The following is a 57,588-nucleotide window of genomic DNA, read 5'->3' as shown; positions in this document are numbered from 1 at the left end:
AGATAAATAGGAAAGGTAAACGGCGTTTCCGTTTGCTGCTCTGGTTCGCCAGAAGCGGCTTAGTCATGCTGGCCACATGACCCGGAAGCTGTACGCCGGCTCCCTCAGCCAATAAAGCGAGATGAGCGCCGCAACCCCAGAGTTGGTCACGACTGGACCTAATTGTCAGGGGTCCCTTTACCTTTACCTTTACCTAGGGAGACAATAAAACATCGTTTCCTACTCTGCACTGCATTGGTTTTTGTGCAGTGCTGTTTCCATTCCATTGCAGTTCATCTTCTGCATTATTGGTCTCCCTGCCCACTGTGGTGAATTCATGCAACTTATGTACTTTACGTAATTAATTATCTAAATCGTGTAACCGCATTGTCATTGTGATGAACCCAGCATCCTGCTCTCACAGTAGCTAACTTATGGGAAGCCCAAAAGTAGGACTTGAGCACATCAGCCCTCTTTCCTCCTATGGCTTCTGGCAACTGTAATTCAGAAGCATACGGCCTCCAACAGTGGAGACAAAACATAGACGCCATAGCTAGGAGTGATTGAGACCTTTATTGTCCACAAATTTGCCCAGTCTTCTTTTAAAACCATCCAGTTGGGTGGCAATCAGCACCTCTTGTGGCAGTGAGTTCCATAATCCAACAATTTATTATTTGTACCCCGCCCATCTGGCTGGGTTTCCCCAGCCACTCTGGGTGGCTTCCAACAAAGATTAAAAATACATTAAAAAGTCACACATTAAAAACTTCCCTAAACAGGGCGGGCACCACTACTGAGAAGGCCTTCTGCCTGGTTCCCTTTAGCTTTGCTTCTTGTAGTGAGGGAACTGCCAGAAGGCCCTCGGCGCTGGACCTCAGTTTCCTGGCAGAACGATGGGGGTGGAGATGCTCCTTCAGGTATACTGGGCCGAGGCCGTCTTTTTGTCTAAATCTTCCAACATTCAGGTTGATTAGATGCAGATGCTTCTCTCGGGGTACCTAATGTTGGGTTTGTTCTCTCATACAACCGCTTACCTGAATAAAGCAAATATTGCAAAAACTCAACAACAACAGCAACAACAGCAGCAGCAGTAGCATTCCACCGTGGGTCTCCTTCAAAGGAAACCAGAACCTATAGCATGGTCCCTCGAGGAAGTGGTGAGCACACAGTGCTGCAGCAAAGTGAAATACAGTGGTACCTCGGGTTAAGAACTTAATTCATTCCGGAGGTCCGTTCTTAACCTGAAACTGTTCTTAACCTGAATTACCACTTTAGCTAATGAGGCCTCCTGCTGCTGCCGCGCCGCCTGAGCCTGATTTCTGTTCTCATCCTGAAGCAAAGTTCCTAATCCGGGATATTATTTCTGGGTTAGCGGAGTCTGTAACCTGAAGCGTCTGTAACCTGAAGCGTCTGTAACCCGAGGTACCACTGTACCGTCCATGTTCTTCTCTGGCTCCCACATTCCATTTCTTGAGCAGAAGATAACCATCTTGTGTGAGCGAAGAAAAGGTTGAAGCAAATGGATGAACTCAATCCTTAGAGCTGGACTTTCCACCACAAAAAGGCAAAGCTGAAACAGACACACACACACACCCCACCCCCAAGAAGGGGAGTGAGTGCAACTTGCTGGAGGCCATGGAAGAGCTAGGGTTGGAACGCAAGTGCTTCCACTGGAAGGTCATATGCAGGAAGAGATAACTAGGCCATTCCTGTCCGTCCATCCACACCCTCGATGGGCGTTTTATAGAGTCACAAACAGATAGGAATTCCTGAGACTCTGCATCTCTAGGTATTTATGATGCTAATCGCTTTAGCATATGACTGCCTCAGGGCAATGATATGCCTGCTTTGAGCAGCATTAAGAGACACAGCGCAAGAGTCTTGCAGCACCTTAAAAAGACTGAGAAATTGGATTGGACAGAAGTTTTCATAGACTAGAATCCATTTTGTGTTTGTTGGGCATGAGGGAGGAATTGTAAGAGATGGCGCTGCAAGGATAGGCCAATACAGTGGTACCTCGGGTTACAAACACCTCGGGTTACAAACACTTCGGGTTACAGACTCCGCTAACCCAGAAATACTAACTCGGGTTAAGAACTTTACCTCAGGATGAGAACAGAAATCGTGCACTGGTGGTGCGGTGGCAGCGGGAGGCCCCATAAGCTAAAGTTGTACCTCAGGTTAAGAACAGTTTCAGATTAAGAACAGACCTCCAGAACAAATTAAGTTCATAACCAGAGGTACCACTGTAATGCCATTTATGACAGTTCAATTGAAGCCTAAGATTGACGTGGATGTTTTATGTTATTAAGGGGAAAGCAACTGGGATTCCTCATATTCACTTTCATATAAGTGTGTGTATCTCTCCATGTGTTTAATGCATAGCTACCTTCAGTGTACAAATACATATTCCTTGGGCAGTTTATATAACAAACCCTTGAAGTGTCCCTATTTTCCAGGGACAGTCCTAGATTTACAGAAGCCGTCCCGATTTCTGATTTGATTCTGGAATGTCCCGCTTTTCCTTAGGATGTCCCTATTTTCACCAGAGAAATGTTGGAGGGTGTGGAATTATGGGACCCCTGAGCTGAAGAGATAAGTAACTATACAACCTTTAGAAGACATCTGAAGGCAGCCCTGTATAGGGAAGTTTTTAAATGTTTTATTATGATTTTTTAATATGTTGGAAGCTGCCCAGAGTGGCTGGAGCAACCCAGTAAGGTGGGTGGTGTATAAAACAACAACAACAATGGAATAGGATGTTTCCGTTTTCATCAGAGAAATGTTGGAGGGTATGATCTAAATCAAGTTACAACAGGAGAATTCCAGTACACAACCTTTGAAAAAATGCCCAGATTTGGTGAATGCTTGTCATCCCTTGAACTGCTTATTGTTGCTTTTAAAAGGTAAGCGGAAAGGTAAACGGCGTTTCCGTGCGCTGCTCTGGTTTCGGTGTTCCGTTGTGCCAGAAGCGGCTTAGTCATGCTGGCCACATGACCCAGACAAACTGTCTGCGGACAAACGCCGGCTCCCTCGGCCTATAAAGCAAGATGAGCGCCGCAACCCCAGGGTCGTCTGTGACTGGACTTAACAGTCAGGGGTCATTTACCTTTTTTTTTTTAAAGGATCCCTGGACGGTTATGTCTAGTCAAACGCGGCTATGGGGTTGCAACGCTCATCTTGCCTTCAGGCCAAGGGATCTGGTGTTCGTCTGCAGACAGCTTTCCGGGTCATGTGGCCAGCATGACTAAACCACTTCTAGTGCAATGGAAACCAGAGCGCACGGAAATGCTGTTTACGTTCCCGCTGCAGCGGGACCTATTTATCTGCTTGCACTGGTGTGCTTTTGATCTGCTAGGTTGGCAGGAGCTGGGACCGAGCAATGGGAGCTCACTCCGTTGCAGGGATTCGAACCTCCAGCCTTCTGATCGGCAAGCCCAAGTGGCTCAGCGGTTTAGGCCACAGGCACCTGATGATAGATAAGTGGCAGGGGAGAGATAATGCTTGGGATCGGACCCTTTGGGTCCCTTGGATCGCTACAATTCTCTGAATCTGTGTCATTGGCATGCAATCCTTCCTGCCTTTAGACCTTATTCCTTTCAGTTCCTTCTCTGCCGTAAATCAATACTGTACGACAGGTTTTCTCTACCCCCCGCCTTCCCATTCCAGCCATAAGTAATATGCCGTCTCTGTTTTGGAAGAGCCTCCTTTAGAAAGCAGCCATGTATTTTGAAATCGACTGGTGCCATCTTGTCTGTTTGACAGCTTTTGCTTTCCTGGAATTTTTCCTGCGCTCGCCGCCAATTCTGAGACACAAGTTGAGTCATAATGATGGAATGGCCAGCCAACTCTCCCCCTGCTCCCCACACAGTCCAATTCAAGGTGAATCCTGATAGCTGGTGCATGAGGAGACTGGCCACATGCTGGAAATTCCTTGCTAAATTAAGTTGCTAGTTCATCAAAAACATCCTCCCAAGCATGCACAGGATGTATTAAGTTATGGTGGGGTAAGGGATCAGCTTGTCACACTGACATTTCGGCTCCTTGGCAGAAAGAGCCGAATCTGGTTATCTCTTTCAAGAAACTGGATCTGCAAAGGGTCACGCTGCAATAAATTGGTGTAACTAGAAACCTCTCTCCAGGCCTATGGATGTCTGATGACAACTTTGCTGTATGCTCCCTGCCCAGAAACAGCGACATATAAAATACGGTGGTACCTCTGGTTACAGACGCTTCAGGTTACAGACTCCGCTAACCCAGAAATAATACCTCAGGTTAAGAATTTTGCTTCAGGATGAGAACAGAAATCGTGCGGTGGCGACAGCAGGAGGCTCCATTAGCTACAGTGGTACTTCAGGTTAAGAACAGTTTCAGGTTAAGAACGGACCTCCAGAACGAATTAAGTTCTTAACCTGAGGTACCACTGTACGCATTATGCGCTGGCAAGCAGCAACAAGTCTCAGCTTAATTAAATCAATCAGGAGAGGGGGAAAGTGTTGGGTGCTTGTTGGTTTCAGGGAAAGTATCTAAGATGCTGTGTTCTTGGCAGCGACTGGTCGTTCACTGTGCACTTTTAAGCGTGTATAATTCACTGGCTCAAGCTGTGGCGTAATTTTAAGTTTGCGTGTGTGTTTGTTGACACTGGCTCTGCCTCCCGCCCCATTAAAACCCCACCCACAGAAGAGGAAGACGCCATCCCTTGAGCGAAATGTACACTATCAAACAGGAAAGCACTTCATCCATTAGAAGCCTTCCCCCTGTGTGGAATTCCTGTGAGAAAGCATACAAATGAGTAGCTATGCAGAAAACGTGTTTGCTTGATGGTTTAAAAAAGGCGTTTTTAGGCTGCCTTTAAGGGTAAAAACCCTTTCAAGGCAGCTTACAAATAAAATAGAATAAAATGCAGCTGCAAAACGTTTTTATGCTCATAGAATCGTAGAGTTGGAAGGGACCGAGAAGATCATTTAGTCCAACCCCTGCAATGCAAGAATCTTTTGCCCAATGTGGGTGTGGCGATCACACAGGGTCCCCGGACGTTTGACGGTCTATTGATCCCTGTGCCACCATTGTGATTGCCTCTTCGCTGCCACCAACCCATTTCTCTCGGGTACACACGGAGTCCAGACAGTTGTTAACATTAACAAATGATCAAGTTTATTTTTATAAGCATAATATATTATTATTATTTATTATTATTTATACCCCGCCCATCTGGCTGGGTTTCCCCAGCCACTCTGGGCGGCTTCCAAAAGAATATTAAAATACTGTGATACATCAAACATTAAAAGCTTCCCTAAACAGGGCTGCCTTCAGATGTCTTCTAAAAGTCTGGTAGTTGTTCTCTTTGACATCTGGTGGGAGGGCGTTCCACAGGGAGGGCGCCACTACCGAGAAGGCCCTCTGCCTGGTTCCCTGTAACTTGGCTTCTCGCAGTGAGGGAACCGCCAGAAGGCCCTCGGTGCTGGACCTCAGTGTCCAGGTAGAACGATGGGGGTGGAGATGCTCCTTCAGGTATACTGGACCGAGGCCGTTAAGGTCTTTAAAGGTCAGCACCAACACTTTGAATTGTGCTCGGAAACGTACTGGCATGAACAAGTTTAAGGTTTCAGTTAATTTTTCTTGTCAGTTTCTTAATCTTAGTTCCTTTACTGTCCTATACGTTCCTAACAACTTCAAACTGATTATCCCAACTATCTATCTGACTCCACCTAACAGTTCCTCTCACTCTCTCACCACACAACTCGACCAGCCCACAGACGTATCCTCCCTCTTCCTTCTCCAACTCCCCACTGACTTCCAAACAACTCCAACTCTAACTCTAACTCTAACTCCTCCCCTTGGGTTCCCACTGGCCAATCACTTCACACTCATTTAACCCGTTCCTTATAACCCACCTAGGAGGCAAACGCCACAGTGGGGCTCAAACCCACGACCCTGAAAATGAGAGTGGAAGGCACGTGGTGGGAATGTAAAAAAGTAAAAAGTTTCTGGGAAATGATATATAATGAGATGGAAAAGATGTTGAAATATACATTTATTAAGAAACCAGAAGCATTCTTACTTGGCATTGTTGGAGATGATATTAATAGACAGGATTGTAAGTTGTTTTTATATGCAGTGACGACGGCAAGAATATTACTGGCACAAAAATGGAAGCAAGAAGAATTACCGACGAAAGAAGAATGGCGGATGAAATTAATGGAATATGCAGAATTAGATAAATTAACAGGAAGGATTCGAAACCTGCAGGACCAGAGATTTCTTAGAAGATTGGAGTAAATATAGGAACTATTTGAAAAGCAATTGTAATGAACAGATTACGCTTATAGGACTGCAAGAATGAGGACTATTTGAAATACTGCAAGAAAGACTATGAAGAGAATTATTAGTTAATGATAATTAAGAGTAATAGAGAAATTAAGAAATGCAGAATAAGTAATAAAGAACGGAAAATCATCAGAGGTTGTTGACGGAAGTCTAAAATATTGTATAAGATAAGAAGTTATGTTAAAGAATTGTTAAAAATGATATGTAAAAAAACCAATAAAAATGTATATATAAAAAAAGAAAAGAAAATGAGAGTGGAAGGCACAATGTTTCACATGGGGTGGAACTGTAAAAAAAAAAAAAAAGGAATTCTGGGAGGTAATTTATAATGAGCTCAAAAAGATGTTGTAGCAGCAAGAATGTCAATTGACAGAAATTGGAAAGGTGATTCAATTCTGACTAAACTGAAATGACAGTCAAAACTTCTAGAGTATGCAGAACTAGCAATGATGATGGGAAAACTAAGAGACCGCACTGAACAAACATTTATTAAAGAAAGGGGCATGTAAAAAAAAAAAAATCTTAGGGAGCACTGTAAAAATCTGAAGTCGTTGGCAGGCCCAGAATGACAGTATGGTGTAGTGGTTAAGAGCGGTAGTCACGTAATCTGGGGAACCGGGTTCGCGTCTCCGCTCCTCCACATGCAGCTGCTGGGTGACCTTGGGCCAGTCACACTTCTTTGAAGTCTCTCAGCCCCACTCACCTCACAGAGTGTTTGTTGTGGGGGAGGAAGGGAAAGGAGATTGTTAGCCGCTTTGAGACTCCTGAAGGGGAGTGAAAGGCAGGATATCAAATCCAAACTACTACTACTACTACTACTACTACTACTACTACTACTACTACTCTTCTTCTTCTTCTTCTTCTTCTTCTTCTTCTTCTTCTTCTTCTTCTTCTTCTTCTTCTTCTTCTTCTTCTGTGGAACAGTAGAAAATCTTAGGAAAATAAGACAATTGTGATATGTTATGATTGAAAATGAAAAGTGTGTTATATCAAATATGTTGTGGACCCATGATGGGGTGACCGGAAGTCGCTATAGAAATTATGTAATTAATTTTTGATAAGGTGTATTATTCTTTTGATGACTGTTTGTTTGCTTTTTAATCTCAATAAAGCATAAAATGAAATGAAATGAAATGAAATAAAATAAAATAAAATGAGAGTTTCATGTTCTACAGACCGAGCTATCCACCAGCTGTCAATTTTTATTTTTTTAAAAAAGATGGAAGACAGCTAGTCAAAAATACAGTGGTACCTCGGGTTACATACGCTTCAGGTTACATACGCTTCAGGTTACAGACTCCACTAACCCAGAAATAGTACCTCAGGTTAAGAACTTTGCTTCAGGATGAGAACAGAAATCGTGCTCCGGCAGCGTGGCAGCAGCAGGAGGCCCCATTAGCTAAAGTGGTGCTTCAGGTTAAGTACAGTTTCAGGTTAAGAACGGACCTCCGGAACGAATTAAGTACTTAACCTGAGGTACCACTGTACAACAAACATCCGGCACAAAAAAATTACGAAAAATACATTTCATGACTTTGAACAAACCCATCAGCAGAAGAACCAAATCAGGAGAAGCAGATAGCAACAACAACAACAACAACAACAACAACAACAACAACAACAACAAGGCCTTTGCCAACATGGTGACCCTGCAAGATGCTACCAGGCTCCAATGTCCATCAGCCCAAGCCAGCATGATGAATGATCACAGGTGATGGGAGTTGGAATCAAAGCACCCGGAAGGGGGTTTCTGAAAACCACGGGAGGGCAGGGTAACTTTTGTGCTCAGGTTCTGCTTGAGAGTTTCCCACAGGAAACGAGTTAGCTGCTGTGAGAACAGGCTGTTGGACTAGATGAGACACTGGAGTGGTCCAACATGCTCTTCTTACATCCTTATGAGGGCATCAGGTTGGCAAAAGCTGCTTTGGGACTTCCGTAAACAACTGGAGCGATAGGGTCGGCTAGAGCTCAGCTGGCAATACAGTGGTACCTCAGGTTACATATGCTTCAGGTTACAGACTCCGCTAAGCCAGAAATAGTGCTTCAGGTTAAGAACTTTGCTTCAGGATGAGAACAGAAATCATGCTCCGGTGGCATAGCGGCAGCAGGAGGCCCCATTAGCTAAAGTGGTGCTTCAGGTTAAGAACAGTTTCAGGTTAAGAACAGACCTCCGGAACGAATTAAGTACTTAACCTGAGGTACCACTGTACCTCCTAGAGAACATAGGGACTATCGTTTTCTCCATGAAATCAGATGTAAGTGACTACTGCTACCATTACCTTTGGTGAATGTGTGGACTCCCTACACAACAGATGGGAAGAATCTACTCATATCTTATCCATTTCTGCAGCTCAACAGAAATGCACCCTACATCATTGGATAGCTCAGCTGGTTAGAGCGTGGTGCTGATGATACCAAGGTCGCAGGTTTGATCCCCATATGGGACAGTGGTATTTTCCTGCATTGCAGAGGTTGGACTCTATGGTCCTTGGGGTCCCTTCCGACTCTATGATTCTATGATCTCCCCTGTAACAGCAGCCATACTCCATGCTGGCATAAATGCTCATTAACTGGGTCCTTTTCTGTGCGTCATCCTGAAAAGCACCGGCAATAATAATAATAATAATAATAATAATGATAATAATAATTTATTTATATCCTGCCCTAATTATTCGAATCCCCGCGACAGGGTGAGCTCCCGTTGCTTGGCCCCAGCTCCTGCCAACCTAGCAGTTTGAATTCACATCAAAGTGCAAGTAGGTAAATAGGTACCACTCCTGTGGGAAGGTAAACGGCGTTTCCGTGTGCTGCTCTGGTTTTGCCAGAGGCAGCTTAGTCATGCTGGCCACATGACCCAGAAAAACTGTCTGTGGACAAATGTCGGCTCCCTCGGCCAGTAAAGCGAGATGAGCGCCACAACCCCAGAGTCGTTCATGACTGAATTTAACTGTCAGGGATCCTTTACCTTTTTTATTACCAGTTTCGGTGGCTTGTAGCAATCATGGTTCCTCCCCACGGTCGTTCTGTGCACCACAGCAGTTGATTTACCACCAGAGACCTGCTTTATGTTGACATATTGATGCGGCAGGAAGAGCTGTCAATAATGCCTCCCTCCATTTCCAGCAGCTTTGCTGATGCATCATCCATCATCAGTCACGTGTCCCCGAGCCTCACACGAGAAGGCAGGAGAAGCTTCCTTCAAGAGGCTTAATAAGTACCTTTCAGGGGGAACATTGGGAGTCATTTGCTGGGTGTTTGTTGCATGCTAATTGTCAGAGTGTCCTCTTCCTTAATGTCAGTGGAGAAAGAAGCATGGCTCCTTCAGTCCTGGAGAAGGGAAGAAATACTCCTCTCAGCTCAGCAACTCTTCTGCACAAATATAGGAAAGTGTTCTTAGCTTAAGGTTACCAGATTTTTTTTCAATGAATCCAGGGACACTTTTCAACTTCCTACTAAATTGATGGGACGCGGGTGGCGCTGTGGTCTAAACCACTGAGCCTAGGGCTTGCTGATCAGAAGGTCGGCGGTTCGAATCCCCATGACGGGGTGAGCTCCCGTTGCTCGGTCCCCGCTCCTGCCAACCTAGCAGTTCGAAAGCACGCCAGTGCAAGTAGATAAATAGGTACCGCTCCAGCGGGAAGGTAAACGGCATTTCCGTGCGCTGCTCTGGTTCACCAGAAGCGGCTTAGTCATGCTGGCCACATGACCCGGAAGCTGTATGCCGGCTCCCTCGGCCAATAAAGCAAGATGAGTGCCGCAACCCCAGAGTCGGCCACGACTGGACCTAACGGTCAGGAGTCCCTTTACCTTTACTAAATTGTAAATTGATGGATTTTGTCAGGGGACTGATTTGTAAATCTGGGGACTGTCCCCGGGAAACGGGGACGTCTGGTAACCTTATCTTAGCATGCAGCACTCATGGTATCAACCATCTCTGAAGTGAGAGGGAAAGAGGAAAGAGCCCATCTAAACAAATAGCTTTTTGTAGATCATCAATGCACTGAATCAGTGTACGGCACACACTCACAGATTATGGTGCTGCTGATCTGCTGCCTTATCTGTGCTAGTTCAGACAGGATATCATGAGCCCCAGTGGAAGGTACAGTGATTTTTTTTCATAGGGGAACAGTTACTTTACAATTCCACCACATATGATAAAATGTACCTTCTTTCTCTTTACACTTCCAGCACTTATCGGAACTTGTTTAACTAGGCTTGATCTGCATGAGAATCTGCTCAGATGTTTGGTGGTTTGTAGGTTTCAGTCTGGAGTACTAATTCAACATGCTGGACACCTTATGCCTGGCTCTCTGGCGGGATGAAGAAGGACTCCTGTAGAACTCAAGAATCCTATTTAATAATAATAATAATAATAATAATAATAATAATAATAATAATAATAATAACAATAACAATAATAATTTATTTATACCATGCCCATCTGGCTGAGTTTCCCCAGTCACTCTGGGCAGCTTCCAATCAAGTGTTAAAAACAATACAGTATTAAATATTTAAAACTTCCCTAAACAGGGCTGCCTTCAGGTGTCTTTTAAAGAGAAGATAGCTGCTTATTTCCTTCACATCTGAAGGGAGGGCGTTCCACAGGGCGGGCGCCACTACCGAGAAGGCCTTCTGCCTGGTTCCTTGTAGCTTTGCTTCTCGCAATGAGGGAACCGCCAGAAGGCCCTAGCGCTGGATCTCAATGTCCAGGCTGAACGATGGGGGTGGAGAGATATTAAAGGGTGTGGGGGTTTTTTGGTTTTTTTTGGAGTTGCCTCTCCCATTGTCAACATTTAGTACAGTACTTCAGTCATTAGTAGAAATTGCACAAGGCTGGTTCAAATGTTACATTACAGCTCTCTGTGAAATGAGAACAGGGCATCCGTGGTGAGGATGCAGTCATGCAGAATACTGCCTAGTATGCAAAAGCTTTCCAGATACAGTGGTACCTTGGTTTTCGAAAGTAGTCTGTTTTGGAAGACCATTCGAGTTCTGAAACATTTGAAAAACCAAACTGAGAAATACATGCTCAGCGGAAGCTGTTCGACTTACAAGGTGTGTTCGAAAATGGAAGCATTTGCGTTCTAAAACTGAGGTGCCACTGTTCCTAGTAGCAATATTTGGTATTACAGCGGCACATCTTTAAAGCTACTACTGCATGTGCATGTCGTCCTGCCATTTTACCTGTGGAGAGGATGGTTCACTTCTCTCTGTGAACGTGTTTCTAGGGTCAGTCATGTGACATTCTTCTGTGATGTGTGAACTCAGGATAGGAGAAGGAAGCTAGAGTCGACCTTGAACAAAATTTCCCATAAATTTCTTGTCAACAAGAATAGAGCAGTGCATCATAGATTTCCCCTGCTGTGTGTCAGTTTAAGAAATTAAACACACCAAGGCATTTATTTGCCAGAGCAATCAATTCCCAATTATCCGTTCTCATTAGCAGAAGCGACCCTGGTGATAAACTGTTAGGATAAGCCAAACATTTAGAAAACTTGGGTACATAATTCTAATTTGGAGTGCGCTAGGTTCATTAATAGTGTTTAAAAGCTGGATATTATTTAAATTGAAAGTGTTGGTGTGTTTTTTCTTTTTCTTTTTTTCCTACTCAGGCATAATAAAACAGTATAGTGATTACATATTTCACCATTAAAATTTAATTCCACTTTTTAAAGTGTTTTGTAAGTTGAGCCAAATGCTCCAGTCTATAAATTGCAAGGAGAACTCTTAGCCTGGCTTTTAGTTGGTATAATTCGAGTTACAGAGTGTGCTGGGACTTTGTCACCCTGATTGGTGATAATCTGGCAAAACAAAACCAGCTTTGAGAGTACTGAAGGAGAGGGGCGGGCGGGAAAAGAAGGAATATTAAAAGGTCTGGTTACTGAGTTATTCCTGGAGTTGCAGGTGGCTGCTGAACATCTACATGAAACCGCTGGGTGGGGTTATCCAGAGTTTTGGAGTATGTTGTCCGCAGGATGCTGATGACGCTCAGCTCTATTTCTCCTTTGCGTCTGCAGGTGAGGCAGTGGAAGTGCTGGAGCAGTGTCTTGCCTCAGTAATGGACTGGATGAGAGCCAACAAACAAACTCAATCCTGTGGAAATGTTCAGGGATGCAGGAGAGGATATATTGTTTGACTATATCCTTTCCAACTTGTGTTAACAAGTTCTACAGTTTAGCAGAGTAACATTCCCCTTTTTAAACTTGCACAGCGGATGCGTTTGCTCAGGCTCGCTAAAGCCTCTACAATAAGTTTCCTTGGTAATTTCTCCTTTAGTCCCTCATAGAAAGATAGACATGACACAGTCTTCTATAAAAGTATAAAAAAAGTTTACTTACACATTCTGTTCACAAATGGATCCCAGAAGGCAGGCTTGAGTTACAAAAGTAATATACACCTGGAAACTATCCCATAAGGAGATAGCTCCTTTGAGAGCATCTCAGACTAAGCGGATGTTGCTTCTTCGATGAATGTGGTCAGAGAGAGAGAGATGGTGGCCTCCACTGAGGTGTTTTATTACCTACATAGGTGAGGTCATGCTCACCTCTGGTCACATGTAGAGGAAGTCTGTCCCAGCCTAGGAGGAAACAGGAAGTTCCGACTGGTTGTTCCAGACATCCCCTTTTTATGTCCGCTCTAGGGATGTTGTACTTGACTGCTCTGTGTTTTACATCCCACAAATCCAGATGAGGCACTGCTAGTGGGTGGTTCCCTAGATTGGATGGGTGGGAGATTGCCTGGTCTTGATAGGGTTATACTTCCTCTGAAAGACCAGGGTCGTAGCTTGGAGGCACGCCTGTATCCTTTGCTGTCCCAAAGTAGGTGTTCAACATGCTAAAGCAAGTTGCTCCTTCTTCTGCATAGCTTATTTGGTGGGGTTCAGGCTGAGAAAAGCTCATGTGGAATGCAGAGGATTGCCAAATAGCCCTCCAGGAGATGACCAGGTTGTCCCTGCTGTCTGTCTCCATGACATCCCCATCTGTCTCCATGATGCCACCAATTCCTACTAGCCTCTGTTTGACCTGTTTTAATGCTCTCTAGCGTTTACCATTTAATTATCTATTCAAGACCCTCCAAGTGTCTCTATTTTCCAGGAATATCCCCAGATTTACAGATGCCGTCCCGGTTTCTGATTTGATCCTGGAATGTCCCACTTTTTCTTAGGATGCCCCTATTTTCATCAGAGAAATGTTGGAGGGTATGGAGTTATGCGACCCCCCAAGCCAAGGAGATAAATAACTATACAACCTTTAGAAGACACCTGAAGGCAATCCTGTTTAGCAGGGGTCAACTTTTTCAGCAGGGGGCCAGTCAACTGTCCCTCAGACCTTGTGGGGGCCGGACTATATTTAGAAGGGGGAAAAATGAACGAATTCCTATACCCCACAAATAACCCGGAGATGCATTTTAAATAAAAGCACACATTATATTCATGTAAAAACACCAGGCAGACCCCACAAATAACCCAGAGATGCATTCTACTCATGTAAAAACATGCTGATTCCTGGACCATCCACGGGCTGGATTTAGAAGGCAATTGGGCCGGATCCAGCCCCCGGGCCTTAGTTTGCCTACCCATGCTGTGTAGGGAAGGTTTTTAACGTTTTATTATTATTATTATTTATATATGTTGGAAGCTGCCCAGAGTGGCTGGGGCAACCCAGGCAGATGGGTGTGGTAATAATAATAATAATAATAATAATAATAATAATAATAATAATAATAATAATAATAGCATTGAACATCCTTAATTTCATCAGAGAAATGTTGGAGGGTATACTATTCTGACTGATTGTTTTAACATTGCAAACCAGCTTTGGCCCTGAATATAGAGTCTGCACGTGGTAAAGAGGGGCAGCTGGAACTCATGAAGATACCAAGTATAGTGTTGTGTTTTACAGCCTTTCTCTGGCAATAATAGTTTCTGGCCAAATGCCCCATTCTGGCAATATTGGGTGCAGCACCATCATATAGATCCATCAGCACATAGATCTGTGCTGGACTCAATTGCAAGTCGAGAGAGGAAGACAGCCTATGATAAGTTATTGTTACGATTACGGGGCTAGCTTTTGACCTGGAGCCTGTTACGGAATGTTGTAAAGTAATACAATAGTTTCTGGTTAACCATAGCACTGTCTTGGGATGTTCAGCTGCTCACACAACACAGCAGATAACCGGACTGCAGAAACCCCAGGTGGTATCTTTGCTTTATAGGCAATCAGCTATTGGCATCTTTCCACATTCAAATGGAAGGAAGAGGCGGGGGGGGGGGCGGTTTAAGAACTGCTATGAGATTTTTCTATTCTTCTAACTCAGCATGAAAAGCCTAGAATAGTCAACACACTTAAATCAGTTGGGGGTGGGGGTGGGTGGGAGGGAGGGACGGACCAGAATAATGGTTGCCAGATCGTAATTTTTAGAAGGTTAGGCTATTGTGCAGCTGGAGATCTTTTTATTTTTATTTTACTTTAATGGAGCGGTGTTCCTCAAATCATATAAGGGGCTATTTGGCAGGCTTAGGAACCCCCAAAGCCTTCTACTCGCTTGAGCAATGGGGAGGCTTCTAAAGGAACTCAGGGATGTTTAAAAACCAAGCTCCTCAATTTACAGATCTCCATTAAAACTGGGGGCAATGGGGATGGAGCAGTCAGGAGGATCTGAGTTAATTTCCCAAGGTTAGACATGAAACAAGGAAGAAATGCTAACCTTGAGTTTTGAGTCTCCTGGCTGAAGAGGATTCGCAAGGCTCCGGGAAAATTGAGAACAGGCTTGCGTTGCTGGAAAAATGTCTGCTACTTTGCAGAAGATTTAATATCTCCTTCACCTCCAGTGTAAATTAGCTCTGGGCACCTTAGGTGCAGCCAAGGAAATGTTTTCTGGCACTGATTTGTTGTATGTTACATCTCTGTCCTGCTTGGAGGAAGACCAGAGCAGACAGATAAATCTATCATTTAAAAGCTTGTGGGAGAGTGAAAAATATGTTTTGCCTTCTCCTGTTTTATTGAGAAGAGTACAGTATTTTCAGGCTATATCTAGTGCCTTCGCCTGTAAATTCACTTGTGGCTCTAACACGGTGCTGGAGAACTTGTTGTTGTTGTTGTTGTTGTTGTTGTTGCTGCTGCTGCTAGAATGCACCTCACATCAGCCCCAGTCAGGATGGCCAGTGGCCAGGGAGAAGAGTTGGAATCCTGCAACATATGGGATCCTCATAACAGAGGGTCCTGGTTGCACTCGGGACCCAAGAGCTCACTTGACAGGGTTAAAATGGGGGGGTAGGAGCAGGAAGTCCTGGCCATTCCCCTGGGATCACGCCAAGGGGTTTTAGCCAATAGCCAGTAGGTGGCGTGATCCCAGGGGCTTTAAAAACGGCAGTGTGATGCAAGTGGGGCATCTTGCTTCGCATCTGCTGAACACCCGCCCACCTTCCCTAGTTTAGATAGAGTCGCTTGGCCTTGCTTTGGTTTGGGTCGCCTGTTTTGGAACAGGGGCTGGGTAGGAATTTTTTTCCATTTGGCAGATTGGCATTAAGCCATTTGGTATTCGCCTACCCCTTAGCAACTTGTCACAACTTGAGAGGTGGCGGTTAGGCATTGGCTCAGTTGGATTGTGTGGAGGGGAGGTGCGGCCATTACCTGCCCCTCCAGGAATCTGGGGGTCCTGGATCTCATCCGAAGTCCACTTGAGGGGCCATGCCAGGACCACAGGAACCCCAGGGTGAGCTTTGATTGGTCCTCTTTGACCTTGCTCCCTCGTTTGGTTTACCCCATTGGACGATCACCCTGAGAGGTGGAGCCAGTTATAGTGGGGAGTCAATTGCCTAAGCTAATACCGCTCACATGATTCTATTCCAATAAAGTTGCGGCCAAAATTTGCCCCGAAACTTAAACTAATATAAGGGTCCCTGTGTATTTTTGGGGGGTGGGTCTTGGGGCCTCAAGACGCAACTGGAAACTGAACGTATACAAGCCCTTCTTCAGCAACAGCATAGACTACAGGTGAAACCATCTGGGAATCCATGCATGGTATTAGCCTCACTGGGTAGTGAGGCCTGTGGTGCTCCTAGTAGATTCTCCTGAGTGTTCAATTTTAATTTGAAACAAGCAAACAAGAACACAGTTTGGTGTTATAAAAATTTTAAGGTCTCAAATTTAGAATAAATATTCACAAATGCACACGTATCTAAATATATGAACCATGTGTCTGAAATAGTACAGGAGAGCAATCCTGACGCCATTTTGACTCTCCGAATGACCTCAAATATTCCTCTGCAGTAAGGGAGGCAAATGGGGAAAGCCTTCCCATTGTCTTTTCGCTTACAAATCCTGTCTTAGTGGTGTAGTGGTTAAGAGCAGTAGATTTGTAATCTGGGGAACAGGGTTCGCGTCTCCACTCCTCCACATGCAGCTGCTGGGTGACCTTGGGCTAGTCACACTTCTCTGAAGTCTCTCAGCCCCACTCACCTCACAGAGTGTTTGTTGTGGGGAAGGGAAAGGAGAATGTTAGCTGCTTTGAGACTCCTTCGGGTAGTGATAAAAGGGGATATCAAATCCAAACTCCTCCTCCTCCTCCTCCTCCTCCTCCTCCTCCTCTTCTTCTTCTTCTTCTTCTTCTTCTTCTTCTTCTTCTTCTTCTTCTTCTTCTTCTTCTGAATAGGGTGAGCCTGTGACCTGGATTCAGGAACAAAAGTATTAACTATCACAAAAGAATAGCCAGGCTGCCCAGGTAATGCAATCAGTGAGCATTATCAGGTATCCTGGCAGGCAGGATTTCTGCTGTAGACCGCCTCCTTCTGTGGTGTATGTATGATGTTTCAGGGGGGTGGTCTTGGGCTTCAGGGTGGGCAATTTCAAAAGTCTGTGTAAGGGCTTGCGCACCATTGTTCAGGTTTCTCCTCCCTCCTGCGTGTGGTGAGTGGGGACCCTGTGGCAACAGTTCCTTGACTAAAGATCAGGCTTACTAGCTGCTTTGCTTCTCAATATTCTCTAGTTGGCCTCTGTTATTTTCTCCTACTGATAGGGAACCCACTTAAGGACTCTATACAGGCTCCAGAATACCCCATAAGGGAAAGGGAGCAGTTTTTCTTATAACACTGCTTGGAATGAGAGATAAGAGAATCTGTCAGTTTTGTTTCTTGATTTTCCCAATCTCAGGTTCAGTTCTGCACATGTGGATGTTAGGGACTGGCTGGGTGAGGAGGAGCAGTAGAAGTCTCCTGACCAGTGGCCCCCAGGGAAAGCACAGAGGGAGAGAATTTGGATCCTGGCTCCTGCTGGTGGGAAACCGGCCACACCCCAGAGGAGGGGAAGAGCTGGGACGTGCTGGAAGCTGAGAGAGCTTAGAGGAAGATGAAGCGGAGGAAACAGGCAGGTGCCCCAGTCCACAGGACTCAGACTTGGCAATGGCATTTGCAGGCCACCGCTGAACATGGCAACTAGTGCATGCTACCAAGCAGAGAGCCAGGAAAAAACAGAGAGGGGCTCTTTGGGCCCACTGTAGACAGAGGGAAGGGCCTGACAAACAGAGGGCTAGAGAGGGAAAGGTGGGTTACAAGCCAGTCTGGGCAACTGCTTTATCTAGACAGGAGTAACACTTGGAAGTTTCCCATATATTCTCTGTTCTGCTCCCTTAATAATGAAGCCATCTGTAAGTTGGGACGTGGGTGGTGCTGTGGGTTAAACCACAGAGCCTAGGACTTGCCGATCAGAAGGTTGGCGGTTCGAATCCCCATGACGGGGTAAGCTCCCGTTGCTCAGTCCCTGCTCCTGCCAACCTGCTGTCCACATGACCCGGAAGCTGTACGCCGGCTCCCTCGGCCAATAAAGCGAGATGAGCGCGCAACCCCAGAGTCGGTCACGACTGGACCTAATGGTCAGGGTCCCTTTTATCTGTAAGTTAGTCGGTGTTTCCCGGTCTTTCTCTGATCTGCGAATGACCTGTTCTCCTTGGACTCGGCTATACAGCTGCAAATAAAACATTTTAAATGTGTTTTAAGTGCAATATACAATGTGACACTAGGTGAACCATAAGGAAAATTCAAGTATTTTTAAAAACACTTTTTTTTATATAAATCAATTTCAGAATGGTTTTTATCTGTGTGTACAGTGGTACCCCGGGTTACATACGCTTCAGGTTACATATGCTTCAGGTTACAGACTCCGCTAACCCAGAAATATTACCTCGGGTTAAGAACTTTGGTTCAGGATGAGAACAGAAATCGTGCTCCGGCGGCGCAGTGGCAGCAGGAGGCCCCATTAGCTAAAGTGGTGCTTTAGGTTAAGAACAATTTCAGGTTAAGAACGGACCTCCAGAACGAATTAAGTTCTTAACCCAAGGTACCACTGTAGATTCCACCTGGCTCCCTGACAATGGATTCATTCTGAACACTTGTGTGCAATTTTGTCTTCTTTTTTTGCAAATCAATTTCCCTAATTATCACGCGCGCGCGCGCGCACACACACACACACTTGCCAATACAGGAATGCATACACACGCTTTACTCTAGTAAATGCATTTTTTGCACATATTACTTGCCTCGAGTGTTGCGCTGCAAAATTCACAGAAGTGTGGATTTCAAAGGATGGCTCTCATAACGTTTGAAAATGTGAGTAAAGCAAGTTTGCTTTTAAATGTGAACCGAAACAAATTTATCCCCTGTCCTAGTCAAACGTGTCTTTGTACTGGGTCAAAAGGAACCCTTGGTTCCCTGAGGATATGACCACATCTGGGGGAAAGGAAGCCTTGAAGCTTGAAGCTGGACATGATAGCTTTTTAGGGAGGGAGTTTGTGGTGTGGAGGCCTGCAGCTATGTTCTAAAATAGCCCACCCCGATGAAATCTGTGCCACTCACTTCTTTCTGGCTGTGTGGCTCGACCGTGGGAAAAGCCAGTGTGTTAGACCCCACCTATATGCTTGTGCAAGTCATACACAGTCTCCAGCTGTGTGGGATCACACCACGGGCAGAGGACTTCCATGTGGGGCTGCGTTCGAAGAGCACTGACATCAGTAGTCCATTGATACATTGCTAAGGCTTCATCACTGCCCTACAACTGTCAAGGCTGCCCCTGCTATCCTAATCGTGTCTCCAAAATGATTGGCATGCTGTTGCCATGTTTCTTCCTCTGCTACCAGATTTTCTCCCGAAAGTTTGCTGGAATCTTAAGTTCTCTCTATAAAATTCAAAAGCAGCTTGACCTTTGCGTTTCCTGTTTTTGGCTTGCTCCAGTGAGGGCCCTGTCCAGAATCCACTGAAATGAGCGAAAAAGAAAAATAATAAAGCTCCCAGTGGGTTTTGTCGGATTCGAGCCAGGCTTTATATAATTTGAGGATGGATGTAAATTAAACCAAAGTGGTGATTGTTTGCATATGTGCGCATGGTACTTATTCTGAGAAGCTGTTTGAATAGAGTTGGGAAACGTCACTGCAACGCTGCCTTAGTGTCAGGGTCGCACACACGGGTTCCCTGATTTAGGTGCCCTAGGTGTGCTGAGATCTGCCTACAAATCTCTTGCTTTTGTGCAGGGATGTCTGCATGGATCATGTCATCCTGCAGCTTAGTCACTCCGTAGTATGCGGTGGAGCCATGTTGCTGGTCTGTTCTCGTTTAAGAGCGACAATGAAACAATAACAACAATTTATTTATTGATACCCCGCCCATCTGGCTGGGTTTTCCCAGCCACTCTGGGTGGCTTACAACAAAATACAGTAAAAATACAGTTAAACATCAAACGTTAAAAACTTCCCTAAACAGGGCTGTCTTCAAATGTCTGCTAAAAGTCAGATAGTTGTTTATTTCCTTGACATCTGATGGGAGGTTGTTCCACAGGGTGGGCGCCACTACCGAGAAGGCCCTTTGCCTGGTTCCTTGCAACCTCACTTCTCGCAGGGAGGGAACCGCCAGAAGGCCCTTGTAGCTGGACCTCAGAGTCTGGGCTGAACGATGGGGGTGGAGATACTGGGCCGAGGCTGTTCAAGTCTTTAAAAGTCAGCATCAACACTTTTAATTGTGCCTGGAAATGTACTGGGAAACTCTTGCTTCTTGACTGATGTGTCCTTTAAGCCTTCCATGACATTGCCCATTAATTTCAATTGAAGGAGCTGCTCTGTGCACGCAGAGGGATGTTCATGCACTGCGACTTCTCTTCATTGAAACAAATAGGTGGCCAGTCCAAGAAAGGGAGCTTGGGAGCTCCTACACATACAACAAATCATTGGGAAGTGGTGGTGGTGGACGATGATGTATGCAACATTTCAGAACAATTGCCCGAGTTTTAAAAAGACATCCCAGTGTATAAAGGCATTGGGCATCCAAATTCCAGAGATTTTCCTACTGCCTCTACCAGAGTTACTTTGTTTCCAGCTTATAATTCATTGCAGTTTGTTGTATACAATACAATCTAGAAATGGGAAAATCTCTCGCTTTCAGTTTCTCTTAGTTCATTTTTCCAGGCAATCTGATTTCGATATCAGTTTGCATCCCCCCCCCAAGTTCTCATGGATATTGTGAGGGTTTGATTAGCTGCTTGTGCGTGAAAACGTGCTCCCTCAGAGTTTGTGCGACCCCACAAACCTCCGTGTGTGACGGAGCTCCTCAGACATGTCTGCTCTAGTCACTAGTAGAGTCCGACAGTGGCTGTCTGCGGAAGCGTTTCCAGCAAAGAAGTTCCTTAACGGAAACGCGTCTCCTGGACTCACGGCGTGACAGTTTCCTGCGAGGTGTGGGTCTCCCTATGGGAGACTCCGATACCTCCCCACTGTTCTCGCTGGAAGCCTCCCTGAGCCCTCCCTCCTGCTCGCATTCCCTCAGAGACCCACTCCTCCCCCTGCTGGTCCCTGCTTCAGCAGTTGAGTCTCTTTCATCCTGCCTGAGTCCCTCCACCACCTGATGCTCTGATGGCAGTTCCCTGACATCCACCTCCCCTCCAGGGCCCCCCTCACCCCCTCCCAATTCCTCCCCCCTGGGAGGTGAAGGGCTAAAACCCCGAAACGAATCTTCCTCATCTTCTGACGTCTCGAACAATTCTCTCCATCGATCGTCGTCCTGGCCAGCTGAATCCTCCTCCTCTTCAGAATCTGGGAACCCCTCCAACTCCTCTTCCTCGTCGGTGGTGGCAAAGTATTCCCTTCGGAACCTCGCTACAGGCTGAGGTTTACGTGGGAACCTCTGATGAAAAGTCTCTATTAAAACCTCGTCATTGACATCCTCTGCCCTAACCCAGGTGTTTTCCGACTCCGGTTCCCCTTCCCACACTACCAAATACTCTACTTGATCTCCCTTCCACCTGGAATCGAGGATCTCCGCTACATGGTAGCTGTGTTCCTTCTCCTCCATTGCTGGTCCCCTAGTGACCCTCCCCTCACTGTCTCCTCTATACGGTGACAGCAACGACCTGTGAAAAACTGGGTGCAGCTTCATGTGGTTCGGTAACCGGAGCCTGAAAGCCACTGGATTGACCTGCTGTATGACTTCAAACGGACCCAGCCTTTTGGGTCTTAATTTCTTACAACCTCCTTTGAATGGCAACCCTTGGGTTGACAGCCACACCTGGTCCCCCACCCTGATGCTTTCACCTTCCCTTCTGTTTTTGTCTGCCTGCCTCTTATATTCCTCCTTAGCCCTGTTTAAATTGAGTTGGAGCTGGCGATGGATCGCTTCCATTTCTTCCACGAACTGTTCTGCAGCTGGAACGCTCCAGTTCTCCCCCTCCCCCCCTGGGAAGGCTCTGGGATGGCACCCGTGATTAGCCAAAAAGGGGCTCATCCCCGTGGACACGTTCTCTGCATTGTTGTAGGCAAATTCTGCCAACGCCAACTTCTCCACCCAATCATTCTCTCTGTCATTAACATAACACCTCAAATATTGTTGGAGAACCCCATTTGCTCTTTCCGCCTGCCCGTTGGTTTCAGGATGACGGGCCGTCGAGAAATTAACCTCTACATGCAGTAAGCTCATGAGCTTCCTCCAGAACCTGGAAGTAAATTGTTTCCCTCGGTCTGAAACCACCCTCAAGGGGGCGCCATGCAACCTAAACACATTCTCTACAAACAATTTGGCGGTTTCTTCTGCTGTAACCGCATGTGAGCAGGCTATGAAGTGGGCCATTTTAGTTAACAGGTCTACTACAACCATGATGGCTGTTTTCCCTCTAGACCTTGGCAGATCAGTCATGAAATCTATTGCCACTGCTTCCCACGGTCTCTCAGGTGTGGGCAGTGGTTCTAATAAACCAGCCGGCGCCTGCCTCTCCCCCTTGGCTCTTTGGCATTGTTCACACCCTCTCACATACTCCCGCACATCTTCCCTGACCTTGGGCCACCAAAATTCCCTGGTAACCAGCCACATGGTTTTGTGTTGCCCAAAGTGCCCTGCTGTGGGGCTATCGTGCAGCTGCTTGAGTACCTTCTCCCTCAATTCCCCTTCAGGTATATATAACGCTCCCTTATAATACAATGCCCCATTTCTCTCCTCAAAACCACCGGATTTGTCTTCCTCCCCTCTGAGATCCCTGAGTTTCCCCTGGGCGTATGCATCCTGCACCGTACCCTCTACCAATTCCCTTTGCCCCACCAAAGTCGCCCCACACACCCAGCGGTCCTCTGGAATGATATGGGTTTCTTCGGGTGCTCCCTCCCCCTCCAAATATTCAGGTTTGCGTGAGAGAGCGTCCGCCCTAACATTCTCTGGGCCTGGCACATAACAAATCTCAAAGTTAAATTTGGAGAACTCTTGGGCCCATCTCAACTGCCTTTGGTTGAGCACTCGCGCCGTTCTCCAGTACTCTAGATTTTTATGGTCCGTGCACACTTGCACTTTATGTTGTGCACCAACTAGCAGATGCCTCCATCTCCGGAACGCCTCATGAATAGCAAGCAGTTCTCGGTCGTACACCGTGTAGTTCCTCTCGGATTTGTTCAGCTTCCGCGAGAAGAAGGCACACGGACGCCACTCTGACTCCTCCTTCCCCGGCTGCAGAAGAAGCACCGCCCCTATGGCTCTGTCAGATGCGTCTGTTTCAACCCTTAGCTTCTTTCGTAAATCCACATGCAGAAGTTGTTCTTCAGAGGCGAAGGCCCTTTTCAGTTCCTCAAACGCTCGCTCCGCCTCCGCCGTCCATACAAACTTCTTTTTACTGCTGAGACAGTCAGTGATGGGCGCCGTCAGATGGGCGAAGTTGCGGATGAACTTACGATAAAAGTTTCCAAACCCTAGGAACCTCTGCACATCCTTCTTGGTTTTGGGTGTTTTCCATTCCAGCACTGCCTGTACCTTGCCGGGATCCATGGCCAATCCCTTGTCTGACAGGCGGTACCCCAGGAATTCCACCTCCTTGGTATGGAACCGACACTTCTCCAGTTTGACCCACAGCCTGTTGGCTTGCAGTCTGCTCAACACTTCTCTGACGTCTCTCACATGTTGCTCCTCATTCTCAGAATACACCAACACATCATCTAGAAAGGCAACGCAATTCTTGTAGAGCAAAGGGCCCAGCACGTGGTTCATAAAAGATTGAAAACACGCGGAGCCTGCTTGTAATCCAAATGGCATAACGAGGTATTCAAACGCCCCCAAAGGGGTAAACATGGTGGTTTTCCATTCATCCCCTTTCCTTATGCGTATCAGGTTGTACGCCCCCCTTAGATCCAGCTTTGTGAAAATCTTTCCCTTCCTCACCCTGGTCAAAATATCATCAATTCTGGGCATAGGGAACGCCACCGGTTCAGTCACTGCATTCAGCCGCCTAAAATCACATACAAGTCTCGGCTTGTCCGCATTTTTTTTGTCCACAAAGAACACTGGGCTCCCCCCTGCTGCTTTGGACTCTCTGATGAAGCCTCTCTTCAGGTTCTTGTCAATGAACCCTCGCAACTCCTGCATTTCCCTGTCTGACATGGCATACAACTTGCCCACGGGAAGCTGTGCTCCTGGGAGTAAATTGATCTGACAATCAAAGGGTCTATGAGGTGGTAGTTGGTCAGCTTCCTTCTCGCTGAACACGTCGCTGAGATCTGCATACTGTGGTGGTACCTTCACCTTCCCCATTACTTCAGTCCCTGCTAGGGTGGCTTGGGCCCCTGCTGAACCCTTCTCCCCTTTGCAGTGTTCTAGGCAATGTGCTGAACCAAAGGACACCACTCTTTGATGCCAGCCAACCAGCGGATCATGTAGAGCTAGCCAGCTCATTCCCAAAATAATGGGAGCGCCTCCCAGGGTGGCCACATTAAACGCTATCAGTTCTGTGTGCCTTGCCACCCTCATTATCATTGGGACAGTCTGCAAGCGGACTCCTCCTCCCAACAACTCCCTGCCATCAATCGTGGTCACCTGCAGGGGGTTGCTTAAAGGGATGGTCTGTATCTGGTGTTCAGCAGCAAACTCCTTGCTCATAAAATTGCAGGAGCTGCCTGAGTCCAATAGCGCCTTTATTTTTAGGGGGTGCCCATTCTGCAGCTCTAGCGACACTTCAATCACTAGAGCAGGTCGAGGAGCTTCTGGCACGGGCACTTTCACTTCTCTTTGGCCTGGCTGCAGTGCCCCAATTGTGGCAACCAGGCGTTGGCTTTTACCTGCTCCGCTCCCCCTTCTTCTCCCCCCTCAACAGCTCCCACCATCCCTTGCCATTCCTTCCTCTGGGGGCAGACTCTGGCAAAGTGGCCTGGCTGTTGGCAGAGATAGCATTTCCGGGGGCCCTTTCCCTCCTTCTTAGCTCCCTCGCTGGTTTTTGAAAATGCGCGCGCGCGCGCTGTTCCGATTTCCATCGGCTCTGCCGGCGGGAAAGCTGGCTCAGGAATGTCTGGAATGCGGAACTCCTTCCAACGTTCCCCTCTCCCTTCCCGCCTCTCCAAGGCTCTTGCCTCCTGCCGCGCTCCTATGGTCAGCGCAGATTTGGTCAGCTGATCCATAGACTCCGCCCTGGGGCTCCGTGCCAGCTCGTCTTTCACCCCCGAAGAAAGACCTTCTTCAAATAGCATTTGAACGGGTGCCGCCGATAAATCCCAACTCAGTCTGTGAATCAGCATGGTAAACTCAGTCCAATATTCACGGACAGATCGACTTCCCTGCTTACAAGCCATTAGCTGTCTGCGCACCACCCCTTCCTCAATATCGCTGGAAAACATGATATCCATTGCACGAAAGAACTTCATTGTGTCCTTTAGTATGTCATTGTGCGTTGCCATTAGGGGTCGAACCCAGTCTCTAGCCCCTTTCTCAAGATGCCCAATTACAAAAGCAACTCGCGATTCCTCATCAGGGAACTCATCGAACTGCACATTAAGGGCATATTGCATCTCTGTCCTAAAAGCATGGTAGTCCTTGGGGTCCCCCCCAAATTTCTGCACCAATCCTGGTACCTTTCTGGGGAATTGCGTGGCTCTCCCCTTCTTGTCTGCATCCTGAGCCCTTCTCTCCTCCAACCTCGCCGTCTGCAGGGCCAGTTGAACCTCCAACGCTCGGTATCTATCTTCCAAGCTTGGACCAGCTCCAGCCCCTGCTCCTCCGGTTCCGGTTGGTTCGCTCATGATGCCTTCTCTTGCACAGGCAGCGTACAAAGACTGTCGGACTGCTGTGAGGGTTTGATTAGCTGCTTGTGCGTGAAAACGTGCTCCCTCAGAGTTTGTGCGACCCCACAAACCTCCGTGTGTGACGGAGCTCCTCAGACATGTCTGCTCTAGTCACTAGTAGAGTCCAACAGTGGCTGTCTGCGGAAGCGTTTCCAGCAAAGAAGTTCCTTAACGGAAACGCGTCTCCTGGACTCACGGCGTGACAGTTTCCTGCGAGGTGTGGGTCTCCCTATGGGAGACTCCGATACCTCCCCACTGTTCTCGCTGGAAGCCTCCCTGAGCCCTCCCTCCTGCTCGCATTCCCTCAGAGACCCACTCCTCCCCCTGCTGGTCCCTGCTTCAGCAGTTGAGTCTCTTTCATCCTGCCTGAGTCCCTCCACCACCTGATGCTCTGATGGCAGTTCCCTGACAGATATTAATATGCATTTTCTTGCACGGTTTCCCCAATATTTGCACGCAATTTCGCCTAACACGTGGATTTTATTTACAATAAATTTGGGGGGCGCAGCACTCAAAAAGGTGACGCAGCTTCAAGTATTCCTGGAGCAAGCTGGCCCTCTTTTAATCCCCTGGGAGTGGCCCGCTCCCAAGCCCGGTCGTGATTGGCCAATTGTGTGAGCGGGCTGAATCCACTCGCCGAGCGACAAGCTTAGTCCCAGGAAGTGGCCGAAGAGGCGGGGCTTCTGCCAGCAAAATTGTGACGCGTGCCCACAACGGCATCCACCACAGAGGGTCAGCAAATTTACGAGCACTTTATTTGCATTTTTCGTACATATTCTTGGCTGGAGAACTGCTTTGCCTTGGTGCTCCTATTGTTCTGGAAAATGCGTATTGGCATAGTGTTCACTCTCAGTGTGAACTGAACTGCTTTGAGTTTTTGTTTTAACAAGTTGTGTATGAATTTTATGAAATAAACAAATACAGTCGTACCTCGGCTCCTGAATGCCTTGCAAGTTGAACGTTCCGGCTCCCGAACGATCAAAAACCAGAAGTGAGTGTTCCGGTTTCTGAACATTCTTTCAGAACCTGGATATCCGAAGGGACTTCCGATTGGCTGCAGGAGCTTTCTGCAGCCAATCACAAGCCACGCTTTGGAAATCAAACCAGTGTGGTGTAGTGGTTAAGAGCGGTGGACTCGCAATCTGGTGAACCGGGTTCGATTCCCCGCTCCTCCACATGCAGCTGCTGGGTGACCTTGGGCCAGTCACACTTCTCTGAAGTCTCTCAGCCCCACTCACCTCACAGAGTGTTTGTTGTGGGGGAGGAAGGGAAAGGAGAATGTTAGCCACTTTGAGACTCCTTCAGGTAGTGATAAAAAGGGATATCAAATCCAAACTCTTCTCTTCTTCCCTTCAAATGGACTTCCAGAACGGATTATGTTCGACTTCCGAGGTACAACTGTACTCAAATTTCTCCCCCATGCCTAGCTATAGGACAAAAAGAGAGAGTTCTGTAAAGTGGCGCTTCTGGCAGAACAAAATATACTGTTTTTTCCCCTCACACTTCTCCCCAAACTATCCACGCACCTGCACTCCCCAGCCATATCCTCCCTATTGCCACGCAATTCACTGGGGGGAGAGAAGTGCCCCTCTTATTCAAGTCATTCATCAGAATTCGCTCATTCCTAGCATGTTTGGGAAACTGGAACATGGTTTAGATGCTTAACCTGGAGGCACTTGCGCGCTCTTGTAAAGGAAACAAAGCAAAGACGTTTCAGACTAAGGTTCGGAGTGCTCTAAAAGTTCTTGGCTATAATGCTATGTTGTCATCTGCCGCTATCTGAGCCCTGCAAGAATACAGAGCCCTTGTGAAGTCAAAGAGAGTGGTAAACCCTTTTGGCACAGGACAAAGGGTCATGCACTGTGGACTTTGCTTAATGCACCCAGTGTCAGCCTTTAAATGATACCTGTCAACTGAGCACATCTCAAAGGGCAGAGTATGCTCTTCTCTTTGAACTGCTTTTCACCCTCTCGAGCAGCTCATGTGAAATGTGAAGTGCCAAAGGGGCTCCAAAAAGCTTTTTTAAAAATTGCAGGAAAGTTGTTCTTTCTTTTTTAAAGGGTCGAGATTCCAAGGGAAGGAATGTAGCGCTGTTGACATCAATGCAAGCATGCCACTGGAGAAGACTCATAATACTTGGCAATGCTTTGTATGATGCTGGATCAATTATTTTTGTCTATGTGAAAGTTTGCTTGGTCTCTGGTACACACATGTCTCGAAAGGATCTTTCCCCTTTTGACCTTTCAAGGGGAGATTCACACTGGAGCTTTCTGGGTGGGCAAGTGATTGCTGAATCGTCACTCTATTGTGTGCCCTGATTGATCTTCAAGGCATGATGTGCGGAGTGAAGAAATTCACCAGCTTAATGGCGATACAGTATGTAACCACCTTTCCCTTTGCATATATATCCCGTTACTCTTCCCTGATCACATCTAGACTTCGTTATCTCTCGCCGCTTCAATTTCTAAAGTTCATTGTCATCTCTTTGTGGCAGAGGCCTGCCTTTTCCTGATGTTACTCTATAAAGCACCAGGAACATGGATGGCACAAGACAACCTACTTCGTCAACATTGTCATTTGCAACTGAGCGGTCAAATGAGTCTCTATAGCCAGGGCTTTTTTTTTCATCCAGAACTCGACTGAACTCAAGTTCTAGCACCTCTCAGTAAGGTGCCATTGTCGAGGGAGGTGTTCATGGTTTCCGGCACCTCTTTTTCTAGAAAAATAGCCTTGGTCATACCCATAAACGACTTAGAAAACATGTCTAGTTTCCCTGAAGTCAACGTCTACCCACTGACTGCTGCAATTTGGCTGTGAACCACCACTTAATCAAAATAAAAACAACAACCCAATAACCCCCCACCCCCCCAAAAAAAACACATTTTAAAAGGGCATAGGATCCTCACAACATTTAAAGTAAGACAATTAGCAAACCTGAACAGAAGCCACTTGTTGGAAAGACCATGATCTCAGAAATGTCTGTGGCAACCTTTATTGGCATCCAAATTGGCCGGGTGGAATATTACTTAATTATCCTCGAAGTTCTACCTTCACTTTTCGCCAAGACCTGCAACTTGTGAACTGCCTTGAGACCTGTGGGTTTAGGGTGGTATATAAATTAAATAAACTGGTCAGTGAGGTCATTCATAATTCTTAAAAAAAAACAAACAAACAAAAAACAACTCTCCCCCCACCACCACAGATGGAGGACTGGGCTTGAAGGATAGGAAGACACAGTTAGATCTGTCCACTGAGCTGAAGTCCAGATTGGTGTACATCTAATTTCTGTGAGTGCACCCAGTTTCTGCCATCCAATTCCTGTTCAGATCAGAAGGTGCCTCCCAAAATCTGCAAAGAGCAGATGAAAAAAGCAGTTGGGGGATTTGCCACAAAAACATTTCAAATGTTTAGAGAATCTGCTGCTGGGTCTTACCTGATTATCTCTCCTCACCCAATATTTCACTTTAACCTACTCTCATGCCAAATCCCCCCAGTCGCTTTTTGAACTTGGAGGTGAGTGAAGAGAAATTTGAGGGAATCTTGAGCAGAGCAACTTCCAAAGAGAAAAAACGGGGAGATAAATATATACGTTCACAGAACGTGTGCTTTTATACCCCTTTGGATCCTAGCCTTTGGATATTCTGCAGATCACACTGGTATGTGGGGCTACCTTTGAAGGTGACCCGGAAACTACTACTAATCCAGAATGTGGCAGCTAGACTGGTGACTGGGAGCAGCCACTGAGACCACATAACACTGGTCTTGAAATACCTACATTGGCTCCCAGTACGTTTCCGAGCACAATTCAAAGTGTTGGTGCTGACCTTTAAAGCCCTAAACGGCCTCGGTCCAGTATATATGAAGGAGCGTCTCCACCCCCATCATTCTACCCGGACACTGAGGTCCAGCGCCAAGGGCCTTCTAGCGGTTCCTTCACTGCAAGAAGCCAAGTTACAGGCAACCAGGCAGAGGGCCTTCTCGGTAGTGGCACTCGCCCTGTGGAACGCCCTCCCACCAGATGTCAAAGAGAACAACTACCAGACTTTTAGAAGACATCAGAAGGCAGCCCTGTTTAGGGAAGCTTTTAATGTTTGATGCATTACTGTATTTTAATATTTTGTCGGAAGGCGCTTAGAGTGGCTGGGGATGCACAGCCAGATGGGCGGGGCATAAATAATAAATTATTGTTATTATTGTTATTAGTAATGTGTTGGTAAATAAATGTTGATATGTTTATAAAGTATGCTTTCGTACCAGGCCAAGCAAAGCTCTAGCCTAGCTTGGGTGAGGGCCATTTAATGAATGAATAGCACATCATTTCCTGTAGTAATAAGAATAGGAATGTAATTAAAATTGTGTGTTCTAAATATTTGCTTGTGGTTGGTGAAAAATATGTAATTTTATTGCCTGGGAAACTGTTGGAATAGCTGTTTCACTCCGGATAATGTTCAGTCCCCAAGGGGGGGAAAATAACTAGCCACAGACCTGAAAAGTTTACATATGCACCTTTGATTAGACCCATTGGGTTTTACAGGGATCACCATGCATGCAATTCTGGTTCATTCTGGCTCAACATGCCGAGGAGAACTTCCTAACAGATTTGTCCTCTCAGCGTGCACAAAGCAAGACACTTTGTTCTTTGCCAGATCAGGGACGAAACTGGCGTGCTACGAAAAGGATTGATTATCACTTTAAAGCAATTAGATGTCACAAGAGAACAGAAAAGTATGAAACATTTATATGCAGGAATCTGCCCTGGAACGGAGATGAAACGCTCCCTTCAAACACAGCCTTTGCCCAATGTGTCAAATGTGCAAGACTGCGGCTTGGTTTTCATCATCGCAGAGAGTGACTCTTTAACAACCTTCTTAATGAGAGAGTGGAATAGATTGAGGCTGGCATGGTTTAGGAAAGACTTGAGGGGTGGCGTACTGTACTTAGATCCAGCCTTCTGAATATCAAGAGAGAGATGGGGAGGGGGTACTTTCTGTCTGAGCATGAGCAAAGATGTAGCCCAGAAGGGAGGGAGGAGTAGATTGTAGAAGTGTACTGGACATTTAGGGGCATCCCTGTGCCCCATTCTCACGGCAATTTCTGAGCTAGTGAAATATCGCTGCTGAGACATGAAGCTACGATTTACTGAAATCCAAATTCGGATGACAATTTTCTGTTTCACATGACTCAGTTGGCAGAACATGAGATGGGGTATGAGCCATGTGTTGGCCACAAGTGTCCCGCATTGCAGTTGTTTGCACTAGATGAACCTTGTTGTCCCTTCCAACTTTACAATTCTATGGTTCCCTTCCTTCAATCCCTATACTGTGTGAGTGTCTGGAGGCGGTTGGAGGATGGATGGCGACTAACAGATTGAGGCTGAATTCTGACAAGACAGAAGTACTGTTTTTTGGGGACAGGGGATGGGTGGGGGTGGAGGTCTCCCTGGTCCTGGATTGGGTAACTGTGCCCCTGAAGGACCAGGTACGCAGCCTGGGAGTCATTTTGGACCAGCAAAATGTCCATGGAGGTGCAGGTCATTTTGGACCAGCAAAATGTCCATCGAGGCGTAGGTCAATTCTGTGTCCAGGGCAGCTGTTTACCAGCTCCATCTGGTACGCAGGCTGAGACCCTACCTGCCTGCGGACTGTCTCGCCAGAGTGGTGCATGCTCTGGTTATCTCTTGCTTGGACTACTGCAATATGCTCTAGGTGGGGCTACCTTTGCAGGTGACCCAGAAACTGCAGCTAATCCAAAACGCAGCAGCTAGACTGGTGACTGGGAGAGGCCATTGAGACCACATAACACCGCTCCTGAAAGACCTACATTGGCTCCCAGTACGTTTCCGAGCACAGTTCAAAGTGTTGGTGCTGACCTTTAAATCCCTAAACAGCCTCAGCCCAGTATACCTGAAGGAGCGTCTCCACCCCCATCGTTCAGCCCAGACACTGAGATCCAGCTCCGAGGTCCTTCTGGTGGTTCCCTCCTGCGAGAAGTGAGGTTACAGGGAACCAGGCAGAGGGCCTTCTCAGTAGTGGCACCCGCCCTGCGACATCCCATCAGATGTCAAGGAAATACAACAACTATCTGATTTTTAGAACACAATCCTGTTTAGGGAATTTTAAAAAATGTTTAATGTTTTATAGTGTTTTTAATATTCTGTTGGGAGCCACCCAGAGTGGCTGGGGAATCCCAGCCAGATGAGTGGGCTATAAATAAATTACTACTACTGCTGCTGCTGCTACTACTACTACTACTACTACTACTACTACTACTACTACACTACCTTCAAGTGAAACCCTAAGTCCAGCTAGCTCAGTATCATTTACAGTGGTCTTCCAGTATTTCACTCAAGTGTCACTCAGCAACTGAACTGAACACACCATTTGTGCTTATATTCATAATACTGACGATATCTTGCCACCAGTCTTTTAAGTTTGCCTACTCTGCTTTCATTTAGGATGGCCGACTTTCTGATGAGCCCCAGCTCCTGTGATGTTGATACCGGCTGGATTTTGAGAAGACAGTATAAGATTGCACTGTTAGATAAATAATGAAAGATTGCACTGTTGAAATCATGAAATGAAGGGATGTGCCTTTTACATACTTTTAAGTTAAAGATCTGGAAGTAGGGGTGAGGGAGGAATTTGATTCAGCTTGTATTTAAATCTGAATCTTTCAAATTTGCTCATTCCAAATAGATGAACCAAAGCGCATCTTTCTGTTGAAATTCACACTCAACTGAATTTTGTAATGCAGTTCGCCAACCAACCAATGTTTACAAAAGTGAATGTATTAGGTAAAAGTGTACATAACTATAAAGATATCCATGGAAAGAAGATACCAAAATGCATATTACAGAAATTGCTTGTAAACATGTGTACGTTAGTCAAAAATGTGTTTATTAGCATAAATTTGCACTGAAATGCTGCTGATTTTTTTTTTTTAAATCACAAATTGCTGCAGAATATGGATCACTGAAATTTAGATTGGCAAAATGGGCAGATCTCTCCATCTCCTTCTGGAAGTGATCAAAAATTACTCTCTGTGTTCGTAGCTACAGTATTTGGGCGCATTAATTTATCTGCAAAGCAACCGAGATCATGACACTTTTGTGAAAATAAAATTAAAAGACAGAGGAAACTGCTAGGATTATGACAGAACTGCTTGAATGGTTCAGGAACAGAAAGCATAAGATGCCCTTTACTGTAGGGTTAACCAGAGCGCCTAACGCTTTTGTTTGTGTGTGTATACTGAGAGGGAGTGGTGAGTTATATTAAAAGGTTTTTATGTTTAATCAAAGCAGGCAGTTGGGTAATTAAAGCTATTAAAATTGATAGGGCACTAGGCCTAGATAAATTACATCCTAGCAGTTCAGGCAGTTAGGAGGGCCTCTGGCAATTATTTGGGTGGGAAGAGGAAAGTGTAGAACAGAATTCGAAGCGCAGATAAGCGCCAAAGTACATGTTCAGATATATCACACAAAGCACTTAATTTATAGTTGTGTTTTTTTTAAAAAAAAAAGTAGCGGTGGAGGACGATGGTATATCCCCCAAAGGAAGGAGCATAAAAAACTGAAAGCCTTTCCCCACCCCACAGTTTATTATCGAAATTACATAGCACCCTCAGCGGAGATGGTGCTTGAAACTAGCATAAGGGTGGGGAAGACATATTGCTGCCCTGAGGTCTTACAATCCCAAGGGTTTAAAAAAAAAGAAATCAAAAGAAGAAGAGAAGGAAGGAGAGATGATAGGGACAAAGGAGGAAGATAAACAGGTTTAGGCTTTGGGCCAAAACATGTACATGTTTGGTTACAAAGTGGGTGCATGTTTTTCTTCTTTCTTTCTTTCTTTCTTTCTTTCTTTCTTTCTTTCTTTCTTTCTTTCTTTCTTTCTTTCTTTTATTGGAGCAGGTTGGGAATAGCCGCGAAACCCTCCACAGACTTACAGTGGTACCTCGGGTTACATACGCTTCAGGTTACAGACTCCGCTAACCCAGAAATAGTGCTTCAGGTTAAGAACTTTGCTTCAGGATGAGAACAGAAATCGTGCTCCGGCGGCGCGGCGGCAGCAGCAGGAGGCCCCATTAGCTAAAGTGGTGCTTCAGGTTAAGAACAGTTTCAGGTTAAGTACGGACCTCCGGAACGAATTAAGTACTTAACCCGAGGTACCACTGTACTTCGCTGTGCTCAACTGCTTTTATGTGTGTTTTCCCCAGCCCAGTTCACTGACCTGGCTTGCATCTCTGTGTGGGTGAATGTCTTTCAGCAATCAAGTTTGGACAGGCAGGGCAGGAAAGGGCTTCACTCTCATGCCTTCTGCGCTTCTTCTAGTATGAAAAATTCACCCCACCCCTGCTGAATAGCTGAAAAAGCTGTGTAATAAACACATTCACCTGTCTGGCTTGGGCCTCGGTGAGAGCTATGGGGACAGCAATTTTGTAAGGTACGTTCTGGTTACAATCCCCGTACTGCAAGTAACTGGAATGGGAATCAAAATGGAAGTTCCGCATGAGAATAGGAGCAAACTCCTTGGCCCCAGGGGTCTTCGGCCCCCCAATAAAATATCTGAAGGGGCCAGACCCACCTCCCAAGTTGATGGGCATTGCCATTCAAATGGTGTGCATGCGCCGTATCATGTGATTGATTATGTGGGGCGAGGCTTACCCCATATTTTATTCATGTTGGCACCCCTACGCACAAGAAGTATACTGCTATATTATCCAACAGTGACTCACAGATAAGTCACACTAAGCAGAGGCCCCCAACAATGTTAATTAAAGGTTTCCCACTTGAAAAGACAGCTTGTTCTGCTGCTTTCTGATGAATGTGGATGTGAAATTAATGAAGACTAGTTTATTAGTTGCCTCTTTAATAGCCTTGGGACAACGGGTGGCGCTGTCATCTAAACCGCAGAGCCTAGGGCTTGCCAATCAGAAGGTCGGCGGTTTGAATCCCCGCAGTGGGGTGAACTCCCGTTGCTCAGTCCCTGCTCCTGCCAACCTAGCAGTTCGAAAGCATGTCAAGTGCAAGTAGATAAATAGATACCACTCCAGCGGGAAGGTAAACGGTATTTCCGTGCGCTGCTCTGGTTTGCCAGAAGCAGCTTAGTCATGATGGCCACATGACCTGGAAGCTGTCTGCGGTAAAGAGAGATGAGTGCCGCAACCCCAGAGTCGTCTGCGACTGGACTTAACAGTCAGGTCTCTTTAATAGCCTATATTATCCTGTGAACTGCCCTGAGATGATGATGATGATGATGATGATATTGTAATTGCCTTTGGGTCAGTCTTTTTTCTGGGCGGAGGTGCTAATTATTGATTTCCTCTCACCCACCACTGCTTTTAACTAGGGACATGGTGGCTGCAGTGAAGTAGCAACCATTTTTTTAAAAAGACTGTGTGCCTCCTTCGTTGCAACTGGTCCTGAGAAATAGAAGCTGCTAAAACATGCTTTAGCATTAGCCAGGCCATATTCACTGCTGCTCTCAATTAATCCAGTCATAAAAGGTAAAGGTACCCCTGCCCATATGGGCCAGTCGTGTCCGACTCTAGGGTTGTGCGCTCATCTCACTTAAGAGGCCAGGAGCCAGCGCTGTCCGAAGACACTTCCGGGTCATGTGGCCAGTGTGACGAAGCTGCTCTGGCGAGCCAGCACCAGCGCAGCACACGGAAACGCCGTTTACCTTCCCGCTATAAAGCGGTACCTATTTATCTACTTACACTTAGGGCTGCTTTCGAACTGCTAGGTGGGCAGGAGCTGGGACTGAAAGACGGGAGCTCACCCCACCGCGGGGATTTGAACAGCCGACCATGCGATTGGCAAGTCCTAGGCACTGAGGTTTTACCCACAGCGCCACCCGCGTCCCTAATCCAGTCATATTAAAAAGCAAATTGGCACCCAAAGTAACTCAACACAAACAGTCAAATGGCAGGGACTCTTTCCCCCAAGCTTCTGTTCTCCGGTAAACACTGAGATCTACGTAGAAACCAGGAATGGCTCCCTGGACTTCAGGCTGTGGCCAGAAGGTATTTTTAGATACAATTATTCAGAAGTGGTGGCTCAAGTTCATGTTGAGGCAAGTCACGGAGGAACCACGCGGAGGCTGACAAGCCCAGTTGACTTGGCGTGGGATGCAAACTCCGTCAGGTGCTAAATGCTGGCAACCTTTTATGAACCACCATGAGCTGTGAGAGTGTAAACAGACCGCTGACAGACACAGATGTAATTTTTGAGATTATTCCTGTTTTAAATTTCCTAAAGCGGTGTTCATGCCACAGTAGGACTTTTAGGTCTTATGAAAGAAAGATCTCCCTGAGATACGGTTGCATTCAACAACATTCTTTTTAAACTTTATGGATTCCCCACCCCCAGAAAGTGCAATTCTGGATTAAATGGGAGGGGTGTGGGTTGGCATGGCAATGACATCATGTAGATGCTGGAAGAAAATTTGAATGCATAAGGAAGAATGGCTGAATCTGTCGATTTCAGTTTCCCAGTTTCCCAATCCAAAATTCATTTTTCTAGCTTTCCACATTAGTTCATGGATTTCTTTAAAAAGAAGTTCCAATTGAAATTTATCAGGTTAGTCTTAATTTATCCTAATATAGACATTTCTGTATGCAATTTTGCCTAATAGATACAGTTTTGCCAAGCAATTTCCCTGAATATGATGCTTTGCTTGGTATGTTATTTTCACTGATGTATGCATGCCTATGCACACTTTATTTCAGTTTATCCTGTCCCCTTTTTACACAATAGTTGGCTGGAGCACTGGATTGCAAATAAATAAATGAATAATAATAATAATAATAATAATAATAATAATAATAATAATAATAATATATTTATACCCCGCCCATCTGGCTGAGTTACCCCAACCACTCTGGATGGCTCCCAACAGAATATTAAAAATGCAACAAAGCATCAAACATTAAAAATTTCCCTAAACAGGACTGCCTTCAGATGTCTTCTAAAACTCACATAGTTGTTTATTTCCATTACATCTGATGGGAGGGTGTTCCACAGGGCAGGTGCCACTACCGAAAAGGCCCTCTGCCTGGTTCCCTGTAACCTCACTTCTCGCAGTAAGGGAACCACCAGAAGGCCCTCAGTGCTGGACCTCAGTGTCTGGACTGAGCAATGGGGGTGGAGATGCTCCTTCAGGTATACTGGGCCAAGGCCGTTTAGGGCTTTAAAGGTCAGCGCCAACACTTTGAATTGTGCTCAGAAACGTACTGGGAGCCAATGTAGGTCTTTCAGGACCGGTGTTATGTGGTCTCGATGGCTGCTCCCAGCCACCAGTCTAGCTGCCGCAAAATTCAGAGACGTGTGGATTTTAAAGACTGCCTGAGTTTTGGTTCATTTAATTGTTTTCAGAAAGTATGAATTTGGGGTGTTTGCCTTTCAGTTGAACTGAACTGAATTCCTCCCCCATCCCTATTGCATGAGGAGCACTGAGCCTACAGTAAGCAGCCCTCTGGAGTGCTCTCAGTTGCAAATCCCACTCTCCCCATAGCTCCTCACTTCTCTCTCTCTCTCTCTCTCTCTCTCTCTCTCTCTCTCTCTCTCCTTTTGCTGGAGTTTCTATACAGCAGCAGAAGCTGCCAGTGTGCATGGCCTCCCCGTGTAGCTCACTCATATGACGGTGCCAGCTGGAGAGCCCTGCTGACTTTTTGCTGACACACCAGAAATATATATGTTAGGAGGCTTTCACTATTATTATCACATTATAGCTCTCTCTGGCTTTCTTGCAGAATGGTAAACAATAGCAGGGCTTCTTGGAGGTCATGAATCCATAAATACACACACCTCTGTGTGTGGTCTTTGCCAACAACCCTTGAGAGAAAGAAAGAAAGAAAGAAAGAAAGAAAGAAAGAAAGAAAGAAAGAAAGAAAGATGAGTAAATGCGAATCCAAGCAACATGTGGACATGTTTTGACACCATGACCTGTCGATATCCTGTTTACCATAATGTCCTAGAGTCGCACATTGGAATTCTGCTACTGACTGCATTAAGAGAACATCCATTGTGTGGTGTAGGGTGTTTTTGGAGACATTTGAGTCCGTTTGGCATAACTTTCTCTCTTTTTTTCTCCACTGAGGAATGCATGTGGAAAATGTTAGTCTGGAATGCAAAAATCCATACGTATTTTGCAGGAACACTTGAGAACTGGGGACTTGCTTTCCGCCGACTCCTGTTCATGGATATTCTCTGAGCAAGGGGGGAAAAAACCCCATCTACAAATGAAATTCTTTCTTTATTCTGACATAATGCTTTGTAAGCAGATTCCTCGACATGCTTTCTTGTGCGGAGGAAAACTGCTCCATATAGGAACCGGCTCTTTGGGAGAAAGCAGATGTAAGAGTTTAACAGCAGTCACTGCAGGTTTATTTCTGGAGAGGGGATGTAGTTCTGTAGCAAGGCGCATACTTTGGCAGTGCAGCTGCCAGTCAGTGTAAACACTACTAAGCTAGATGGGCCAAGAGTTGGATATGGCAGGAGGCAACTTCCTGTGCTCCGTTTGTCTTATAAGCCTGGTTTTTCATTGCACTGACCTGATTGCAGCAAGTGGGATGTTTGATCAGCTCCTGTCACTCCTTCCCTTCTTTCTGTGCAGGCTTCAGCAACCTGGTCTCTCCAGATGTTGTGGACTACAAAGCCCATGCTGTCTGAGGCTGATGGGAGTATTCCATAACTCCCCCTATATTTTATTTTTTTAAGCTTTAGGAAATATGGTTTATTCACCTAGCGTATTTTTCGCCCTATAGGGCGCACCGGCCCATAGGGCACACCTAGGGTTTTTTTTTGGGGGGGGAAATAAAGGGGAAAAAATTATTTTCCCCCCCCCAGGCGCGGGGCTGGGGCGGGGAAAGCCTGAGCTTCCCCCGACCCCAGCCCCCAGAACAGGCTGCTATCCGCAAGCCTTGGGAGCCCGGCGGGAACTCCCGTGGGCTCCCAAGGCTTGCGGAGAGTTGTCCGAAGCCCAGGGTGCGCTCCCCGGGTTTCAGGCTGTAGGCTGCTGTCCGCAAACCTTAGGAGCCCAGTGGGAACTCCCGCCGGGCTCCCCAGGCTTGCGGATATCTGCCCGAAGCCCGGGGCGCGCTGCTCATTGCGCCCCAGGCTTTGGGATGCAGGCTGCTATCCGCAAGCCTTGGGAGCCTAGGCGGTCAAATATCACCACAGGGGAAAGGGCTGGATTTCACCTTGGGGCTTCCAGATGTGGACCCCTGGCATAGAAAAGCAATGCTATGTGGTGTTTCTTGTACAGTGGTACCTCGGGTTACATACGCTTCAGTTTACATACGCTTCAGGTTACAGACTCTGCTAACCCAGAAATATGGTAGTACTTCGGGTTAAGAATTTTGCTTCAGGATGAGAACAGAAATTGTGCTTTGGCAGCGCGGCGGCAGCGGGAGGCCCCATTAACTAAAGTGGTGCTTCAGGTTAAGAACAGTTTCAGGTTAAGAACGGACCTCCAGAACGATTTAAATACTTAACCCGAGGTACCACTGTACTAGGTAAAAGGTAAAGGACCCCTGGACAGTTAAGTCCAGTCAAAGGCGACTAGGAGGTTAAGGCACTCATCTCACTTTTCAGGCTGAGGGAGCCGGTGTTTGTCCACAGACTGCTTTCTGGGTCATGTGGCCAGCATGACTAAACCGCTTCTGGCGCAACAGAACACCATGACGGAAACCAGAGCGCACGGAAACGCCGTTTACCTTCACACTGCAGTGCAGTGGCGTAGCGTGGGTTGTCAGCACCCGGGGCAAGGCAAGTAATTTGCGCCACCTAACCCGGGGCAAGGCAAGTAATTTGTGCCCCCCCTAACCCCTAACCTGCCGCGTCAGGTGATCTGAGGCGAGTTGCTGCTGGCGCTGCCGCCCAAACGATGCCGCTTGCCCGGAGGAGGAGGAGGGCAGAGAGGCGAGGAAAATGCAACATGGCTCAGCAGCTGCAGCGGCAGCGGTGGCGGCGGGGCTGTGAGGAGGGGCTGCCTGGCGCGCCCTCCGCGGCTCTGACGCGCGGGGACCGCGGCGAGCGCTGAGAGCCGCTGCCAGCTCATCGGTTCCGCGAGACATGGGGCTCTGCTACAGCCTGCGCCCAAGGCTCTTCGGCGACTCCGGAGGCGGCGAGCGCCCCCCCCGATGTTGCGCCCGGTGCGGCCGGCCCCCCTTGCACCCCCCACGCTACGCCACTGCTGCAGTGGTACCTATTTATCCACTTGCACTGGTGTGCTTTCGAACTGCTAGGTTGGCAGGAACTGGGACAGAGCAACAGGAGCTCACTCCGTCACGGGGATTCGAACCGCCAATCTTCTGATTGGCGAGCCCAAGAGGCTCAGTGGTTTAGACCACAGCGCAACCCGCATACTAGAAAATGATAGGTAGGGTGTTTCTAAGACAGGTGTGGGGAAACTGTGACCCTCCTACAGCTCCCATCATCCCTCACCATTGACTTTGCTGGCTGGGACTGATGGGAGTTGGGGTCCAAGAACAACTAGAGACTCATAGGTTCCCCACCTCACCCACAGTCTAAGTGAATGAAAACACTAACACCAGAACGTGTGTAATGATTTGATCATTGTAGTGACAAGAAAGCACTCGAGTCTCTCTTTTTTACAGCACTCTGGTTTGGGACTCCTGGCTAAACCTGAGCTCAGCAGCTGTCTTTATATATATCACACATTTTGGCTGCATCATCTCTGTTTGTTTGTTTCTGTGCTTTACGGCTGCTGCCCTGTCCGTTATTCTAATGCAATTTCTAGCATTTCGTATGTTTTTATGGCTGGCTCTAAGAACGACAACAGCTTCATCTCCAGACCCAAGCTAAACAAACCGGGCTGGAAAAGTTCAAAACCAAACACTTTGCTCCTGTTGATGAACTGGAGGCTTAAAAAATAAAATAAAATCCTACTTAAGCTTGTAAATCAAAAAAGGCATTCGCCTGCTTCTTAGAAGAAAGCATAACAAACCACACTTCAGATCTTTAGAGGGCCACCAACGGCTCGGATGCCGAAACAGCTACAGATCGAAAGGACTGTTACCGATACAGGAAAGGAAAATAAGTTTTGCTGCGGCAGCTCTTAACGCAGAGGTGTAAGAGGAGGTGCGGCTGTAAACAGCTGCTCTGGTGGCATGTAAGCTCCACATTCCCTCTGCCAGGAGACAGAAGCCTGGTTTGGTTTCTCCCAACGCAGGCTGTTAACTTCTCATCCTTCTCCATCAGTTTCAACCTTAAGGATGGGCTTTCAGTTTCAAGCTTTCAATTTCCATTGCTTTCTCTTTTTTCCAGCCTTAGATTCACTTCTCCACACTTCCGGGCAAACACAACACTTCTCCCCACCCTTGGGAAGACAACATTGTTGTTCAGTTAGCTGCTGCTTTTTAAAAGTCCTCACAAACACCCACAGGCACTTTAGTGTGAATTTCACACAATACATGCATGCTTGCATGTAATTTTGCCTAACGCACACACACTCTTGCCAAGCAATTGTTCCTAATATGATGCATTGGTTTTCACCGATAATAGATGGATTTTTAGGCACAATTTACCTCAGGATATGCATTTTTGTATACGTTCTTTGGCTGCAGAACTGCACTGCAAAATCTGGAGGTGTGCACATTGAGAAGGATGGCCGGGTTTTGTTTCAAATTTGACAAATTCTCCTTTAAAGGTAAACTGAATCCAATTCTTCCCCATCCAAAGCAAGAGAAGGCATGAATTACCCCACACAGAAATTGTTTTCTTTCTCTTTCACCCCTCTCTCCTCACTTCTCACCGAGTTTTAAAGCCTATGGTTTCCTCACAACTTCACCACTACTTGGACTGACACTGGTGTGTGGAGAAGCCTTGTATTTGGGACTGTTTATTATTAGGGGTGTTAATAGTTGCTGCACTGAGGAGATGTGCTTGGAGGTCTAGCCTCAGTGCCCAAGAGCTTCCAGAAGTTGGGCCAATGGAAGGTATCAACTTACCTGTTTTGTGGCTCTCATTCTCCTGGATCAACGTCATCAACAGGTGGAGTGGGCAACTGGTTCAGCACTGAAGGTCATGTCAGAAGTATATCACTGAGTTTTGGATGGCCCATCGCAGCTGATTGATGTAATTTAGATGCCTGCGGGCTGGCACAGTCCTCCTCAGTTTGTGTACCAGAGAGCTGTAGTGAGAACAGCTGCTGTAATAAGCAAGCAAGCAAAATAAACTGAGGTTCCTTTAAGTCCAAGCACAAACAGCCAGAGGAGGATGCCTGCTGCAGCTCTGTATGATTTATCTTTCGGGTCTCGCCTCCTCCTCTCCCTCCTCAGCAACCTCTGCTGCATGGGATCGATTCTTCTGCATGTCTGGATCATTCAATTGCTCATGATGTCAGCAGGGTAGAATCACAGAATCATAGAGTTGGAAGAGACCACAAGGGCCATCGAGTCCAACCCCCTGCCAAGCAGGAAACACCATCAGAGCACTCCTGACATATGGTTGTCAAGCCTCTGCTTAAAGACCTCCAAAAAAGGAGACTCCACCACACTCCTTGGCAGCAAATTCCACTGTCGAACAGCTCTTACTGTCAGGAAGTTCTTCCTAATGTTTAGGTGGAATCTTCTTTCTTGTAGTTTGGATCTATTGCTCTGTGTCCGCTTCTCTGGAGCTGCAGAAAACAACCTTTCTCCCTCCTCTATGTAACATCCTTTTATATATTTGAACATGGCTATCATATCACCCCTTAACCTCCTCTTCTCCAGGCTAAACATGCCCAGCTCCCTTAGCCGTTCCTCATAAGGCATCGTTTCCAGGCCTTTGACCATTTTGGTTGCCCTCCTCTGGACACGTTCCAGTTTGTCAGTGTCCTTCTTGAACTGTGGTGCCCAGAACTGGACACAGTATTCCAGGTGAGGTCTGACCAGAGCAGAATACAGTGGCCCTCGGAAGATAATGCCTGTTATTCTTTCTTTTGGGGCCAATAGAAACACAATTAGAAAAGGATTATGGAAGATTGCTCCAATATATGATTAAAGCGGCGAGATTGCTCGATGCACCAAGATGGAAAGACACAACCCTACCCCACTATAGAAGAATAGCTGATAAAACTATTGAACTTGGCTGAGGTGGCAGAGTTAACATGTTTAATTAGAGAACAATCACAACTGACATTTGTTAAGGGTTGGGAATTTCTTGCCAACTTTTTTGCATGAAAGAGAAAATGATCTTGTAATATCTGGATTTGAAGACTGAAAAAATACTGGGTTCTAGAGTGGTTGGATCTTATGGAGTGAATGTCATATGTAGCAGCAGGACAGAGACCCGGAAGTCCTTTTATTATTATCTTCTTTATCTTTATTTCATTTCTTTCTTTTCCTTTTTTCTCACTTTCTCTTTCTTTAGGTTTCTCTTTTCCTGGCATCTCCTTCCTTCTGACATTGTTCTCTTATAGACTAAGTCACTGGTTTATCTCAGTATATCATAAAAAGATACTTTGTAATGGATGTGTGGTTTTGTATATCTTTAAATAAATCCCCTTTCTAAAAAATAGGTAGTGCCTGTTGCATATCTGTATGAGTCACTGCTGTGGTCCGGCCCCCTTAAACCCAGGAGATGCTGAGAATGTTGAGCACAGGGACTGAGAACACTGATGCATCGCTCTAAATGTAAAACTTATGGAAGCGTAAGAGCGCATTGTGCCTGAAATTCTCATACAGAAAAAAGTGTGGATCTGGTACCAGATGTTTGGGAAACGTATGATACATCAGGGATATGGAACTGCTAGCCTGTTGATTTCATTTGGCCTACTGGGTCTTTTCCTGCCCATTGGCTGTTCAGTGGGAGCAGCAACGAGGGAAAGTTTTTGTGAGGGCTTCCACTAGTGAGATTAATCAGTTGAATTTGGCCCGTAAACTTCTGTACATACTGATGAAATGTCCATAAGAAAATTATAATCACCAGTTAGATGATTGCAATGCGTTACACATAGGGCTGCTTTTGAAGACGGTTCGGAAACTTCAGCTGGTGCAGAATTCAGCATCCAAGCTGATCACCAGAGCAAGATGGTTTGAGCATATTACACCAATCCTGGTCCAACTGTACTGGCTACCAATGAGTTTCTGGGCCCAATTCACCTATAAAGCCTTAAATGGCTCAGGACCACAATACCTCAAGGACCGCCTCTTTCCATATGAACCTACCTGGACCCTGAGATCATCTTCTGAGGCCCTCCTTCATGTGCATCCTCCTTGAGAGGTCCAGAGGGTGGCAACACGAGAACGGTCCTTCTCTGCAGTGGCTCCCTGTCTGTGGAATGCTCTCTCCAGGGAAGCTCGCCTGGTGCCTTCACTATACACCTTGAAATTTTCCTTTTCAACCAGGCCTTTGCCTGACTTGGCTGTTATGTAATGCTGGCTGTTATGGGTTTGTTTTTTATTGGGTTGTTGGTTTTGTTTTGATTTTATGTATTTGATATTTGATGTGAACCGCCCTGATACCTTCAGGTATAGGATGGTATAGAAATTTAATAATAATAATAATAATAATGATCTGCAGAAGAGCGACACCCCTAAGCTTTCTAATAATGTTCAATCATCCAACTGCTTTTTGGTTTCTCACTTCCCCCCATCCCTCCATTTTCTTTTGGTCATTGTTTTCTTTCCAACAGCAGTGACAATTTTAAAAAAGGAATTAATTTGTTTTGATTAGAATGCAGGCACCTTGTACAAAACCATCCTAAACAGGAAGTGTGCAATTAGTAGCCATTTTGCTCTGGTAATTTTGCGGTTGGCAGTATAATCCTATGCACCACCACACAAAATCCCCTCTAAATCTAGTAGGGTTTACCCCTAGATAAGTGTGTGGTTGAAGACGACGTTTTCATGCAAGCCGACAATTCTGATCCACGCAAGCAGACCTTGCTGCATTGCACCGAACAGTTCAGACAACAGCTCTGTAATTATTCTAAGCAGGACATAAAATCTGTTCTGTTTGTTAAAGTGCCAACTTAAATCAACTTTTAGCACAGTACTTACCACTGGGAAATGTTCCTTTGAGGGGTAAATACCATGTTAAATCTGCAGAAAGGGCTCGTGTAAACGATATCCGTGATCCTCAGCACGCTCCAGTAGATGTGGAAGTATATTTACCCAGCATGTTAACGAAGTTCATCTCCAACAAATTACCTGCCAGGCATGTGGAAGCTTTCATTGCTAACTGATTTTTACAATGTGGTTTAAAGGACATCGTTAACATACAGCACCTCATCCTGGAGTGAGAGAAAAAGATGAAAGCGGTATTTAAAAATTCCACTTCACTTCCACCTGTTGCTATGGGCCTCCCCTGCTTCAATAATATTTAGTTTAGCCTTTTCCTCGTCCTAAAGATCAAGGTTATACAAAACATTGATCTAAAAGATGTGTTTGTATTCAGGTGGATTTGATTCCGATTCCATTAATACTAGCGAAAAGCCAAAACAGTCTAGTAAATTAAGAGGGAGCTGAATTGAACTGATGGAAAATGGTGATGGGAGGCGGTTGGGGGGGCAGATCTGAATGATTAAGATGCTGACAGAAACTTGAAATGAGAATTGTCTATTGTAGACAACCAATTTTCACTAATGGACTGCTCTCCATTTCATTATCATTACAATGACTTCATTGCCTTTCGGTGCATGAATTAAATGTGGCATTATGGTTCATCCTCAAGAAATGGGAAGGGAGAGATAAGGTTGCGCGTCACTCTCCAGCAAAAAGAACTCTGCCCTGAGCCATTTCTCCCAGTAGTCAAGACGTTTTTACAGCTGAAACATACAAATCCCGTAACATTAAATGGGTAGGATTTAGGTTTGGCAGCACTTACAAAAACAACACAACAAGACCCGGGACTGTTGACAGAATATTTGGGTGTGTTAAAGCCAGAAATGTGAACCTCCTGCCAGAACTGAGGAAAGCCAGACTTTGGTATGTTAAAAAAAAACAAAAAACAGCAGCAGGATTTTCACTTGGTGTGCATGTGTTAAAACATGCAAGCTACACATGCATGCTGAAGTCCCAGGTTGCTGAGCTTGTTGTCCCCTGTATGCTATTTTACTTCACGCTTAGGCTGAACAAGTCCAGACCCTCAAAGTCTCCCTACTTTCCAGGAACGTCCCTGATTTAGAGAAGCTGTCCCAGTTTCTGATTTGATCCCAGAATGTGCCACTTTTCCTTATGATGTCCTTATTTTCATTGGAGAAATGTTGGAGGGTATGGAGTAATTTGACCCCTGAGACGCCTGAAGGCAATCCTATACAGTATAGGGAAGTTTCATGTTTTATTATGTTTTTATATATGTTGGAAGCTGCCCAGAGTGGCTGGGGAAACCCAGTATGATGTGTGGGGTATAAATAGTAAAATGGGTCATTCTGGAATGGGACATCCCTATTTTCATTGGAGAAATGTTGGAGGGTATGCAAGTCTCCCAGAGCAACTAATAGGACAGTTTTTGTTCTCAAGACACAACACAAAAGCAAAAAGGTTTTGGATGTAGGGGGCCAGAAAGCAAACAAACACACTAGATTTTAGTTACACACTTCAGAGATATGGCAATGGTTTCTTGTTTGAAAACCCCCAAATTCTGAAGCATGCCCAAAACCAAGTGGACATTTAAAAACCTCAATTGCAACATATTTAAATCTTTCCTAATACATAAACTATGCTTGGAACAGAAATCTGAAAAGCAAGGGAGACAAACCATTCCTTAAACACTCCCTAGTAGGGCTGAGGGAAAATGGCCTCCTAATAGACTCCACACTGTTTGTTGTTGGAAAATGGAGAAGGCATTAAAAAAAAAAAAATTATGGATGTGAAATTCTCCAGCAGTTTTTCCTCAGAAAATGTTCCTGTGAGAAATTTCAGCTCATTTAATGTTGACAAGCTAAGTGATTATATTATAAAGTACTTGTGTTATATGTTTTACATGAAGCACTGCTAGGAGTTGTTTCTTTTTGTTTTCCAATGTATTTCTTATTGATAAAAAATTTGGTGTGGCGCAAGCAATTCTCTCCCCCCCCTGCAAGTGTGGCCCAGAAGACGAAAAAATGAGAACCACTGGTGTTAGACCAGTATTTTCCAAACTTGGGCCTCCAGCTGCTTTTGGACTACAATTCCCATCATCTCTGACCACTGGTCTTGCTAGCAAGGGATGATGGGAGTTGTAGTCCAAAACAGCTGGAGACCCAGGTTTGGGAAACCCTGGTGCAGACAATGCTAAGCTAGATGGGCCAGTTGTCTAACTATTTGCCCTATGTTCCTATGCAAAGCCCATTGCTTTTTTCAACAATCTTAAAATGCTATTAAATAATATGAAACCTGGATCCACATTTGGGCCCCAAATTCATGGGTGGTGAAACTCTGTGTGTAGTGGGGGGTTTCACCAAATATTTTCCATGGGAAGATTGATATTCTTCATCGGTTCAGAAAATGTTTCAAAAATGGGTTAGAAAAGCATTTCTGGGAATTTTTTGTTGTTGTTTAGTCGTTTAGTCGTGTCCGACTCTTTGTGACCCCCATGGACCAGAGCACGCCAGGCACTCCTGTCTTCCACTGCCTCCCGCAGTTTGGTCAAGCTCATGTTCGTAGCTTCGAGAACACTGTCCAACCATCTCATCCTCTGTCGTCCCCTTCTCCTTGTGCCCTCCATCTTTCCCAACATCAGGGTCTTTTCCAGGGAGTCTTCTCTTCTCATGAGGTGGCCAAAGTATTGGAGCCTCAGCTTCAGGACCTGTCCTTCCAGTGAGCACTCAGGGCTGATTTCCTTCAGAATGGATACGTTTGATCTTCTTGCAGTCCATGGGACTCTCAAGAGTCTCCTCCAGCACCATAATTCAAAAGGGAAATTTTTTACCTCAGCCCTAATCTAGTTGTAAGGTCCTCAGTAGCACAGGGGAACATTTTCCACACGCACGGTCGCCTGCAGGGATATCTCTCTCTCATCATTCTAGTTAAAAATTCCTTCCCTTTCCTCACTGTGGTGACACAAGCACAGTCAATTGATGCTGTTGCAAATGCAGCCCCTGGTTGCAAACACTGGCAAAACGATAAGCCGTTTCACATTTGTAGCTGCGTTTCCCCCATGTGGAGCGTTGCACAAGCCTGTGACTGCCTCTGGCTGCTTTGCGCAACTTCTGAGATTTTGGTCTTGCATCTCCATTTGACTTCTGCAGCCTTGCTCTCAGCTGCCTCTCTGTGTGTCTTTGCAATTCTGTGCACACAAAGGGTTGGGTTGGCCTTCCCGATTTCTCACTCTGAAACACATGCCTTCAGAGGCTTGGCAAACGGCCTCTTCCAGTGTGAGCTCACAATCATCCAAACCGTCTTTCCCCCTGACTTTGGTGCTCTCCGACAGCAAGTAAAATTTGCTGTTGAATCATAGACTCTCTCTGATTTCCATAATCACAAGGCTTGTCTAATTGCCTTTTTTTTTTTTTTTGGAAGAATGTGAGCCGGTGTGGCATGGCAGCAAAGAGACTCGACTGTGAATCAGGAGTTCAAATGTTGCCTCGGCGGTGTGAATTCACTAAATGACCACAGAGGCAATCCTCAGTTCTGGTCCCCTTCATCTGTAAAATGAAGGGGATAATAATACAGTACTGACCTAGCTTGTTATAAGGATTATTATTCATGTGAAACACTTTTAACACAGTTCTTTAGAACTGTCCAATCCCAGAAGAATAAACAAGAACACTGTACAATATGTCTCCATCTCTTAACCATTGTCAGGAGAGCGGGAAATTTGTTGTCTGTTGCTTTCTCCCTGCTGCCCCTCCCCTTGTTTACTTAAATAAGCTTATTTTTTTCCATTTATTATAGTAATTTAGTTGAGTCTCTGTTTTAAAGACTTATCCAGAGCAACAAATTCATGCAGCACTTAAAGAAAACAAGAATGCAGAGTGACAGGCAAGATCGCGCAGAAAACCAGCAGTTTCAGAGATGACTGAAACCACAAAAATCCCCAGAGTTCTGTTCAATCACAAATTGCAATATTTTCACCCAGCATTGGAATGAGTAAAACGCAAAACAGCCTGACCTGCATACACAGCTTACATTTAAGGCACCTACCAAAAAATAAACACAGGATCCTGGGAATTGTACCCTTGTGAGTGGTCAACCAAGCTTCCAGGGTTCTTGGGGATGTGTGCGAAACATACCAAAGTATTCCCCAATCCATCTTTCCCCCAGATGTGGTTGGGCTCCAGCTTTCCTAAGCTCTAGGCAGGATGGCCAGTGGTTGGGACTGATGGGGGTTGCTGTCTGACAACGTCTTGAGGGCACTGTAATAAACAAAAATCTGCCCTTATTCCCTTATGGGGAACACAAGAGCCCTTATAGAGTCCTTTGTAGGTTCTCCATCAGTCGGAGAAAATAACAGAGGCCAACCGGAGAATATTCAGAAGCAAAGCAGCTCGTAAGCCTGATCTTTATTGAACTGTTGCAACAGGGTGCTGCCCTCACATGCAGGAGAAAGGAGGAGGACCCAGAACAAAGGTGTGCCTGCCCTTATATAGACATTTTAAATTCCCTGCCCTGGAGTCCAAGACCACCCCCAGAAACATCATACATACATCACAGAATGGGTGTAGCTCAAGACCACCCCCCAGATACATCATACCTACATCACAGAAAGGGTGGTCTACAACAGAAATCTGAGTGCGTTGTTTATCTCCTGTCTGGCAGGTTACCTGTTAATGGTCACTTGATTGGATACCCTGGGGAGCCTGGCCAGTCTTTTGTAATGATAAAGTTCCTGAGCCAGGTCACAGGCTCATCCTATTCATACACAGACATACCCTTAAGACAGGATTTGTGAATGAAAAGACAATGGGGAGGCTTTTCCATTTTCCTTTGACCTTGCAGAGAAATATTTGAGGTCAATTTGGGAGGGACAAAATGGTTTCAGGACTTTTTCCTGTGGGGTTTCAGACATGTGGTTTATATATGCAGTTATGAACACTTATCTTATATATATATATCTCTAAGACCTTAAATTTTTTATTTCAGCACCAAAGTTTGTCGGGGGAGGAGGAAAGGGAGAAGGGTCGTTTCTCAAAGCCAGGCATTGCTCCATGAACTGAACACTGGCCCTTTAAGTGGTGGTGTGCTATGAAGTAAACAAACAGGCCCGTGTGGCAGTAAAGCCCTGGACACCTGGGAGACAGGGCTTGCTTTGTGCTTCCTGCAGCATGGGCGACTTGTCACTCATGCAGAGATTTCTCATTTGGGAAAATGTGACAGCCCAAGGTCAAGAGATGGTCTAGTGAGAATCATGCAAGCCAACAAGCCGTGGAAAAAGAGCTTAATAAACACACACACACTTTAATATTTTCAAGCATTTCCCAGGATGTGACGGGAAAAAGAGCCAAACTTGCCCTTCCATATTTTTTTTGACATCGTCCCTGTCTTAATTCACTTTGGGTTCAGAGTGTGTCTTCCCCGGCTCGCTGTCCTCTTCCTGGCTGGCAGCGGAAAACCTGCCAAAATTCGACACAGTTCAATGCTGCGAATAATATTCCAGCTGCCAATGAACACAGCATTCATTTCCAAAGCTCCACAGATTCCCTTCTTGTGACACCACAAACCAACAAACCAGACTTCATTTCCGCAGAAAATGTTAAAATGGCTTTTGAAATGCGAAGTAATGGGCCTGTTCCATCTTCCCACACATGAGGGAAGGTGGCGTCGCCATAGGGCTTAATGGAGCCCCTTCTCCATTGACCCTTAGCTGGATGTGTATACATCACTGTATATTTGCACATGACTTGCTGTGGGCCCTTATATACCGTATTTTTTGCTCTATAAGACTCACTTTAAGGGGAAATGTGTGTGCGTCTTATGGAGCGAATGCAGGCTGCGCAGCTATCCCAGAAGCCAGAACAGCAAGAGGGATTGCTGCTTTCACTGCGCAGCGATCCCTCTTGTTGTTCTGGCTTCTGAGATTCAGAATATTTTTTTTCTTGTTTTCCTCCTCCAAAAACTAGGTGCGTCTTATGGTCTGGTGCATCTTATAGAGCGAAAAATACGGTGCCTCCCTTATCCACTGGCTTGATCTTCAGGACCAGGCAAACCAAACTAGCCATAGTAGTTATGGGCTCCATGATGGCTGGTATGTTGGCGTACAGAGGCATCTCTCTACCTGATCACTAATAATAATAATAATAATAATAATAATAATAATAATAATAATAATAATATTTTATTTATACCCCGCCCTCCCCAGCCAAGTTGGGTGTGCCCAGTGTTGTTGTTTTTTTCTGGGGGGAAGCAGGGATACACATACCCCTAAACATTTTGTGAATCTAAGTTTGGCCTCATTGAGGGGCAGTCTTTCAATATAAGTATGAGAATGAGAGTACCCCTAAACTTTTTTTTTTTTTTTTAGAAAAATAGCACTGGGTGTGCCCAATATATTCAGAGAAAAGAGAGCACTTTTGGCCAGTCTCCATGAAATGTTCACCTTGAGAATGTTCCAGAGACTCTAGAAAAAATAATTGATTATTTCGGCAAAAATAAACTACCAATAATACCTAAGGAAAAAACTGAAATCTTGAACTCACCAATAACGGCTATGGAGGTGCAACAAGCTATACAGAGATCAAAATTAGGAAAGACACCGGGCCCAGATAGTCTTCCAGCTAATTACTATAAAAAGTTAGAACAAGCATTATTTCTTCCCATGAAAGACCTAATGAATAATATTCTGGCAAATGGAAAGCTTCCAAAAACCTGGAAGGACAGCTTTATTACTCTTATCCATAAACAGGGATCAGATGCCTCAAACATGGCCAATTACAGACCCATTGCACTGCTAAATAACGATTACAAGATATTCACAGACATTCTTGCAAATAGATTAAAAATGGTGCTGAACGAGATAATTCATAAAGATCAAACTGGATTTCTTCCCGGACGATTTATGCAATCCAATATTAGATGTGTGGTTGATGTATTAGAATATTTGGATATTAAAATTGATAAACCAGCAGCTATTATGTTGGTGGACGCTGAAAAAGCTTTTGATAACGTGTCCTGGAAGTTTATGAAAAAAATAATGGAAGAAATCGGACTGGGAGAAAATATTTGTAAAGGAATAAATGCCATCTACTCAGAACAATATGCAAAATTGATCATCAACAGAAGAATTACTGAGGAGTGCAAAATAAAGAAGGGAACAAGACAGGGCTGCCCACTGTCACCACTGATATTTATCTTGGTGATGGAAGTCTTGAACAATCAGATAAGAAAGGATGAGCTTGTTAAAGGCATCACTCTGGGAAACAAAACATATAAAATTAAAGCTTTTGCGGACGATTTACTTGTTATGACTGAAAACCCTAAAGAAAGTCTGAAAAGAGTGCTGGAATTGATGAAAGAATTTGGAGATGTAGCAGGCTTTAAACTGAATATAACAAAAACAAAAATGCTTGTTAAAAATGTAACCATAGAAGAAAAGGACGACTTAGAAAAAATATTGGGCCTGAAAATCTATTCAAAAGCGAAATACTTGGGTATTTGGATTACCCCCAAGAACATAAACTTATTTCAGGATAATTACACAAGAACGTGGTTAGAGATTAGAAAAAATTTGGTAATCTGGAGCAAACTAAAATTAACATTTCTGGGTAGGATTTCCATTATAAAGATGAATGTGCTTCCAAAATTAATCTTTTTATTTCAAATGATTCCGATACTGGGTGAAGCAAGTTGTCTCGAGATATGGCAAAGAGTAATTTCCAAATTCCTGTGGGAAGGGAAGAAACCTAGGATTAAACACCTGATCTTAATAGACATAAAAGAGAGAGGAGGCTTTTCCCTACCCGATCTAAAACTTTACTACGAGGCTGCCTGTTTCACCTGGCTAAAAGATTGGTGCACGTTGCAGGATCCGGACCTCCTGGACCTGGAAGGTTTTGACAACCGTGGGGATGGCACGCCTACCTAATATATGGAAAAGTGAAAATTCATAAAAAAAATTACCAACCATATAATAAGAAAGTCACTCTTTGCTGTATGGGAAAAATATAAAGACCTGATGGAGCCTAAAGTCCCGTGGTGGACTTCTCCAGTAGAAGCCATAGCAGTAAAACAGAAAAATACTCGGGAAAGCTGGCCAACATATAAAATACTTCTAAAAAATAAGGATAAACAAATAAAATTAAAAAAACTTTGAGGAGATAAGAGAACACATTTCAGACTGGTTCCAATACCATCAGTTATTTGAAAAATTTAAATCTGACAAAGAAAAGGGGTTCTCAGCAGAAATTTCCCGATTCGAATCTGATCTTGTAAACTCTAAAAGAAAAACTCTTTCCAAAACTTACCGACTCCTCCTTGACTGGACAGTCAAGGAGGAGGAGGTAACAGTGGCAATGGTGAGGTGGTCCCAGGATTTTAGCCATCCAATAACCATGGCCCAATGGGAAAATTTATGGAAGATCAATTGGAAATTCACAAACTGTTATACAATTAGAGAGAACTTTCAAAAAATGCAACATCGATGGTATCTAACACCATGGAAACTTTCAAAAATGTATAAAAATGTGTCAAGTAATTGTTGGATATGCAGAGACACAGGAACATTCTACCATATGTGGTGGATATGTAGGAAAATACAGGTATTCTGGGAGAGTATACATGCAGAACTGCAAAAAATGCTAAAGATCTCTTTCAATAAAAAACCAGAGGCCTACCTCCTGGGAATAACAGATTTGGATATTCCACAAAAGAGGAAGGGTATCTTTTTATATGCGACGGCGGCAGCAAGAGTTTTGATCGCAGCAAAATGGAAGAGTAATGAAATCCCCTCTATACAAGATTGGATCCAAAAGCTGACAGAATATGCCGAATTAGATGGTTTATCAGAAAAAATAAAGAATAAATCCAAACAGGAATTTGTTTCTAAATGGGAGGTTTTCAAAGAATATCTGAAAAATAAATATAGTAGTTTAAATTCTGTTGCAGCATTCGAGGAACTTCAGTGATAGTTGCTAGGTAGATAGAAGAAATTAGATTTATTGAGAATAAGTTTAATTATGAAAAAAAATGTGTATTGGCAATACGTAATATGAATTTGAAATATGGAATAGACGGGAAGTTGGGTCTTTAGTGTTAAGACCAATAGATGTTTTATTGTTTGCCAAGAAAATTATGTGTCTATGGTTATTTTTGTAATTTGTGTGTAATTTGGTATTTGTGGTTTTTTTGTGTGTGTGTTTTTCTTGTTGTATAAATAAATAAATAAATTAATAATAAAAAAGAGAATGTTTGCATTTTAAGGATGCCCCGTTTTGAAAAAAATAACGGAATTCCAGTAAAATGAGAATGACTTGAACAATGGTCAAAGAACATTTTTTTAAAAAAAAGTTTTATTACTTCTGGAGCATTTGAAAAGCTGCAGACCCTCTCTGTGTCCCTATTTTCCAGGGACAGTCCTGGATTTGCAGAAGCCGCCCTGGTTTCTGATTTGATCCCGGAATGTCCTGCTTTTCTTTAGGACATCCCTATTTTCATCAGAGAAATGTTGGAGGGTGTGGAGTTATGCGACCCCTGAGCCAAGGAAATAAGTAACCATACAGCCTTTGGAAGACATCTGAAGGCAGCCCTGAATAGGGAAGTTGTTTAAGGTTTAAGGTTTTATTATGTTTCTTATATATGTTGGAAGCTGCCCAGAATGGCTGGGGCAACCCAGTCAGATATGCAGGGTATGAAAATTATTATTATTAATAATAATGATTTATTTATACCCTGCCCTCCCCAGCCAGAACCGGGCTCAGGGCGGCTAACACCAATAAAATAACAATAAAACGTAAGGTAATAGGAAGGAAAAAACAAAAATCAGTTAATTAAAATACAGGTTAAAATGCATTTTAAAATGCTGCCTCATTTTAGTAGTAGCCCATAAATCAAAACCATAAGGAGATGGAAACATAAGGGTCAGACTGAGTCCAAACCAAAGGCCAGGCAGAACAGCTCCATCCTGCAGGCCCTGTGGAAAGATGTCAAATCCCACAGGGCCCTGGTCTCTTGTGACAGAGTGTTCCACCAAGTCGGGGCCAGTGCTGGAAAGGACCTGGCCCTAGCTGAGACCAATCTAACCACTTTGCGGCTCGGGACCTCCAAAGTGTTGTTATTTGTGGACCTTAAGGTCCTCAGCAGGGCATACCAGGCGAGGCGGTCCTGTAGGTACAAGGGTCCTAGGCCACATAGGGCCTAGGATAATAATAATAATAATAATAATAATAATAATAATAATAATAATAATAATAGAACATCCCTATTTTCATCAAAGAAATGTTGGAGGATATGAAGGTGTGGGTGATTTGCGTAAACTTATAAAAGCATTTAATGATGAGGAAACTTATAAAAGCATTCAATGATGAGGAAAGTCCTGCTGGCAGCCGGGCCTCTCACTGATATCACAGCCCTAGGAAAGTTGGGCACATGTCGAACATGACATGTAAACAGCCCTCTCCTTCAGTGGGTTGGGTATTCGCCACTTTGGTCACCATAGATGGAGTTTTAAATTAATGGCCCCCAGCTGCAACTCTTAAGCAGAGCTGGGTGTGTGCTGCTCTTGGCAAGAGAACAGGAACCCCATTCAGAAGTCTCCTATTATAAAATCCAAGGGCAGGGCCATGTCCAAGCGAGACAGGTTGGGCATTAACAGCGCCAGCTGCATTTGACAGATGAGCCCTGAAAAACCGAGTCTTTATGAGATTGGCCACCCAATCCTCTGCTTGTTGATTCAGAAGGAAGTCCTGTTGTATCCAATGAGGTTTACTCCCTGGTTGGAGTGCTTAGGGCTGCAACAACAGAGTCACTACTTTTCCCAGTTAACGCTTAAAAAAAAGAAGAGGGCTACTATTTACTCTCTATCGGAGGCCGACATTAGGGTGACTTAGAAACACAGAATTACAGAGCTGGAAAGGAACCCAGAAATTATCTTGAGGCAAAGGAACAGGGTAGAAGAAGGAATTTCAAAAGGCGTGTCTCTGTTTATCGTTGGACACCGTATTCTCTTCACTGTAATTTGTCCTCATCTGATTTTAATATTGTGTTTTTAAATTGCTGTAACCTGACCTGGGACCTTATAGTGAAGGGTGGGTGAGTAGTCGAAATAATGATAATGATATGCAGATGGCAAGTGGAGAGAGGGAAGCAGTCCCCAATGAAATTCCTTCCTCTGCACATCTATTTGTTTGACAAGTGATTATAATAGTTCTCAAGAGTTATTTGCAAATTTCACTACATTGCATTACATTGGGGGGGGGGTTGTTTGTGTAGTCTAAACTCGTTGGCTGGGATAGGGGGCAGGCACGCCTCTGCTCAACTTTCCCACAATTCCATCCACCCTCTGAATAAACTCCCTGCCTGACACCCCACACACCCCAAACATTTGGCTTAGAGCCAACTGGAGCCAATAGGAGCCAAGCCAAATTGGTGTGAGTGGAGAATTTGGGGAGGGGAGGGCATCACAACAGAAAGCCCCTTACCTACAGGGGTTAACTTCCACCTCCTCATATGCTGTGACCCAGTGGTGTAGCTTAGGTTGCCGGCACCCCGGAGCCGCCACCTGCCTGCCCACACAAGGGGGAACCTGATTGGTCAATGCGGCTTTTGACAGGCAAATTCCTCCGACATCCATGGAGAGGAGAACTGGGCTGGGCCATGCTGGGGTCGCCCCTTACCCACCTCCCTCTGTCTGTGCCTTCTCATCATATAGCTCCAGCAACCTAGAACTTAAGCTCCATGCAAGACACTCCACAGTTTGTGGATTCAGGAAGCAAAATGGTTCTGAGAGGGATCTACAGGCTGGATTAATCATGGATGGAAAGCACAGAATCCTATTGGTCCTTCTGCTGCCTTTGCCTATAAATAGCTAAATGCAACTCTTTCGTCCCAGTGAGTAATTCTCACACCCTCCCTTTTGCCTTGCTGAGTCACAGTAGTTCCGTGCTGTGTTACTTACACGGTCATTGGTCTCAAAGGAAACTTTAACACATCCAGTGAATTGTCGGGGATTGGCTGAAGTTGAAAGCTATTCCACTGGCATTTCCCTTTCGCGGCAGCACATTGTGCCAACCCGTTTTTTTAAAAAAGAGGCTCTGAAAATAGGTTGAGGAAATAGCTGTTTGACATAGGTAGTGGCTGAAATATAAAGTATATAAAAGGTCCTTTGAGATATCGTTGGGTAAAGGAGAGAGCCTGCGATGACCTTTGTCGTATTTTAGAACCCGTACTAAGGCTCTTTTTTGCTCTTTTTGCTCTTTTTCTGTTCCTCTATTAAAGACTTTAACATGAGAAAAATAGTAATAATAATATCAGTTTCTAGTCTTTTGCCACAGACTTGAGCATGCCATCGATTCCATGCCAAGACATTATTTGCACAAAGCTTCAGCTAGAAAGGCCCACTCTCACACATTCCTTTTCCTCCCCAGTAGGATAAATCTAAGACATCCGATAAAAGCCACAGCAGCAAGATGTGCAAAACATGATGCAGCGTTCGCCTGCTTTGTACTGAAATATTACCGTCTGGGTGAGCGCTTTGCCATCCAAGTTAGCTACACTTTCCCAAAAGCCGAAATACTCTGATTAATCCAGAGATGCTTCAGTGCTTATAATCAAAACAGTTTTGTTCCGCTAGAAAACATCTGGAAGATGAGGAGGAATTGGGGAACTTGGGGTAGCTATGGGTTTCTACAGATCTGTCTGTTTCTGTGCCAC

General features: G+C 45.3%; 2 long non-coding RNA genes across 2 annotated transcripts; both read right to left on the bottom strand.

The window, feature by feature from the left end:
- Positions 1-535: 535 nt before the first annotated feature.
- LOC310700698 lies at positions 536-15,276 on the bottom strand. The gene is made up of 5 exons (XR_014522729.1): positions 15,013-15,276; positions 12,189-12,369; positions 11,491-11,600; positions 9,272-9,633; positions 536-1,013 (listed from the first exon to the last, which is right to left on the bottom strand). It is a non-coding gene; the product is annotated as an uncharacterized lncRNA (long non-coding RNA).
- An 11,004-nt stretch (positions 15,277-26,280) lies between these two features.
- Positions 26,281-42,228, bottom strand: LOC310700710. Its single transcript, XR_014522744.1, has 3 exons — positions 41,833-42,228; positions 28,798-28,956; positions 26,281-27,290 (listed from the first exon to the last, which is right to left on the bottom strand). It is a non-coding gene; the product is annotated as an uncharacterized lncRNA (long non-coding RNA).
- Between the last annotated feature and the right edge of the window lie 15,360 nt (positions 42,229-57,588).

Source organism: Podarcis liolepis (genome assembly GCF_965112155.1).
Source record: "Podarcis liolepis genome assembly, chromosome: 2".
Taxonomy (NCBI): Eukaryota; Metazoa; Chordata; class Lepidosauria; order Squamata; family Lacertidae; genus Podarcis; species Podarcis liolepis.
Note: the sequence above shows the minus strand (reverse complement) of the source record. Positions and strands in the feature narration are given on the sequence as shown.